The sequence below is a fragment of the Rhinolophus sinicus genome, linkage group LG01 (genome assembly GCF_036562045.2).
Source record: "Rhinolophus sinicus isolate RSC01 linkage group LG01, ASM3656204v1, whole genome shotgun sequence".
NCBI lineage: Eukaryota > Metazoa > Chordata > Mammalia > Chiroptera > Rhinolophidae > Rhinolophus > Rhinolophus sinicus.
In genome coordinates, this window is record NC_133751.1 from 24,186,085 (window position 1) to 24,258,173 (window position 72,089).

The 72,089-nt window shown below is 36.6% G+C and overlaps 1 long non-coding RNA gene across 1 annotated transcript; it reads left to right on the forward strand.

Annotated features, from left to right (window-relative positions):
- Positions 1-10,516: 10,516 nt before the first annotated feature.
- On the forward strand, positions 10,517-38,425 carry LOC141570465 (uncharacterized). The gene is made up of 3 exons (XR_012494449.1): positions 10,517-10,744; positions 12,713-13,070; positions 37,811-38,425. It is a non-coding gene; the product is annotated as an uncharacterized LOC141570465 (long non-coding RNA).
- Positions 38,426-72,089: the final 33,664 nt, after the last annotated feature.

Below are 72,089 nucleotides of genomic sequence, written 5' to 3' on the forward strand. Positions count from 1 at the left end.
CATGACTCCCCTATCTATGGCTCCGTTGGTGTTCCTTTTTGGCCTCACCATGTCCTGCATTCTTATGTGGGGAGCGGGACCAGAGACCCTGCATGGCACCCTGCATGACGGGGATGGAAGGAGAACTGACTCTGGGTGGTGAACACACAATGTGATTTATAGATGATGTATTGCAGAATTGTACACCTGAAACCTACATAACTTTACTAACAATTGTCACCCCAATAAACTTTAATAAAAAATAAAAAAATTTGCTTGGAGGGTCTCTAAAAGTTTTCAGCACTTGGTAGCTCAGCTTATTTAAAGAATGACAGATCCATAACTATACACTAGGCTTAACATGAAATTGTAATTATTTTCTGATGCCAATAACTACTTTTATCCTTATAATTAAATCCAGTTTTTACTTATCATCCAACAAGGAAATCAAAACAAGCAACTTTACTCTTCTCTTCCCTTCCCTTTTAAAAAAACTATTTGGTGACCCTGCGACCCTCCATTTACTCACCTATTTTTATATGCTACACATCACTCCTCAAACTTTCTCTATCTTATCAGCATGTACACAAAAGTAAATGATGGCAGAAAGAATAGAGGGTCATCAGCATAGAGACTATTGACCCTTGTAACAGTATTTTTTAAATGATTGGAACTACTAACGGTAGTTTCTTTTACAATTAAAGATTCAAATAGAGAATGAAGATTCTGGCCTTGCTTCCCAACTCATCTACACACACACACACACACACACACACACACACACCGTGATGAAGAGTTGGTCTGCACACATCCTGTTTGTAAAAACAACCCTCCCAAAGGAACCCCACACCGTTATTGTCCTCCCCTGTTCCTGTCAGTAATTGATTCAGGAAGCTTTCTTGAAGAATGGGGTTTTCTATTTTATTATCCCTACCGCGGTATATGTTACACATGGATGGTCAAAAATGTGACTGCAGTAAAATGAATAGCAGTATATCCATAGTGAATATACCTTTGTCCTTGAGAATGGAGAATTTGCAGTTGTGCAGGCGTCCATTGTGAACAACAATGATCATTAGATTGTAGCTATAAAAATATAGGAAATGGACTGAAACAGCCTCCATCCTGTAATACTCTGGAAGCTGTTTGATAAAAGGAACCCCTTCTATCACTTGTTTACTTGTCTCTTTCCTATACTAGAGAAGGCAGTGAGGGAATGGGGAATGGGAGATAGTGAGAGGAGGGTCAGTGGGTATGTGGGAGACATACTTCTTTGTTTTGTACGTGCATTACGGTATATAAGAAATAGTGATGTTAGCCGGCTTCCTTAAGGACCCACCATCAATGTAATCAGAAGCAGGGACAGAGGCAGGACACTGAGTCAAGTTACAAGGTGTTAGTGATGGGGCAATGCCAACCTGTTCTTTTCTTTCCTAGGGAGCTGAAGCCAAACAAGTGGAAGACTCTCGAGCTTAGTCACCAGGTCATGCCTTGGTCAAATGGATCTCTCTTCACTTCCTTCCACCCCACAGAGTTCTCACGTCCTTTGGAACTAACTCTATGCCCTCTAGATCGTGGAAAGATAGACACACTGCCTCATGTCAGCCTGAGTCACCCCGTCTTTCCTCCCCTCAGGGCTGCTGATTATTCTCCTAGGAATGTGGTGGGCAGTGAGCCACAGTGGCAAGTTTTCCCTCCTCTGTGTCACCAGGTATCAGGGAGAGCCAACTCAGCTTCCGGTCCTGCTTTCCTCTGGGTTAATTCCTCCCCGTTCTATTCAAACGTAATTAGAGTTTCTCCACTACTGTTCCCAGCGTTACTACTTTTTTTTGGAGCAGGTAAATCAGGTAATTCTCACAAGCTGCAACTTCCTGCTGTGCTAGTCCTCCTGGAAGGCTGCATTTCCTGTTGAATGCCTGCTGAAAGGTGCTGCTCACAGTGAGTTCAGATAATAAATAGCTCTTCCAGCTGAGACCATTTGTCTGAGGGATCTCGTCCCATCAGTTACCATTGGATCCTGAAATATTTTCACTGTACTACCCTGCAATCTCTTTAAACACTAGGATATATATATATATATATATATATATATATATATATATATATATATATATATATATATATATATATATTTAAAGCTCTATAGTTTCACCAATAGGGAGGAAGCCTCCCTCAAAATGAGCAAGACTCAGCAGGTGTGGCACAGCTAACCTTGATCCCTCCTGGCTGGTGTCTTATTGCTGCTTCTTGCCCAACCTCTTTTCTGATTTTGAACCTGGCCTTCTCTTTTATGTTCACTTTTTTCATTACTTGAAAGAAAACAGCAGGACCTGGAAACTGTAGTCCAGTCATGTGCCTCGACTCCTGTCTTGCCCTGCGGTCTCTTTTGATCTAAATTTCTTTCTCACTGTTACAAATGTGGCAGCTGAGAAGCCTGGGGAATTGAAATAAACCAAGGGATTGTATGAAGACGTGTTTGTAAGTGTGTGAAGCCAGGTCTGTCTCCCGTATCACCGTCTGATCTAAAGTTGGATACGATTGCAGATGTGCGGTCTCCCTCCTCCCTAAACAGAGGTTTTACGGCCACACAGAAGTGTGAGTTCCTACATTTAATTACATCATGTGGTGAGCTACAACATGCTCTGGTGCTAATTTAACGCTTGTGAAGCAACTGCAGGATTGTCCATTCTTAGATATTTAATTGCCTCACCGCTGGAGAAGAGGGCTTGTCACCAGCCGGTTTCCCAATGACAGACCACTGCAGAGATGGTCTGGTTTAGGCGGGCCTGTTTCTCTTTGGCAAAGACAACATGAACTCCAGCCTGCCTTTGTAATACCATGTTTGATAGATTGCTATTTCTTCTGTATTTTTTGCTTTCTTAGCTGGCTCTTAAAAAATAGTCAAATTAAGAAAAAATTTGGTGTTTAAATTGGAAATTGGCCACACACTGTTCAGGTAGGGAGGACATACATGGCATTCTATTAAATGTACATATGTATATGTGGTTTTATACATTTCATATACATATTATTATTTTAATTCTTATGAGTGGCTACCTTCTTCTTACATCTCTCTAATTCACTTAATAAACATGTTGGCACCTACAATATGTCAGACACTAAGGGTTTTAAAATTCATGTTTCATAATTGTTTTATTATATTGTATATTTCATATTGTATATTTAAAATCATATTTTGAATTTCTGTTTATATATTTTCAAGCTGAGCCATTTTGACTTTCTTGAAGAACTCCGAGATATAACTATTATCTTCACTTGTATTGTTCAGGGAATCATAATGATTTCCAAATAATTTAAAATACTGTTTTTAATTTAATTGATTTATTTTGCAGACTAATTGTGTGTGTTAATGAAAATGTTCATTTTATACATACTTCATTACATTTTGTTCTTTGGATTCGTTCCTTGTATCTACTTCGTAATCCTGGGGAAAAAAATTAAAATCAAGCTTAGAGTATTTGTATTCTGGATGAGACCCGATGTTCTGATTCTGTTTCCTACTGACAACAGGAGATGTGTTTTAGGAGGACATGATTGACCTCCATGATGTCAGCTTCAAGAATCTATCAAGCTAATAGCATTCTCTACTGAAAGGAATGGAGTGAAGGCTGATTCCTGGGCACTGGCAGCGAAGGTACATGATGAGCCTTTGAGCTGTTTTTTTTTTTTTTTTTTTTTTTTTTTTTGCCAGAAATAGTGAAGTGCTCTAAACATGATGAGAACATGTCAAAAGTACAAAGAAGCCAGCTTGAATGAGTTCCCACAGGCCAACTCTAGAGTGATTTAGGTGTGAGAAATAGGGAAACAGAGACAGAGATACATTAATGGAATATAATTGAATAAACAAGAATCTGTAAGTCCAAACTGATAATAAATAAGAAAGAAAAGAAAGCGGTTCCTTACTATCTGGTAGATAGTGAAGACTAATAGATGGATAAAATGGAGTTAGAAAATTACCATTTTGCAACCATCCCAGTAAAATTGATTCAAGCTAGAATAATCACTAGTTTGAAGGAAGGAAGGGAAAGGAAGTTTGATAAGGAACAAGATATTTACATAGTCTCAAAATATCTCTCCATAAATTACTTAATAATTATAAAAGGGAAAATAATGTACAGTGAAAAAACGGGTAACATCTTAACCCAGTGGATTAACATTCACATCACCAATAAGAGGCAAAGTTACAGCCAGTGCCTCCAAATGTGAAAGCACGAGAGACATGACAACATTCAAGCAGCAACCAAAAATGGGTAATCTGAAGTTAATCACAAGAAAACAACAGAGAAACCCAAATCTCCATGGGTATCTTCAATGAAATAGCTGGCCTGTATTCATCAGAAATTCCAATGGCATGAAAGACAAAGGAAAGCTAAGGAATAGTTTCAAATTAAATGAGACTAAAGAGACATGACAACTAAATGAAGCATGTCATCCTAGACAATATCCTGAAGCAGAGAAACATCTATAAAGGATATTACTAGTGATGATGGAATTAAAATGTGGACCTTAAAGTGTGGTATTAATGTTAAGCATCCTGAATGTGATAATTGTACATGCGATTATGTAGGGAAAAATCTTCTTAGGAAATATAGACTCAAGTATGATGGGATAAAGAGACATGATGTGTGCAACCTATTATCACATGGGCCAGAAAGAATATGTATAATTTAAAAATGTGTAATATATAATATAGATGGTACATCATAGATAGGTAGATGATAGAAAGATAAATAGATGATAGGTAGATAGATGAGAGAGAGAGAAAATGTTAAAACTAGGTAAATTTCAGTAAAGAGTTATCAGATGTTGGACTACTACTCTGCTATAAGAAGACATGAAACAGTGCCATTTGCAACAACAGGGATGGATCTTGAGATTGTTACGCTAAGTGAAATAAGTCAGATAGAAAAAGTCAAGAACCATATGATTTCAATGATATGTGGGATATTAAACTGAAAACAACAAGATGAACAAATAAGGAAACAAAAACTCATAGACACAAACAATAGTTTAGTGGTTACTAGAGGCTAAGGGGAGAAGGGAGTGGTAGATGAGGGTAAAAGGGATCAAATATGTGGAAAGAGAACTGACTCTACATGGTGAACATACAATGTGATATATAGATGATATATATATAGATGATGAATTGTATACTGGAAACCTACTATGTAAATTTACTAAGCATTGTCATCCCAATAAACTTTAATTACAAAAAAAAAGTTATCAGATGTACATTGTACTGTTTTTGTAACTTTTCTATAAATTTGAAATGACTTCAAGCAGAAACTCAAAAGGAAAAAACACAGAAAGGAAATAATAAGCCAGCTAATTTTTACAGAATGTTACTATGGCCCCAATACTCTGAAAAACAAAGAGGAACTAAGAGACACTGAACTCCCCATGAAAATGTTTAAATCTACTTGAGAAGGCTGAATTAGCATATAAAATAATTAAATGAGTGAGTCTTCCATAGTAAAATAGTTACAACTGTATACAAGTTATAGAATTAACATTTACAAGTTAGAAATGAACATTTATTTATACAATGGACATCCCCTGATCATATGAAACTACAGAGTTCAAACTTTTTTCCTAAAGTCATGTGGACTCAATTTTTTCTCTGGACTATTATCATTATTATTATTATTATTATTATTATTATTGTTAGGCCATTTATCTATGTCTCAGAAAAGCATTGCCTTAGGACTCAGAACATTTAGTTTTTGAACCAATTCTGTCATTTAAAACCTTGTGGCATTATCAAGTCAGTTAACTTCCTGTGGCCTTAGTTTCTTCACCTATGAAATGATGAAAGTGAACTCAAGGATCTTAACAAACACTTGAAACTATAAAGGTCTGATTCTACATGGAATGGAAACTATGAGAACTGCACCCAGCAGAAAGCTGATGAAAATAACTGGGTATATTAAATATGCTCTGATGATTTGCAGTTAGGATGCATAAGCAAATGGTCAAACTTCTATAGAAGCTACACACTTTGATGATGAAAACACTTTTATTTCCCTAAGTGAAGATCTCATGCCTTTAATTTTATTTGACATTCATGGTAAAGCTGCTGCAAGATACATAGGGTGTATATCATTAATCCAATTTTTCAGAAAACAAAACAGGCCCTGAGAGGTGACCTTTATATCTGTAATAATAAATATTAATATCTCTTTCTTGATCTATCAGCTTCAGAAATTTTGGATTCACAGTCACAAAGAATGAGAAAATTAATGCCCCAAATACTTTCTTCCAAGTTTGCTCCATTTAAACGTCCCAGCTTTTTACATTGTCAGTATTTCTATTACTTGGGTTGTTCTAAATGGTTGACTATTCTATACTTTGCCAATAGATTGAATCAAAAAAAAAGTTGAGTAAAAAGCTTTTTCACTATTATAATGTGAATATTATTCCTTAAGGCACAAAATAGCATGATTAGACCCATAAAGAAAGAGATATAATCTTAGGTGAATAAACTCATACTAGTTGAAGAATAATATTCCAAGTGTTAAGGTCGAATTGATTCATTGTTTTCAATTTATTAAATATCACAGAATACTATAGTTTGTTTTATATTGAGATCATAATTTCTTTGCACATGTTAGTTATTTGACATTTCTAATTAATTTTCTTTTTCTTGTGGACACAATTATAGCATGCTTTCCTCTTGTCAAAGATCATTTAGTTCACTAATAAGAATATTTCCTACAGGAGTATTTCTACTTGAGGAGTAACTTTCGGAGCCTTCTGATTCCCTGTTACTATTTGGACTGTTGATTTTCCAAGCTTGCTGAACAGCTTTCATCTGATAATTATTTTTCTCAGATTTCTAAGTCAAGTTCCCTTTTTCTTGGCTGCCATGACCTTATTTTTTTGAATAACTTTTTCTTTTTGCTCTATTATATCACTATATATATATATATATATATATATATATATATATATATATACACATATGTCTTTTTTTCTAGAAAGTACGCATGGGGGACAACATTTTCTAAGCACTTACATGTCTAAAAATGTCTTTTAGACTTGAAAAATAATTTAGATAGGAATGTAATTCTAGTTTCAAAAGAATTTCTCCTTCGAACTTTTAAAGCATTTTCCATTATCTTCTAGCAACCGATTTTGCTGGGGAGAAGATTGACATCAGTTTTATTCTCATTACTTTGTAGATAACCTGTTTCTTTGCTTGGAAAGCTTTTAGGCTTTTATCTTTCTGAAATTTCAGAAAAGGTACTTAGGTGTGGATCCCTAGTTTTTTTCGTGTACCATTTGGTGATCTACTTAAGTAATTATTCAGTTTAGTCAACAAAAAGAGAGAGACCCAGAACAGGAGCTCTGGGCCTTCACAGGCAGGCTGTTCAACTTCTTTACAGAAAACTTCTGTGGTGTTAGTTTAATTAGGCCATATATCACCCCTGCATGCAGTTGTAGGAATAGAGAATGGGGTGGAGATGGACTCACATTATTTTTCTATAGACATTAAACTAATATCCTTGATTTCTGCCTCACTTTCCCCTGGAATACTTGCCAGTTCTAAGCTTTGAACTTCCAGCTTTCTTCTGTATAATTTCTTAGGTGGAAATTCTTTGGCTTCTGTTTGTAACAATGAAATCTAACTTTTATTGAGTTGTGTTCTGGGAAGTGTCCTAGGTGTTTCATATTAAGTTGGCCAATTCACACACCAACCCAATGAGGTAGGTCCTATAATTATCTCCATTTATAATGAGGACTTGCTTAAAGTACACAGCTTATGATGGGCCGAGCTGACTTGAATCCAGACAGCCTATCATCCCATTGTCCATACATCTTGGAGAAATATATAGAATTTTTTTATTCCCTGATACTAGGATTTATTATAAACTTTTTCCTTTCACACTTTTTAAAACAAGTATTTTAGTGAAATGTGAGGTGCGAAGGCTGAAAATGAAAGGCATGTGTTCTGTCTGCAATCTTTAACTGAAATCTATCTATAACTCCTGAATGCAAAATGCACAAATACTGCTGGACAAATCTGGGCCTAGGCAGTGGCTTCTCTGTGACTTTATGCAGCATCACAGCGAGAGACTATGAGTAGCCAGAGGCTTACTTTGCTGTGGTCACTCACCATTGTTTGAACTACCTTCCATTGCCCCACCTAGAACAACTTCTTTCCCATAGAACCTAAAGATGCAGATGAATTTCCCCTCTTCCTGTTGTGCTCATTTCTCTGGCTGGGCTGTCTCTTGACTACCCAAGAGAACAATTGGAATGGAACTGGTGTTAGTGCATGCTCACTGTCCTTCCTTCTCTCTCGGTACACGCGCGCGCGCACACACACACACACACACACAAATTCAACGAGTATTTACTGAGTAAGTATCTGGTAGAGTGAAGTGATTGATATACTCCCTTCCATGAGTCAAATCATGCTTCTCAAGCACACTGTGATGTAACTCTCTAAGGGAAGGGGAGCGCTGTGGGATCTCTACTCAGGTAGGTAGCTGCCTGTAGATCAGCCCCGGAAGCAGAAGAGTCCTTTGCAGAACAGTTCCTTTCCCTCTGCCACTGGGCCTGCAATTCTGACTCTGGAGGTTGATTCCCTTGAGGTGACATATTTTGCCAAGTTAAGAAGCAAATCACCTTTTATGAGTCCTTATCCCTTTAGTTTGAATTAAATTTATGGACCGTCTCCAAAATGATAGTATGGTGGATCACAAAACGGTCACAAATTATTTGTATCCCTGTGTACACGTTCTTTCTCAATGGGATTTTTGTCATGCCTCCCATCAAACAGTGGAGTTTATTTCTCTATCCTTTGAACCTGAGTGTGGCCAGCTAGCTTCCTTTGGCCAATGAGACATTAAAAACTATGGTGCCAAGGGTTGGACAGTGCTTGCAATCGGGTTTGCCTTCTGCTGCTGGGAACCCTCCTTGAGGATGAGAAACCAGGTGAAGAAAGGCCTTAGCCACTCCAGCTGTCCTGGCTGCAGCCTCAGGTATGAGAGGGAGGCCATTTTAGATCATTCAGCCCCAAATGAGCTGGTCTAATGCAGAAGAACGAGCCTGATCACTCACAGAATTGTGAGACATTATAAATGGCTATTTTAAGTCAAGTTTTGTGGTGTTTTCTTATGGAACAAAAACTAATGGATTAGACAGATGATGGAGAGAGAGTGGGTGGGAGGTGATAGTTAGATAGATGATAGATGAGGTAGGTTGGGGAGGGGAGAATGAAACAGCAGGGGGAAAGGCCTTGATTCTATTTGTATAACTTGAGGGTTCTAAATGTTTGGATAGAGGCAGGGAAGCCCCTGAGAGAGTGAAGTACAGAAAAGGAGGAGGGAATACATGAAAAACAAACCTCACTATTCCTCAGGACTGATCTTTTTATAGCTCCAAGAAGAAACTTTTAGAACATGAACACTTTTCCCCAGTGTCAGGGTTTGGCTGTAATTTGAACAATCCAAAAACAATTTGACACTCTTGTTTACTTTTTATTTAATAGTCCAGCAGAGATAAGTAATTTCTCAATCGATTCATTGAGCTTCATTTTGACCCAGAGCTGTGAGCCTAAATACAGCCATTATCTGAAACTGTGAAATATCTGAAGAGGAAGCTGACTCAGTTCATTGTGTCACACTCCTGCCACCTTGTTTTAACATCCCACTATGTCGAAGAGCACCAGTCCCTAATGTTCTGATTCAGTATCACACCTTCAGTGGACAATATGCTTTCTCCTTCTTCTGACCTCAAATATAATGCTTTCTATGTCTTCTGCAATGTGAATAATCTACTCTGCAATCTGGTAATTTGAATGGATGTCTGTTGTCTCAGAGACTTTATGTTTTCTGAGGGCAGGGACCTTGTTTTAGTTACTCATTCTTTCGTTAATTTATTAATTCAGGGATGCTTATTATGTAATAATGGTTCACCTCTGCTTTCAAGGATCTTATTGTCTAAGTAAAAGAGAAAAAAACATAAATCAGTTCTTAGACCATGTTATTGTTAACATTGAGTGTTTACAAAATATTGTGTGAGCACAGGGAATCGCCTTGACTCATGCACCTGTAACCTAATGTCTTTTTGCTTCTGCACTTGAGCCTCTAAAATCCAACGTGCAGTCAACACTCCAGGGAATGTATTAAAATATATTAGATTATATCAGAGGGATGTATTAAAATATATTAGATTATATCAATTGTCTGCTTTAAAATTTCAATTTAAACTTCTTACTGGTTTTACAAAGTCAGTGGGACCTGGTGGCTGCCTTTCTCTCTGACTGCACCTCATGACACTGGCTCATTTCAGTCTTTGGGAACCAGGCTTGTTTTCCAGCTTAGCACCTTTGAACTAGTGGTTCCTATCTCTGCATCACTGGCTCCTTCTCATTATTCAGAACTCGGCTTTGTGGCTGGATCCCTGTCACCTGATATAAGTAACCACCCAATCACACATTGTCATATGGCCCTGTGTAACATTAGTCATGACTAAGGTAGTGCCTTCCTGCCTTCCTGCCTTCCTGCCTTCCTGCTTTCCTTCTCTTGCTCCCTTACTTCTTTCCTTCCTTCCCTCTCTCCTTCATCCTTCCTTTTTCTTTCTTAACTTTGTCTCTCTTTGCAAGACAATGAAAGCTCCATTAGGATAGTGACCTTCTTCACCCCACTCCATGTCTGCTTTGTAATGTGTCTTCAGTGAATACTCACTGAGTATGTGACCAGATTGAACAGAAGTCTGAATACTGGAGAATTTACAGGTACTTTCTGGGTGGAACCGGGGTGGGGGTTGGCTTTTCAGAAAGAGAAAACAACACCTTATTCAAAGACACAAAACAATGGACAAGTGCATCAGATGTATTTTTGGCATGGCCCGACATAAGGTGTGAGTTGAGCTTGGAGAGAACAAAAAAATAAAAGGTGTAGGGGCTAAAAAAATTAATACTTTTCCTCCCACCTTTTGAGTTCTTCTAGCTGGGCTAATAATCAAATTAACAGAGATGGCTTAACAGGAGAAAAAAGTCAGATTTTTAATACATGTGCACAAGAAATTCACGTTAGCATGAAAATTCCAAAGACAGTGACGCAACATTGGATATATATGACATTTTGGACAAAAGAGAAGGGTGGGGGGACAGGGTATTAGATTTCAGAAGGGAAAATGGGTAATTTACAGGTAGTTAAGGAAAGGGGAACATACATAACAGTGAAATTCTTGCTGGGCAACTCAGAAACAATGGGACATGGGGTGTCTAGCTAACAGGCTTGGAGTCTTCCTCACTAATGCTGGGGTGAAGATTCTTAAGGTGATTAAGCCCAAGCTCCTCTCCAAAGGCAGGTTTTTCTGTCCGAATCTCTTGGACAGGAAAGGGGGGGGGGGAAAGGGGGCAGGTTAAAGGTTATTTCTCAGTCTGATTTCTTAATAAACTGCTCAAAGTCAATATCCTAAAAAAAGCAGCTTCAGGGTGACAAAATTATGGTTCCTTTCAGAGGTGAGAATTGAAAGGTTTCACACACACACACACACACACACACACACACACACACACACACCTTGCCAGTAAATGGTTTTTCATCCTGAGACCTAGTTTCCTCATTGACAAACAGTAATACAGACTTCTGCCACTTTCTGAAATGCAAGAACAGTGGGAAATGGCTTTATAAAAGACACTGACAAATCTGCTCTGTTGTCACAACTCATTTCAGAGTTTTGAGTTTTTGTAGGGATAATTTTTCTACAGTTTAATGAATGAATTGGACATATATTACAGAGCTTGCCAAACATAGGAATCACATATATCATCATATTATGTCATTCATTCATTCAACAAATTACTGCAAACAGCAGCTTCATTGAAGAAATTTTTGTGACTTTTGTTTGAGATTTGTTTATTTGTTTATTATTTGTGAGGTTTAAACACAGTTTGGGGAGACAGTGAAGAGGCCTTCATTCACTTTGATGGCCTCCTGATCTGGAACAATAATAATGCTTATGTCAAAGGGCAGTTGTAAAACTTAAATGACTTAAAATATGTAAAGTGATTAGAGAGGTCCTTGGCCTAATTGTTACCCTTTGTCATTATAACAATTTGCTGCTCTCACAAGAGAAACTGGTGTGACTTTATTGAAGGAATTTCACACTGGGTTCAAAAATCTATTAGAATTGTGTTTACATTTTGCTTTACACACAAATTTTTGTGTGTAAACACACAGATTTGTGTTTACACACAAATCTATTATAATTGTGTTTACATTCTGCCATTTTGCCCTCATGGAGGCATTACTAGATAATGATGATTAATGCCATTTCTTGCCTGCTTTTAAACATGGTGTAAATGAGGACCACTCAGTTGAATTGTGTCAAGTCCATTGTTTTCATGTTTAAAAAAAATACAGAGTTCAGAGTAAACCAGAAAGATAACTGTGTAAAAGGAAAAAGAGAAATCGCAACAGAAAACGTATTCTCTAGGATAAAGAGAACAACCTTTTCCTGCCTGGGGTCGGCCGTTTCATCCATTCTGAGAGCCTACTGCAGTGGTCCTGTCTCTGCCTGTGAGCTCCAGCTCTTCTCACTAAGACTCTAGGCTGGATGTGGCCTGTGGTTCTGCAACTCAGCTGGTCGGGAGGGCAGGAAGGAAGGGTGGACCTGCTTGAGATTTCCTGTCTGCTGTGAGTCATTGATACCGAGCACTTTTCTTGTACTTCACTGCTTACTATCCGTAAAGCAGGAATGTGGTCACAGAAGTCAAACCGGAACCATCGCTCTGCATCATGGTAGCTGCTCCCACCACCCTAAACAAGCACGGTCTGCACTGCTTCAGGGAGCGCTCCCCTCCCAGTGGAAGCCAGAAACCAAATCCATTAGCCCTTGTCAGAAGTCGACAGGGAAGCTTATGAGAAGGAACATCCTTAGGTATCACTTAGGTGCAGTGGGAAAGGAGACTCATTTTGGAGGCTGAAGGCGAAATTTCCAATTCTGACTCGGCTGGAAAGACTGTAAGCCTGTCTCACACCAACTTCCCACCCGTGCCCTACCTGCCTGTATTGCAAACAAACTGAAGTTGAATATGGGCTTTTGAAATTTCTGTAAGTAAATGCCTTGTAAACGAAAAATTGAAAGTAATTGTCGCTTGTAGAGTATAACGTGAAAGGGATTAATCTTGATAGAGAACGTCTGTCCAGAGGGAATGATAACAGCTGTGCAACCTAACTTCTAAATCTGCTGAGAGGATTAATAATAATAATAGCTGTTGAGCACTTGTTTTTACACTTGATATGATATTTTATATACATTATTGCTAATCCGCACAAGAATCCCCACAAGCCCTCCATTCTACCAGCTGCCTTGATATGAGGTGATGTATGTGACAGTGCTTTGAAAATATTAGTCATTAAATAAAGGCGTTTTTATTATCATTATAATTAACTTTAGTGAAAATTCCAGGAATAATATTTTATTTAGTTTACAAAGAGCATGAGCTTTGGAGTTACACACACTAGGTTCAAATACTTTTTTTTTAATTGTTTTTTTTTTATTCTGATAAAATACACATAAAATAAAATTTATCATTTTAACTATTTTTAAGTTTACAGTTCAGTGGTATTAAATACATTCATATTGTGCAGCCATCACCACCATCAATTTCCATAACACTTTCTGCTTTTCTTTTTCTTATTAAATGTACTGGGGTGACATTGGTTAGTAAAACTACATAGGTTTCAAGTGCACAGTTCTAAAACACATCATCTACATATTGCATTGTGTGTTTACCACCCAAAGTCAAATTTCCTTTGTCACTATATATATTTACCCTCTTCTACCACCCCCCCACCCCACTTACCCTCTGGTAACCACTAAACTGTTGTCTGTGCTATGAGTTTTTGCTTGTTTGTCTGTCTTATGTGTTTGTTGCTTTCAGTTTTATAGCGCACATCTGAGTGAAATATGGCTCTCAATTTTTTGACTTATATCATATAGCATAATAATCTCAAGATCCATTCATGTTGTTACAAATGGCAGTATGTCATCTTTTCAGATACCACTTTTGTCCTCTTATATCTGTAAGATTATTGCTATGTCTCTCTGGGCCTCAATTTCCTCCCCTGCAAAATGGGTACAATAACAGCGACTTCTTGGAATTACAGCATCCACAAGGATCATTTGTAAAAATTGCACAACTGTGTTTGACACATATTATAAAAATTTCACCTCAAACATGGACTCCCTTTTCCACTTTTCGTAGAGATAATGGAAACTACACAAAAATCTTTAGAATCTTAATTATTTTTCAGAGTGCCTGCAGAAATACTGAGGAAGAATGACACGTATAAGAATGAAAAAACAGAACATTATAGCTGAAGGAGTCTGCTACCCTTGAGGAAAATAGTCTGCTTGTTCTCATAGAGACTTGAAAAAAAGCTGTTATGGAAAAAGAATTATTAAAAATGCATTGTCGGGCAGCTGATTAGCTCAGTTGATTAGAGCATGATGCTTGTAATACCAGGGTTGCTGGTTCGATCCCCACATGAGCCAGTGTGAGCCGCACCCCCCACAACTAGATTGAAACAACTACTTGACTTGGAGCTGATGGGTCCTGGAAAAACACACTTAAAAAAAAAAAAAGCATTGTCTTGTCCTTAACATTGCCTTATCATAACAACATAGCTTGATCCTAGGGGTTTGGTAAAGAGGTTGCAATTAATTCAGTTCTGATATGAATGAATTTAAATTGCTAGTGATTAAGCATTGTCTCAGAAAACCAGAAATCTGACCTCTCATACCGTGTATTCATTAGAAGAGAGAGATTAAGTTGTATAGTGGTGACTGTGGTGCCTTAGAGAACTAGATAGTTTCGGTGTTTTATTTTGTTCACACAATTAAACCTTTTTTTAATCCATGAAAGCTGATCAACTCTCAAACTGATAATTATTTTATTAAACAAACTTCCTTTTCTCACTCTCATCCTAACTTTACACTTCAGAGTAGAAAACAATAACAGTAGCCTTTCTTAATCAATACAGGTTACTTTTAATACACTTCACAACATTCTCTACTTTTCATGGAAAAAAAATATGAATGTGGAGTTCATTAAGGCATTTAAGAGACTGCTTGTGCTGAAAAACAGTCTTGGGAACTATCTCAGCAAACATCTTGGCACTACGTTGGTATATGCTTGAAGTATTACTGTTTTCTGTTCAGACAAGCTTTTTATAGACTTGAGCACTGTGTTATTGTGTTAGGCCTAAAGACTTAGTAGATAAATAGCATTTTTCCTACAATTTTGGAAGTTCAAAACACTGGGTTCTAATTATATATGCACAACTAAAAATAAAGTATACTTTGCAAAGGAAAGACATGAAGACTGGAATAAACGTTCTTAAATAATGATAGACCATTTACTACAAGGTCTTCATTTTATTTCAAAGTGTCTTTTCACAAAATTCGTACTCTGTACGTACGACCTCTACTACGGGAAAGGCTCCAGTTATGGGTGGTAAATAGAAATCTATCTGACGAATTGAGTATATGGCCCTGATAATTATCTTGTATATTATGGTTTCAGGGGCTGAGGGAGTTAGTTGTATTCTTATGATAGTTGATGTTTATTGAATAAATATTTGATAAATCATTTAAAAGGTATTTTTCCAGAAATCTGAGTCCACCTCTTTAGAAAGAGGAGTGGGAGATAAAATGAAATGAGTGAAATGTAATGTCTCTCTCTTTTAGGAGCAGTTTATAAGATTTTGGTATGAACCAGGTTACTGATGGCAACGGTGTTGGTTGTAGCTTTTATTATTCATGGATGTCCTGAGGATATAACATAAAAGTATTTTAATGCTACTATTATTGCTAAGCTTAACATGAGTTTTTCAATCATGAAAGGGGATTTTCTAGTTGTTTAGTAGAATTCTAAACAAGTTCTACTTGCTTATGAGAGAATTATTCTTAGACTAAAATATAAGCTGTGCATATTTTTTTTCCATATTTTGGTTATTTGATATCCCTGATCCACAGAGTGTATGACCCACATCTAAGAAACAGCAGTTTGGTGGTGAGTCACATGGAAAATAAACTTGAGTGTTTTTCAAGGCAAAGGCATCTAACAGTGATGCTGTAAAATAGGCAAACTCAACCTTGCCTCTTCTCCAAGAAATATTTTTATTTTTCCTCCCTTCACCTTAATCTTCCTCGTTACATAAACTAAATCAAGAGAGGTTTGTCATTTTCAAAATAATTATGTTTAATGCAAGAAGCAACAAGGGGCAATTTTGAAAAGTAAAATTGTTTTCTTTTACTGGTTTTCATTATAAAGTGAGAAATACTCCCTTTAAGGTCCCAATATTCAGCCTTGAAACTTTTATTGAAGAAGGTAAGATGGCAGTAAAGCCTCGGCCATAGCAGACCTAGTAGTCCCTAGAGAATTGGTGTTCCCACTTCAATGCTGAAGTCAGAATTTCCCTTCTACTAATGTTCTATTCCCTCTACTATTTAACCCAAAAGTCCATTTCCCTGTCACAGTGAACCCTTGCTCCACTCACCGATGTTCAAGTTTGGTGCTTGGCATCTGACTGCCCTGGTACAGGTTTGATCCAAATCAGCCCCTTGTGCCTTCTGTGACAGAGCCACATTGGGGCTTAGTGGTTCTCAAACTTTTACATACACGAAAACCACCTGGAGAGCTTGTGAAAACACTGGTTACTGGGCTGCACCCCTGGAGTTTCTGGTTCACTAGGCCTGGGATGGTGCCTGAGAAGTAGTATTTCTCACAAGTTCTCAGGTGATGCTGATACTGCCCGTCTGGGGACCCCTCCCCCACTTTCCTTCCTTAAGAACCGCTGGTGTGGTGTAAAGAGCCTGTGATTGAAAACTAAGAAAGTCTTGCCTTCATCAAGCTTCGTAACTACCCTCACTAAAAACACAAATGGTTTGCCTCTGTGTTTGTTTCTTCATTGGTAAAACAAAAAGGCTTGAGCTGGTAAACTCTTGCTCAGTATTTCTCAGTGACTTTTCTGTTCATCTCAACTTATGGTACAATACCTTTGGTAAAAAGACTCATTCCAACAGCCATTTCAAATTGTGACTCTCTCTTCTGATGACATAGCCTAGTCTCATTGAAATTGTTGGGAGGGAGGGGTCAGAAAAAAGAACCTCAGTTATTTCTGAGTGTGCAATAAAATACGTCACCATCGAATTCATAGCTCACAGTTTCCCAAATGATATGGTGAAGGGTTCCAGGTGTGCCAAGACATTGGTTACATTGGACCTGAGGCATCAGAGCCCTCCAGGCAGATAGTCGGTCTTCCAGTGTCCCTTTACCAGCAAGCCCTTCAAATGTGACTTTCTGTGTACCATGCTATGACAGGGAGCACTGTTAGGTCAAGTTAAATGACGTTATTCCTTTATCCACTGTGTAGCTCTGACATTCTTCATATCACATTCATTTAGGAATGAGGGCAGCTATAGGAAAGAGTCTGATTGTGGTATGCTAATTCATTATTTTAAATGTTAGCTGAAGCACTGCTACTGCCCTTGATGCAGTTTGCTTGGTTGCAGGAATTTGCTAGGGTGTGGGAGAGATCATTTGTTTCCCTGAAGCCACCTCAGCAGCTCTCCAGTCCAGCACTGCATCGTTTCTGTTGGCTGCTCCAGCTGCACGCTGGATTTGCATGGTGCACAGCAAGGAATCGAAGCACCGAGACTGACCGTGTGTGTGCATGTGCAGCGGCTGTAGTGTGAAGATGGAGAGTGGGGAAGAGTGGTGCTGAAGGCTTTGAGTGGGACTTTCAAATGTCCTGGAGGTGTAGGCAATACTACCACCTCGATGTACATCTTCACTGGAGATCCCACAGAACTCTGGGTGGAGGCCGGACATATCCTCCTGTATCCTCAGAAGCCAGAATGGTGCTTGGAATAAGATGGATGCTCAGAATATGGCTTGAATTGCTTGGTAAAGGCTTGACAAAGAGCCTCTACTATCTGAGAACCTATATTATTTACACATTAGCATGTAGAAGGAACCCTAAAATGGGAAATGCCATAGAAGAGAAGGAAGCATTCCATTCTGTGAACTCAGCTGAAATTATTTTAACCAGTTCTCTTGCCTCCTCAACTTGTTATCAACGCATTTGGCTGGTCTAATTCCTGATTGTTTTAGAAAAACAGTATTCTGTTATCTTGATTACTAATTAGTCTTCAAAGTCTCTTTAAAAAAGACTAACTAGTAAACTTATGTAGTAAATTTCCACAGTCTTTCTGCTTGCTAAACCATTGTTTATTGCTTACAAAATTGTTTAAACTGACCTATGAGCTCCAAAGAGAACTTCTTTCCATCACCAGTTGCCTCCTCCACCATGAACACTATGCCCAAGCTCTGTAACATTTTATACTGGAGCCAAAATGGCTCTCAAACAACCATGAATAAAATTAATTCATAAAAATTTATTATTTTTGTGGTAGCACCAAACTGATTTTTACCTCCAGTTAGTCATTCATTTTTAGCAGAAGGAAATCAGGTGACAACATTGTGGTCAGTCCTTGCAAAAAAAAATTTAAAAAAGACCAACTCCACAAGGGACTTAAGACTGCCCTAGCTCCAAACTGGAGAAAACAAACAAACAAACAAAAAAACACTTCCCTGGAGTTCAGTTCCATTTTTATACTTCTCTTTCAAACTTCACTTCTCAGTTTATTACTAATTACTGATAATTCTATGTTTGATTCTGGTTGGGCAAGATTTTGAAATGGCCAACTATATATATATATTTTTAAGTTGCTTCAGGCTTAAAAGAGTTTGAAGATCACTGTTCTCTGACAGGAGAATCTTACAGATGTACATTCCAACAGATACGGAATTCCTTTCTTGTATGATCCACATCTGCTGAACGTAAGCTGGCCTTCTCCCAGCCCTGAGAGAGACAATCATTAAATTGTAATTTGCACATTTCTACTCTGCAGAATATTGTCCTGGCTTTCCTATGAGTATTCCCACTGCTATTCTTTTGAGTATTAAAAACAAGTGTAATGTACACAGGATAACTCTTTGCTAAGAGTCACTACACCATCAACACAATCATCCCCAAAGCCTCACCTGTCATCTCATAGTTTTCCATCCAGTTTTTGCCTATCAAGCTTTCAACAGGAGTTCCAGCTCCTAGAGGGCAGGGGTCCTGTTATGCATCTTTTGCATTCTTTCTAGTAGTATCTAATGGAGAACTGAGTATCACGTGAATATTCAATAAACAATTGTTGAGTCATGCTGAATTGAATTAAAAATTTCCATATTCCTGCTGCCAATCAAAGAAGCAACTGAACCTACCCCTGTTGTCTACAGTCTGAGAACTATCAACAAAAGTAAGCTAAACGAGAATTACTGGGAAGGAAAAGCCATAGACCAAAGCAAAATAGTACAAAGAAGGGTGAGAAGAAAAATAATTCCCCTTTAACCTAGTCTTGTGTCTGCTGCACAAAGGGGATGTTGGTAAATGTTTGGTAAAAGTTACAACACACACAGTCTGTTGTGATTGTCACATGTACCAGCAGCATAGAGCAAAACAGCTTTTTTTTCTTCTTTTTTTTAAGCCTCAGGTTCTAATAAAAAGCTCTGTGTTTATTTCATATATTTTTTTATTTTTTTGATTAGCAAGCTTGTGTATAAATAATAAAAAGTACTTGTCCAAGTCCATGACTAATTCCTAAATATTAACTCAGGGCTCACACTAGCTTTCACTGCACATTCTGCTCCTTAGTGTAAACCTTGTGAGTGTCATGTGCAGGAAGTAAGACACAGAACACAAGTCTTCTATTAACTTTAATGCTGTCACATGGGCTTCCTGGATCCTGGAGTGCTGTGTGCTTGGGCTCCATGTGCTATAACCGTAGACTCATATTGTTCTGTGTGACGCCTTGGCCAGCCTCTGGTTCTTAAAATCTCCTTTTGAGTCTCTTGTTTTTTAGAGTCATATTATAAAATCTTTCATTCTATGCACATCTTTTCCATCCTTCCCAGCGTCTGGTGGAGTAACGAGCATACATCTTACTCAATAAACAATTGTTGAATCATGTTGCATTGAATTTAAAATTTAAAAGGAATGAACAAAATACTATGATTTGTTTCCAGGATGAAAGTTTATCTGATATCGATGGAATCATACTATAATTGAATAATGATTATCAATTAGAAAATTATAAAATATTATAAAAATAGTGAAGCAAAATAGCAGTTTAACCAAAACTGGGCATGGCATACAAGCACAGTCAGGCCTGACTGTTTCCTGTCTTATATTTGTCTTATAGCTTTTATATAAAGATATATTTGTAAAAGCATTAACCACATTAAAAAAAGTCTTTAGAATTTTTTGTTTTATGAAAATGTTTAAGTAGGTCCATATGGAATTCTTTTTTTCTGTTACTGGCCTTTGAAACAGTAAATTCAATTCTTCAAATAAGTTTGTTGAAATTACATGGCAAGTGCTATATGGTGGCCTTAGAGATAACCTTATCTGTACAACTGGTCTAGTAACATATGAATGTCATGACACCACCCCATCTCTATTTTAAGGGATTCTCTGTAATAATGAATTTTCATACATTATGATCAAGATTTTCTCCTCATGCAGATGAATTTTATTGAATTAGTACAAGTGTAAACAGAATATCAACAAGAAATAAAATTATATGAAAGATGCTTTTATATAAATTAGAAAAACTGGATTATAAAGTAAAGATGGTAGTTTTCTAAGGTTAAATTCTCCCTCTTGTAATCTCATTGACCCTCGTTCAACGTGATGAAAATTGAATGTCCTTGTTGAATTATTATATGTATATAAATATATCTGTAATCCACTTAATAGGCCACCATTGTAATTGACAAAGCTGAAAATTTTGTAGGACAGTCATTGTGACTACAAATTTGGGGATTATTAGGCAAAACTCAGCAGGGAGCAGGCAGGTTTTGCTGTGCTCACAGATCTGATTAACTGCCATTTTCCATACACAGTAGACGTAATGCAGTGTTTCCCAAAGTATGGTCTGAGAATCATCTGGGAAACTTGTAAATTATGCAGGTTCCCAGGCCTCACACATACCAGCAGAAGCAGAACCTTTGGGTACAAGCCCTGGATATCTAAATTTAAACAAGTATCCCAATTGATTATCATGCTCACCAAATTTGAGAGCCACTAACCACAGACTCACACTTAACAATTTAAAAATACCCAACTCATCTTTTGGATATACATATACATATATATATATATTTTTTTTTTTTTTAATTTTTTAAAATTATTTTTTCAGTTACTGTTGACATTCAATATTATTTATATTAGGTGTACAGTATAGCGGTTAGACATTTATATAATTTATGCAGTTATTCCCCCGATTAGTCTAGCACCCACCTGGAGTTATATGTAGTAGTTGCAACATTATTGACTGTATTCTCTATGCTATACTTTACATTCCTGTAAAGTATTTTGTAACTACCAGCTCCCCAACCCTCCCCCCTCTGGCAACCATCAGTTTTTTTCTCTAAATATATATGAGTCTGTTTCTGTTTTGTTTGTTCGTATTTTGTTCTTTAGATTCCATATATAAGTGAGATCATATGGTATCTTTCTCAGTCTGACTTATTTCACTTAGCATAATATGCTCTATGTCCATCCATATTGTTGCATGGTTTCATATTTTAATATGACTCTCCACTCGGTATGCTTCTGTGTCATTTCCTACTCTCTTTCTCTTTTCTTTCCTCTTGCTGAGTCTCAGAATTTTAGAACTATGTGTGATTAGAATTCTTTGATTATAAGCAACAGAATCTAATTTTGAATGAGTTAAAAGCTAAAACAAATTTATTGCAGCTTATGTAGGTAGCTCACAAATCAAAACTAAATTTGAAGACCCACTATTAGGAAAAATAAAAAAATAGAGTAGCTTCAGGTATGTAGAGTAAGAAGGACTGATCATCTTCAGTTATTGTGTCAATTTATTAAAATTTCAAATTAATTTCCAAAGCATAGGCTTTGCCTAGAATGATCATGTGCCCATCTCTTGACCAGAAGAGGGAGTGCAACTTAGAGGCACTTTCCATAACTATATCTACTGACTGAGGAGTAAATCTCCAAGGCAAAGTAGCACTACCTACCTATCATTACAAGAACGGAGACTGATTTCTGTGCAGTCAAAAATAACAGGTTCACCACAATGCAGAAAACTTGAGAATATTGAATGCAAAGTCCTCATTTTATTCACAAGTCAACTAATTCCTGAGAGTTAGTCAACAACTACTCATTACACACCTAGTATTCTGAGTCAGGTGATGTTAGATGTTAGGGAAATAACGATGTAGTTACTAGAGGTCATGGGTGACAAATTAAGGCAAACAGTAGGTGGGCTAGTTCAGATAGAGCTTCTCTAATAATAGAACTTCTCTAATCAGGGCTAATTAGGAAAGGACCTGTTTATGTAAATAGAAAGTCATAATCAGATGCTTTTTATTTAAATCAACTATTGTTTCTATTAACCAAGGATAGCATGGTAAACATTGTTTTGCTTGCTAGCTGTTCTTATGCGGCCTGCCTTAATGAACAGATATGGGGCGTCCAGCATAACTTGGATAGTAGTTGGATAAAATAGTTATTGAGTGAATAAGATGACCTGTACAAGTTTTCCTTCCTGTTAAGTAGGCGTGTAGTCTCTCAGAAATTATATCGTGTTATATCCCATGACATTGTTTATTTCAACAGATCTATCAAGTAAACCAACATTTATTGAGCACCCAATGTGTGCTAGCTACTGGGAGTAAAATGATTGTTCCTGCACCGTGGGAGCTCACATTCATTTTCAGGGAGTACCTGGCTTCAGAGATAATGGAAAGGCAAACTTTAGCCTGGTTTCATATTAACTTATCATAAGTTCCGTGAGTTGCCCTCTCATACTTGCCTTTACACAGGTCATCCTGCCAGGAATGCTTCAGTCCCCATTTATCCACCTAATCAATATTGACTCATCCTTCATGTTTGTGGTTGAAAGACTCTCTGGGTAGAGTTTCTTCTGGCTTCTCTTAAAACTTAAAAGTCTCCTGTGGCATTTTATGCCACTACTTCCATTCCATAGTTGTTTACCTGCCTTGCTCCCCATTAGACTGTGTCTCATTTGTCTTCCAGAAACCTAGAACCTCCTTAGACAATGTCTTACACATGGTTTCAATCTCCATTTATTTTCTGAGAACACTCAAAGCTATGTCGACAGCTCAAAATGTCTGTTGACTTCCGAATTTACACAGCTTGCTATAATATAGGGAAGGGCCATGGGGACTGTTTTTACAAAAGAAGGAACTAGAAGGTTGGATTCCAAGCCTGCTGCCTACGTGTTCCAAGACACAGAACTCAGGCAGATGTTAATCAATCACACAGAACAGATCATCCAAAGCATATTGAGCAAAAAGATTCCATTGTAATGGCCATTCCCATCATTAAACCTATTACAAACTAGCCACAGGCTGTACCTTACCAAAGTTAAAGGTAAACCTGCACCAATCCTCTTGTAGCTGGCAGAAGTTCCCCATATCAAGAAGTTTTCTGTGGAATCAGGAAACACATATAAACCCTAGCCCAGCGTAAGGAGAGAGTCTCTCTTCACTAGCGATTAGGGATTGCCACTGTCTGTGGGGTCGGCCTTTCCTTTCTTTTCTTACTCACTCTCTGCTAAATAAACTTACTTTTACTTTAAATTCTGTACCGGCTCATGGTTGAAGCCTTTCCTGTGTGAAGCCAAGGACTCTCTTTCCCTGTAACAGCTGCACACATAGAATTTCCAAATCTGATCTCATTGGTCATATCCTCACCTGCATCCTCCTCTTGGAATTGTCAATCTGGGTGACAATTAGGTACTGCTTTCTACCTAGTTTTCCAAGACAGAAACCTGGAATCTCCTGTGGCTTCCTACACCCCTGCCCCACTGCCCTCACCGCCCCCATCAGCATGAATTCAGAATTCCTTCACATTAATTTATTTCTACTCTGCCCACTCTTCAACACCACCCGCCAACTGCCTTACTTCAGGCCAGCTTGATTTTTATCAGGAAGAGTTTCAGTAGTTTCTAAATTAAAGGTACCTACCCTATCTAGCCTATCTATCTTTCAAAAAGATAGCAGGTATCGACTTTATAAAACTAAACCTATTTCTCTTACCTCTTAAAAAAAACATTCCAAAAGCTCCTGTAATATCACGGATAAAGTTCAAGTTCTTTGGCATCACACAAAAACCTCCTCTTCATGCTCCCCTTCCTGTCAAAGGCTAGCTTTTAGGTAGGCCCAATGTAGCAAGTACGATTGCACAGCCACCTCCCACCCCCTCCTTTCAACTGCCTGAGATCTTTCTCTTCTAGCATCCTCAACCAATAAGTATCAAAACTTGGTGCATAAGTAAATCCTCCCACTTTTTTACCCTCTGGTGGGATAACTCTGAGGCTTGTGTCCAGAGTTACCCAGAGCAGTTGATTTCCGTTTATCCACATGGTGTAACAGGCTTCCTTTGTGACTGCCTTTCTTCCCCAGCTTGCTTTCTCATTGCCCTCCCAGTGTTTTCCTGGGATTACCTCACTGATACACTGAATTCTTGTCTCTACATCTGATTTGGACGTAGCCAAATAAGACACCCAGCATGTATCCTTTGTTTCAGGAAAAAAAAAAAAAATTTTGTATGTTTTGTTCTGTTTTTTAATGTCATGTTTTTCCATGACATTATGATGTTGGCTTCTATCTCCGATACCTGGCTAAATTTTACTAATTTTTTAAAATTATGCCTAAGCACTACCTCTTTAAGAGAAACTTTTCTTAACACTGAGTTGTGGACCAGAATCTCTCTCTACCTGACTGTGTCTGAGCATACCTATATCATGGCAGATACCTTGATTCTTGATTTCTTTGTCTGACTTCCCTAGAGGACTGTGATCTCCTTGAAGGCAGGGACAAAGACATATTGAATGCTCAATCCATCCCTAAAATTATAAAGGAAGACAGCATTAACAAAATTCAGTAAATGTTTGTTTGAAAAAATGGTCTTTATTTTATGAATGTGCAAGTAAAAAATGAAACCAACAAGGGCAGATTTAATTAGAGGAAAGGAAATCTATTGTTAAATGAAAATTTGTACAATTAATCCCAAATTTCAGAAGAAATAATTTTGGTTTATTTGCATGGTTGTTTTTCCCAGTATGTGGATAACAGTAGCAATAAAACAACACATATTGAGTAACTATTGTGTCTCAGACACTGTCTAAGCACATTAAAAATATTACACATCTCATCTTCCCATTGCTTATGACATTCTGATACTGTATTATGTTATACTTATTGTTATATTAGGTAGAGTTTATTTTTATTAAGGCTATTATTAGTAGTATTGTTACCGTTAGTTCCATTTTACAGAGTAAATAATGCTCATGCTGGACATTTTAAAGCACTTCCTCTTCATAAGCCCAAGAGTTTCAGAAAGGCCCATTAGGATTATCAAGGAAGTACAGAATAATAATTCAAATGATGGGTTTCTTTAGAACTTCCTTTCTCTTTCCCTACTCAATACAAATGGTTAATTTCCAGGGGCAAGCTTCTTGCCTCACACCGGTTTATAATTCAAAGTAGCCAAAATACGATTGTTTTGAATATAGGCTAGCACTTCTTAAAATCAGTTTCAGAGTGATATTTTCCAACCACATTGAAAATTTGTATTCATTAAAAAGTGGTGAAACTCGGTTATTCAACAAGCACATACTGGGCATACAACAAGCACAACACTTTTGCATATATTGTATGGTATTAATTTCTGGGGATACAGATTTAACTATGTCAGGGTTCCAATCATTGGCATGCGATAGCTTATCTTGAATAATAACTGCCTTTGTGATCAATGACCAATATATACCATCTGAGTCTTTTCTCTTCCACTGTGTCTGGAATTAAAAATAGAGATTGACTTGGTCTTTGATAATTTTGTATTTGTTTAGAGTCTTTCTGCTAAGAAACTCCAAATGCCTTATTGATATTAACCTATTTATCTTGGAATGACTCCTCCATCTGTGTCAAAACTGAACAAATAATACTTTGATTTTATGTATGAATTATTTATTGCCTTATTAGGATTATTTCTTTCTTTACTCTTCCAGTTTTCTCTCTGTAAAAGTTTTTTGAGGAAAGGAACCACATCTTATCTATTTTTGTATCACTAGGCCCTAACATGGCTCACGTACCTCATAAGCACTCCAAAATTGTTTCTGCAATAGATGAGGAAACATTTTCCTCTAAGACATTTAATATAGTAGTGCTTTTAAGCACGAAAAGCTAGAAACAATTTTGCAGAGCAGTTCTATATGGATTTTATCAATAAAGGCATTTTAGTTTAAGTCTGATGAACAAATCTGCACCTTCTTGACTCCCCACCCCAGTATCTTTTCTTCCAGACATAATTTGAAGTCAGTGATAAAGTCCAATTCATAAAACTAATCTCTAGTGTTACATCCTGTCTGCTTCATTCACTAGCTTTCCAGCCATAATCTGAAATACTCAGCATGTAGTAATCAGGAAACATTTACTGGCATGCTTCCAAGCCCCAGTCATCTTTTATGAGCCTTAACACTGTTAAGTCACATCAGCTCAGACTCAACCACGTGAATGGAAATTCCACAATACTTTAAGGCACCAGATACAGGTCCACAATTTACAAAGAGGCTGTATGTACAAGTCTGTTTTCACATCATTGTCTGCAACTTGGAGAGCATTTTCATACTCGTAAGTTCTCAAATTAGCCCACCAAATTTTTTTTTAAACTTCACTAAAAATAGCTGAAGCATAATACGAATAGTTACATAAAAAGTCATTCCACTGTTTTCATATCTTTCCTTTCAGTATAAAAAACCATTTAGTCTTTTAAACTTAGCTCATTTGGTCCTTGGTAATTTGGCTGTCATCTCACCCATCTAGTTCCCTGTCAGTTCTGATTGCCTACCTGCACCACACACCTTGAGGCCAGACTAAGAACTTCCTAGTTGCCAAGCAGGGCCCTTTCCTGTCCTTTTGTTTTGTGTAGACCATTCTCTCTGCATGGAATCTTTGACCCTTCTTCTCTGACTGTGGAACTTCACTTGACCCTCCAAGCTCTGGCTCCAAAGTCACTTTCAAGGTGAAACTTTTGTTAATACCTTGAGAGATCACTTAAAAAAATTATAACAATTTTTGTTAAAACATAACACTGTTTTGTAACTATCTGTTTACACACCTTTTTGTCCTACCACATTGTGGTTTCAGGTGGACAGGGAATGTGTTTTCTTCATTTTCTTAGATATCTTCCTCTTCTACCTACAGCTCCTAGCAAAGAGTTGGTAACATAGCATATTCCTGTGAAAGGTATTCAATTTAACACTCTCCAAGGTATTGTCACATTTAAAAGCATATACCGTGTTTCCCCGAAAATAAGACCTAGCTGGACCATCTGCTGTAATGCGTCTTTTGTATCAAACATTAATATAAGACCTGGACTTATATTATATTATGTTAGATAAGCCCCTGTCTTATAGTAAAATAAGACAGGTCTTGTGTTAATGTTTGCTCCAAAAGATGCATTAGAGCGCATGGTCCAGCTAGGTCTTATTTTTGGGGAGACACGGTATTTGTTAACTCAAGTGAATTTCTAATTGGCAAAATTTTAGGCTAGAATTAAAGTGAAGTAAATGAATTTGAACAGATAAAAAGTTTTAGAGATGATGACCCATCATCAGAGCCAGAAAACTGCCCCAAGATGTTCCAGTGTTTTACGCGGACATCTGTTGTTTGTTTCTAGACCCACAGGCTCACTATCACATCCAGTGTTCCCATGGCCACCATACATAGGTTTCAGGTCAGAGGAGGGAAGTGAGGGCAAGAGTCAATTGTTTGAAAACTAGTGACTGACAGGGAGTACTTGGTTCTACCATGTTTCTTTGTCTACCACAGCTTGGGAACAGAGAAGGGTTTAAATGGGAGTCACACAGACCCTGAAATGTGTCATCTAGAATTAAACAATTTCATCAAATGCAAGAGTTAGAAAAATATACGAGCAGGTTTTAGTCTAAAATAAATGCCAGTGATTCAATGAAAGTCTTATAAGGAAGATAATTTTTTTAAAATTCTCAAGTGAAAATAAACAAATGGGACTAATCAAACTCAAAAACTTCTGCACAAGAAGACAACCATCAAGGAAATGAAAACAAAACACACAAAAAAACAACCTATTGAATAGAAGAAGTTATTTGCAAATGATATATCCGATATCATTTGGTTAATAGCCATAAATATATCAAGATTTCATACAAGTCAACAACAAAAAAACAAAACAAACAAAAAACAATCCAAGTAAAAAATCGGTGGGGACCTGAACAGACATTTCTCCAAAGAAGACATAGAGATGGCTAATGGACATGTAAGAAGATGCTCGTGTGGACTTAAGAAATGTCCAAACCTGTAGAGAATTTTTATAAGAGTTTATTCGAACCAAACAGAGGATATGTCTGGAAGCAAGATCTCAACAGACTGTTAGGTTTATGCATTTGGAATCAAGGAGGGAATATAAGGAAAATTACATGAAGGTGGGATAAAGCAAGGCAGGGATTGGATTACAGAATAGTTAAAAGATTGTGTGTTCTCTTGAGGGTGGTTATTCCAAAGGTGTGTTAATTTAGATACATAGAAACAATGGACCGGGCTTGCTTAAGGCAAAGACAAACATTTTACTACTAAAAAGTTATATGCCTGCAACATGACTATCCACCAGGACCTGCCCAATTAGCAATTTATGATCAGATCATCCTGTGAGGTTACTTTCCATAGAACCCATTTTTGGTCCACAATACAATGGTATATTAATCAGCCATAAAAAAAAAAAAAAAGAATGAAATCTTGCCATTTTCGACAACATGGATGGACCCAGAGGGTATTATGTTAAGTGAAATGAGCCAGACAGAGAAAGACAAATACTGCATGATTTCACTTATATGTGGAATCTAAAAAAACAAAAACAAGTGAATAAATAAAACAAAATAGAAACAAACTCACAGGTACAGAGAACAACAAACTGAAGGTTGCCAGAGGGGAGGGTGGGTAGGAAGATAGGTGGAAAAGATAAAGGGAAAGAAGAGGCACAAACCTCCAGTTATATTAAAAAAACAATGTCATGAGGATGTCATATGCAGCATAGGGAAAATAGTCTACAGTAACATAATAACTTTCTATGGTAATAGATGGTTGCTAGACTTGTGGTGAACACATCCTAAGGAATATAAATGTCGAATTGCTATGTAGTACACCTGAAACTAATATAATGTTAAATGTCAACTATACTTTAATTAAAAATATATGATTTCTCTTAGGAAACTTTTTAATGCATTAGACACAATTAAGGAAATTTAAGGAAAAAATAAAAGTAAAACTAAAAACAACAGAAGAAACTTTCATTAGATGTTTGGAAATAGTTATTCACTTTTGAATAATAATTCATTAATTTGCATGTTTTTTTCTGATTAGGAATGTTGTTTCACTTTGATTACTATTTTGATTTTTACAGAAATCCTTGAATTTAAGAAGTAGAGATTTGATTATATATCCGTTACAGCAGCTTTCCAAATCTGGCTTTATTTCAACGTGTCAAATAGGACATTGTGGATTCATTTCATCTTTTCATTGTCAGGATTACAAGTTAATTTCAGATGGGTTTAAAACAGGTGCTCATAACTTGGAAATTGTGGTGTCCCTAAGAAGCCCAAAAGAGCCAGATGTGGTCCTTGCTTTTCTAAAACAGTCTTCTGCATTATTTATACTCTGGTCTATTTGGATATCCTTTCTGTGTTATTTAGCTCTGCATCATGTTTGGTTCTCAATAAAGGTTGGCTGAATATTAATAGGCGAAGTAGACCAAGAGTTTTAAGAAGCTTGGAGAAAAACAAATGCTAAATGCAAGTGGTCATCACTGAACTAAAATAAATAACTCATGAACTGTCAATATGTGACGGTCTTATTTGGGGAAGAACGGTGGATTCAGTAGTACAGGGCGAAGCATTACATTTAGAAAGAATCCAGTTGAATTTGTATTTCTTGAGGCTCCTTCAGATATCAGCATGGATTTATTTATTGATCAGTTTCATTTGATGTCTCGAGCTGAGGAGTTTAGATATCATAAAGGAAGGGAGAGCAGGACAACAGATTAGGGGGATAGATATCAGGCAAGAGCAAAATTTGAGGAAGAAAAATTGTGGAAAATAATTCCCCACTAGATATTATAAATTTGCCTAACTGGGGGATAAAAACATTCTAAACCCTAGGATCTTTGGGTCTTTGGAATATGAAAATGAAACCTTCCCTTTTTTTAATGGTAATAAATGCAAGTAACATAATCATTTTTTGGAAAACCCTTGTGATATGAAATGCATTTTCAATACTTGGTGGGGAAAAAAATCCTGGAACAAATTTTGATCAATTTAACTTCAGCATGTCAATTTAACTTTAGATTCTGTCTTGGGTCTCCTTTGAGTTAACTTCTCAAAAGCAATATCTATTTGGTGTCATGATGGGTTACAAACTGTGCTAACACATACTATTTTAAAAGAATCCAGAGCCTGAATGAAATGAGAGCTGTAATGGGATCTAGGGCATTATCAGCAGCATTTGAATGGCTTTTCTTCAGTAGACCTGCCACAAAGTTTAAATAAATTCCTGCAGAAGGTACTGCATGATCCTTCTGGATAAGTGCACTAAAATTCAGTTAAGTATTCTATGCTGAGACTTTTTTTTTTTTTTTTAATAAATAGAAGCTGAAAGGGCAGATTCCAGCAGTGGCCGACATGGCCCACTTTTGAATTCTTGGCAACTGAAGATTGTGTGATAAGTATCTTCAGGCCCAAGTTACAAATTCAAAGGTTTTTTTCAATGAAGGTGGAAAACAGGCACATGGGTTTATCTTCTATCAGATGGCATAGCTGTTATCTTCAGGGCTAGTGGAGTCAATGGAGATTAAGAGAAAGGCAGGTATTTAGATAAAGAAGAGTTTATCAGAACAGGAGTCTTACCATTGGACATTCAATCTAGCTTTTAAATCCCAAAAGAACCAGTTTAATCTGTCTTTCCCAGGATTACTATGTGGTCTGTTGAGAGCGCTATTGCAACATTCTGTGGGTCAAGATCACAAGGAAAGCTGAAATTCGTTCATTAAGACAGTAAAATTTCATTTGATCACTATCTCCTTTTTCCCCCTCTTTAAATAAATTCTTATTCCTGGTCTTCTTTTATTTTTATGGTGGTTGTTTCTCTTGGAATGTAACTCTGCGTAAGGTTTTGAAAAGTGACACCCATTTTCAGTCACAAATTTTTAAAAAGTGAATGTATAAGGAGTATTATACAAAAACTATAGATCCCCTCTACCTAAAAACATAGATGATTTAATATATTTCCTGGCTGTTTCTTTACCATAAGGATGCACATATATAATTTTGACATGATAATTGATATAATTGTGTTAGCTTTATTTTACTTTTATTTATAAAACATTATTTCACATATCTAAAGAGTATTCATATTTTAATATTTTTGTTACCTTGCAATACAGAGAAATAATATAATATAGTTTGTTAAAGTGTTTCTGATTGCAGGTTCAGTTTTTACAAAAATTAGTAAGTGAATAGAACTAAGAATAAGGCTAATTCTGTATATGTTATATTATTAAAGAGTCTGTATAACCTGACACTATTATGAAAAATATTATTTGTTTTTTTTGTAAAGAAGTAACTCAGAAGCACAAGGTATGGTGCAATTATGTTATTGTGTTATACATTGCTGTTAATATTCTTGACTTCTGTGGTAATCAATTCAGAGTGTAAGTTTTAAGAGTATACAAAGAAAACACAGGGAGGTATAATTCATCACAGATCTTTAATTTGTTAACAATTGTAAGTAGGCCACTAGAGGAAAATTGTAATGGGCCTTCACTTCACCTTTTTCAAGAAACTGTGTTTAGCAGGCTGCTTTCACCCTTATATCCGTTGCCAACTTTTTTTCTTCATGAACGACAAACTACTTACTCTGCAACAGTGTTTGCTCGCTCTGCCTTTAAGTCGGTGGCGGGCATCTTCTAACTAACACTATGAGGGCGTACATATTTATTAGGTGAAAGGATTGTCTCATATGAAAACCAACTATTTACATTTGTTGTATGGGAGGGAGGAGTAGAGACATGACGTGGCAACTATTATAATAGACTGAGCTTTCTGAAGTCTTCATTTTTAAATCTCCTCGGACTATGCAGTAGTAATGATTTCTCCAGGGACCTGAGTGTGCTACTTCTTCATTCCTGAGCAGATAGAATAGCAAACAGTTCAATGGCAAGAACTACAGGCAAAGTGCAGTGCTGGGCACTTTATTTAAATTAATGATTTAATCCTGCCAACAACACCGAGGTGAGTGTTCTATTAATAGCTCCATTTTATAGTGAGGCAAACAAGGTAGAGAGAGGTTAAGTGACTTGCTCAAGGTTACTGCTAATGGGTGGGCCCAGGATTCCCGCTTTTTCTTGACAGTCCATGTTCTCCACCACCGTGCTTTCCCTCATGTCCAGCATCTTACAGGCCAGGCCAGGAAATGGCAATACACAACACATCGGGCTGCCTTTTAGAATTAAGTAAAAAAGACAGATTTAATAAAAGATGAGCGTTCATCATCTTGAAATGGAAAAGTAGACAACAGATTGGAGAGAGATGCTCGTCCTAGGTGTTCACTTATTCCAGGCACCTCTTGTCTTCTTCTGTCTTGCATTACAGCTTCTACCAGCACCACACGAAATCTCATTATATCATCTCTAAAAGTTTCTCTGAAATTATGTCTTCATAGGAATACTATGATTACCTTGTACTTGGAAATTTGCATGCTTGTTTATGATACTATGTAGTTCCGCAATTTCTTAAACCATTTTCAGCCTTTTGAGAATGGAGATCATTAGTTTTAAGGTCACCTCAAAAACAGCCATCTGTCGAATCTTTGGATGTGATAGAATATGGGTCAGTTATCTACAGCAGGCGAGGGCAGATTCCAGAGGAATCTGGAAGTAGCGGCTCCATGGGCTAATAGAGTCTGGAAAGGAGTTCTGTTTAACCAGTAACTTCCAGGAACAAACACAGGGGCGTGGAATGTTGTGAAGTGAAAAGAGCAGGGAATTCAGAGACAGGAGGCCTGGATCTGAGTATCGGTGCTACAAAGGCTAACTCGTGAGCTTTTGTGAGTTATTCAGCCTCTCAGATGTCTGGGTTTCTTTAAGGCCCTTAGGTTGAAATAAGAAAATAGATGTAAATATATTCTGTGAACTATTGTTAAATATATTTGAACTAATTAAAAAAACAAAAGATGAAGAGTGGGCACTAAATCAGTTAAACAAACTGAGTCTGAAACCCTGATGCGGCAGTGATAGTGGTGTCCTAATTGGCAGTCAAGTGTTATGATGGGTAATCCAGACCTGAGGGGAAGTTGGAATCTCAGATCTCCAGAACATCTGTAGGCAGTTAGTAGAACTCCAGCCATTGGGTTGGAGGTTCGGGCAGATAGCCTCATTTTAAATGTATTAAGATGGTACGTAAAACTTTGGTTATTTTAATAGGGAGAAACAAGGTCAGTGCCCAAATACTGGGCCATAATATTATGTGGGAGAACAGCAAGTCATCCAAGGTGTCACAATATTTGGCAAAAGTGCCTTTAATCCTTTTGATTATTAGGTAGATCTGAGTCTGCAGATAGGGCTTTGACCATGGGATACAAGGGCTGCCAAGTCTGGGAAGCTGATAATAGTCTCCCAAACGAATGGATTCTTGGGCTACAGAAATGGAGACAGCTTCAAGGGGGTGGAAAGTGAGGACTCAAAGATGACTCTGTGGTTTTCAGTCAGCGTGGCTAGAGCCACAGATATTTCATTTACCAAGGTTGCAAGATGGGGCCCGAAGGTTAGAAAGAAGATGAGCTAAGAATAATATTCTGCAAAGGCAGGGTCATGGTTGGGTGGTCACGAGAGGCCTAGAACTCAGAAGAATCATTAGGTGTGAGAAGGACCAGAGGTATGAGTAGGAGAAACTCTTCACAGAGTGGTTGCTTCCAAGCCTTTGGAAAGTGTTTAGCTTCCTGGGGCTGCCATCACAAGTACCATAGATTGGGTGGCTTAAGCAACAGAAACTTACTGTCTCACAGTCGTGGAGGCTAAAAGTTTGAAATCAAGGTATCAGCAGTGTTGGTTTCTCCTGAGGGGCATCAAGGTAGAATCTGTCACATCCCTCTCTCCAAGGTTCTGACAGCCTCATGTGTTTTTTTGGCCTGTAGATTACATTCATGTCTGTGTCTGAATTTCTCCCTTTTATAAGGACAAAGTCATACTGGACTACGATCTGCCAAATGACCTCGTCTTAATTTGATCATTTGCAAAGACTCTATTTTGAAATAAGGTCATATCCAAAGGTACTGGGAGTTAAGATTTCAACATCTTTTTGGAGGACACGATTCAACCCATAACAGAGAAGAAAGACGGTTCCTGCACAGCATAGACTAAGCAAAGAGGGAGGCTGAAGTCAGACGTTTGAAGTTGTGAGCACGAAGAAAGGCACAGATGACTGAAAAAGCAGATGGAACTATCTGGAGGAAGTAGGGGGAGAACCAAGCAAAGTGTAGTTGACAAAAGGAGAGTGTCACAGAGAAAAGGTCGTGATTTGAAATGACAGAGAAAAAGGCAGTAGAATGAGGAGTGAGCAAAGGTAACTGGATTTGGTAATCAGGAGGCCACTGATACCTACGATAAGGTCTGTGACATGGTGCTTCTGGGACAAACCCCTTGAGCTCTATCTTGGTCAGTCTGGGTTGCTACAACAAAGTGCCATAGATTGCGTGGCTTATAAACATCAGAAACTTACTTCTCAAGTTCTGGAGGCTGAAAGTTTGAGATCAGTGTACCACAAAGATTGGGTTCTGGTAAGAGCCCTCTTCCAGGTTATAGACTGCTGAATTCTCATATAGCCTCAGTTGGAGGAGAACAGAGAGGAGATACAAGACCTCCATAACTCTTATAAAGACATTAATCCCATTCATCAGGGCTCATAATCTCATCTAATCCTGATCACCTCCAAAAGGCCCCACCTCCTAAAACCAGCACATCGAGGGGCAATGTTTCAACATACAAATTTGGGGGCAGAGCACAAACACTCAGTATATAACAAACTCAAATCTAAGCTTAGTCATTACCATGGTATGTTGGCACATTACTTAAACCCTCTATGTCTAAGTATTCTTATCTGTAAATGGGGATGATAATAATAGTACCTAGCTCATAGAGTTGTTCTGAAAATTAAATAAGTTGTGCTTAAAATGGTACCATGTTACTTTTGTGTGTCAAAAAACACTATCAACAGAATGCAAAAGCAACCCATGGGATGGAGGAAATTTTTGCAAGTTGTGTATCTGACAAGGGATTGATATACAGTATATATAAAGAACTCCTACAACTATATGACTTGATTAAATTACTTGAATAAGTGACTCAATTAAGAAATAGGAAAAGGGTGTGAATAGACATTTCTTCAAATAAGACATATGAATGGCCAATATGAAGAGATGCTGAACATTATTAAATCAAAACTACAGTGAGGTACCACTTCATACCCATTAGGGTGGTTACTATCAAAACAAATACCAAAAACTACTAAGAGTTGGTGAGGATGTGGAGAAACTGGAATCCTTGTACATTGCTGGTGGAAATGGCCAGTTGCTGTAGAAAATGGTATGCTAATTACTCAAAAATTTAAAAATATAATTAGCATATGATCTAGCAATTCCACTTCTGGGTATTTATCCAAAAGAAGTGAAAGCAAAGACTTGAACAAATATTTGTACATCCATGTGCATAGCAGCATTATTTATAATAGCCAAAAAGTGGAAGCAACCCAAGTGCCCATCAAGAGATGAATAAAAAACAAAATAAAAATATGGTATACACACACACACACACACACACACACACACACACACACGAATATTATTCAGTCTTGAAAAGGAAGGAAATTCTGACACATGATAAAACATGGATAAAACATGGATAAACCTTGAAAACATTATGCTAAATGAAATAAGCCAGACACAAAAGGATAAATATTGTATAATGCCACTTATGTAAGGTATTCAGATTAGTCAAATTCAGAGACACAGAAAGTAGATTTGTGGTTGTCAGGGGCTGGGTTTGGGGGTGGGTGAATGGGGGAGATGGAGAATTGTTTATTGGGTACAGAGTTCCAGTTGGAGAAGATGAAAAATTCTGGAGATGGATAGTGGTGACAGTTGCACAGCAATATGAACGTACTTATCGTTACAGAATTGTATATTTTGAAATAGTTAAAATGATCAATTTTATGTTACATATATTTTACCACAATAAAAAATACTCATCACTAAAAAGAAAAACAGAGTCATGTAAATGTTACTACTATTTTATATAAAGTAGATTACAGAGGACTAAGGAATAAATGAAAGACAAGGGAGTGAAAGTACTGAGTGAAATCTACCACTCAGCAAAGTGTTTCGAGAAGGAATATAGGACAATATTGTGATAAGGCAGGGAGGAATGAGGAACTTCTGTTCTTTCAAGTACAGATAGGATAGGGTTTGTTTATAGCTGGATGAGAGGGGACAGCTAAGAAGGAGAAATTAAGGCCATGAAAGACAGATGGATAGATGGAATTAGATTTCAAGGACTGAAATGAGAACAAGAGCCCTGGAGAGGGAGGGACTTAGAAAAAGAGAGGAGAAGGAGTTTGGGTACAGAGTCTATTAGGCTTTTATAGTCTATCACCTCTTAAAGAATCTGAAAGATTGTCGTCTTTTTATTTCATGGGAGCAAATATTAAAATACACTTACAAGAGCATTTAAACCATTTGTCCTTGCCTGAAAGAGAAAGAACACGCAAACCTAATTTCACACTAAGGCCATCTTGTGCCAAGGGATTTTTTTGTTTTTCTTTTGTTTTTTTCTTTCCCCTGTTAGGTGACATACTCAGTCTTAACTGCAATAAATTTGGATCATGACTTGCCTACTTTAGGGAATAATTCAATTGATTTACTTAAGGTTCAGCAGGTAGTTTCCTTAATGTGGGCTTTGGAAATAATTGGGGTAGGTTTTACTAAACAACTGCATCTAAAGGAATAGCATGAAAGGCTCTTAAACTTCAAGATCAAATATTTTCCAAGTTATATGCAAATTAATGTTTAGACTTAGAAATATTCTTGGCCAAAAACAGAAACGTAATGAGAGTTATCATATCTAACTACCCCCAAAGTTAAACCTTTGACGGATTATTTTGAAATTAAAACTGAAGAATTAAACTAACCAAATAGTGAAAAGAAGTGAAAGCTCTAGGGCTTTAATTATTTGTGTACTCTCGTAATTTTGCTAAAATACCTTTTAATTGGAGAGTTAATTAAAATATTTTCAGCTTCTTAGTGAACTCAAGCAAAATAAGTACAGTTTTGCCTTTTTAGTCATTCAGTCTTGTGCTTACTGAACCGTGCTGTGAATGTTAAATCCTACAATTAGTTTTTAGACTACTTCATAGCTGTTGAAATATGGTAAAACAATCTTAATCTCTCTATTTTTGGATATAAGGGACCATTACGTATTCGAATGTTGATTCAGGTAAAACAAATTTTATTGGTAAATTCACAATTTAAAAAACACTTTACGTTGATGTACTAAAAAAATTAATTTCCACAAAACTTATCATTCATGCTTCTTTTATTGAGTAGGATGAAGTCATTAGGGTGGACCCTAATCCATGATGACTGGTGTCTTTAAAGGAGGAGAAGAGACACAGAGACATCCAACGAGAATACCATGTAACTACGCAGGCAGTGACTGGACTCAAAATAGGCCAAGAAACACCAAGGATTGTCAGCAACACCAGAAGCTGTGAGAACAGCATGGAACACATTTCCACTAAAGACTTCAGAGAGGGCATGGCCCCGCCAACACCTCGAACTGTATATTTTGAAATGGTTATTACTCTCACTCTATGTTCCTAGGATTAAGACCCTGGGTGATCCTCCAGCCTTTAGCTCCTAGCTAGGAACAAATAGAAATTCAGATTTTTCAGATGGGATTAGTAGTTAGATTTATATTTTCTTTATATAATAATATTGAAGTAATTTGAATAATGGATCTTAAAGATATTATTACATCCTAATCTCTGGAATTTTTCCCTTATCTTATTTGGAAAAAGTCTTTTTGCAGGTTTGATTATGTTAACATTTTTGAGATGAAGATTATACTAGATGACCTGTTTGGCTCCTAAGTGTCATGACATGTATCTCTGTAGAAGGAATACAGGTGACAGAGACAGAGGAGAAGGACGTAATATATAGAAGCAGTGGAGAAACTGGGAGCCACCAGAAACTGGGAGAGGCAAAGATTTCCCCCTACAGCCTCCAGAGGGAGTGCAGCTCAGCTGACACCTGGACACTGGCTTTGGACTTACGGCCTCCAGATCTATGAAAGAATACATTTCTCCTGTTTTAAGCCACTCAGTCATGCTAATTTGTTACAGCAGGTACAACAATCTAAAACAAACATAAACATCTACAGTGACAAATTTTCAAACACTTTAATGTTGCAGGTAATTCTTTCACAAAAACTTTGGAAAAGAATAGTCCATGAGTTAAATCCCAAGAATTCCATATTTAGGGAGATATAAAGATATAAAGAACTAGAAAAAGAATGTTGCTTACATAATGAATCAATATAAATGGCATTCAAATGCATAAAAAGTATTTCATTAGCCTGTAGAGTGTTTCTGTAAGGCTAAGAAGAAATTTCATAAATATCAAAGAAATAAACACCAATGGAGTATTTTAATCTGCCTTCCCATTAATTACTTTAAACATTATTTTCTAAATTATAAAAATAGCATAATCACATTGAATAACCTTTTCAAAATGAAAGGAACAAACTCCTTTATAAAATCAATACAACTACTATCATCACTTTGTTATCACTTACATTCACTTTCTTTTTAAAATAGTAGCAGTCATTCAATGCCTACACTTTCGTATATCGATTATTTTCACTTAATACATATGCAACTTTTGCTATTGTTACTTAGTCTTTATAACTATTTTAAAAGCTTAAATTACTGATTGAGTGGGTGCACTATAACTCAAGAATTATCTTGTCAGAAATATTCAGACTGCATTCTATATTTTAGAGAATTATAGATGTCACCTTTTAAAAATTCCCTTATTTAAAATTAAAAAAAAATTGAGTCCTATAAACTCGAGTTTCTTAATCTCAGCACAACTGACATTTTGCGCTAGATAATTCTTTATTATTGGGGACTGTCTTGTGCATTGTAGAATGTTTAGCATTATCCATGGTTTCTACCCACCCTGATGCTAGTAACTTTTCTCTTACACAGCTGTGGTAACCAAAAATGTTTCCAGACATCGCCAAATGTCACCTGGCAGAATAAAGAGCCTTTTGTTAGTAAACACTATTATAGAAGCTAAATTCAAATTCAGTCACGGGACAATCTAATATTAAAATCCAAGTTTGGTAATTTTCATTCCACCTTCAATGGTCTTACTTCACCATTTCTATGAAAACCTGCGAACTTGTAAGATGGCTGCTTCATCTCCTGGTATCACATATGCATTATTGGCAGGAAGATGGGAGATTGTCAAATAATGAAAGGCAGGAACATTCCTCTTAAAGAGGTTGTCTTTTTATTCAGAGGGGATACCCTCCCCAGTGACTCTTCTTACATATTATTGGTCAAAAGTGTGATCAATGGCCACCTCTAGACATGGAAAAAAGCAGTTCAAATTCTTACTTTTAACAGCCTCTATAATAGAGTCAGGGAAAAGGGTGGTTGTAAATGGTTTTTGAATTAGCTCATCCACAATATTTGCTAAACTCCGATGGTACTTCAGCCACTTCCCTGTGGCAGATGGAATGGGCAAGAATTTGGAAGCTGCTAAAAGTGTTTAGTCATATATATGTGAAGTTTTAGTGTGCTTTGATTTATTATCATGAAATACTTTCTAGCTGATTGATTTCGTGACTTCTTTATTGTGTTTTCTCTGAATCAGGAAAGTGTATTCACGTACAAGCAATGTCATTGAAAAGACTCAATTAATTTCTGCTAGAAAGGTCACTTCCAACCCAGCAGTGCTTTTACAAGTGGTAATAAATGTGCCTATTAATTCATATCATCCATAAGCCGGCACTTAGAAGACTCACATTGGTTTCATTTCCTATCCAGCAATATTCAGTGGTGACCCAAGGTGCTAGATGCTAGCTGCATGTGAAGACAAGTATGATAAGGACATAGAACAAGCAGCAACACAACTCACTAACTGAAAGAGCTGTTTGTTTCCTTATCTACCAAGTCACTGAGAAATTTTGTTTATTATGCCATTGTCCATTTTCCCATTCAACGAAATATGACCCTATCCAAGTGTCTAGGTTGAATTGTGTCTCCAGAAAAGACACGCTGAAGTCCTAGTCCTGGGACCTGTGACCTTAGGTTAATATACTGTAGTGTCTTTGCAGATGTAATCAAGTGAAGATGAAGTCATTAGGGTGGACCCTAATCCATGATGACCGGTGTCCTTAACGGAGGAGAAGAGACACAGAGACATCCAACGAGAATACCATGTAACTACGCAGGCAGACTGGACTCAAAATAATAGGCCAAGAAACACCAAGGATTGTCAGCAACACCAGAAGCTGCGAGAACAGCATGGAACACGTTTCTGATAAAGACTTCAGAGAGGGCACGGCCCTGCCAACACCTCGATTTCAGACTTCTGGCCTCCAGAACTTTGAGCAACACATTTCTGTTGCTCAGAGCTACCCAGTTTGTGGTATTTCATTATGCAGCCCCAGGAATCTAATACACTAGTATGGAAAAATTGTAACTACTTGCTGATTGAAAAATCAGTGGTACCTTCTATTAGGCCCTTCAAGAGACAATTTTAGACAAGTCCTTTTATTCTGAAAATACAATCCCTTTCCTTCTATTTGAGTGGCCAGTTTCCTAGTGTTAATTTCCTTGCCTTCTCTTTTATCAAATGGCAGGATCCTTCCCAAAGTGAACGTCTTTCAGGAGGAAGAGCAGATGTGGGCCTGGTGTTCAATATCAAGGTAAAGATGGAACAGGTGAATGGAGAACCTTTCCCTTTTTGTATGATTATGGAGTGGTGGGATGCTTGCGTGAGACAAAGACTTCACCCAAAAGCTCAACAGAATGTAACCTCTGCTGGGCTGTGTCATAGCTGAGTATCTGTGTTAGATGGGGTCCTCTGAGAAGAAGACACCAAGCTAGGATTAGATATGTAAGAGAAGTATCAGGGGAAATGCCCGAGAAACATAAAGAAGGATAAAGATCTGTAGAAGGCAAGGAAAGCCTTTACATCACAGCACTGGTTTGACTCCTGTGAAGGAGTCAGAAAAGGAAGGAAGTTTGGATAGGAAGGGTCTCAGGCTTCAGCAGAATTCCAAGAAATGTTCAGCCGGGTTAATAGGAAATCTTGCACCAAAATTGCCCACCAGAAGAGTCCCGCATCCCAGGAATGGGCTTGCACTAGTACCCTCACCATGCTCAGTCATTGGCTAGGAGCACGCACAGGAAGTGTAGCCTGAGACCCAATGTGGTAGTGGGCCCACGGGAACAGCACCTGGGCCATCAGTCAACCGTGCCCCCAGCAATGGGAGATCTGCATAGTATATTTGCATGGCCACGATGGTACAAAACCAGAACCAATTTTAGGTGTTGCCAGGAGATCACAAGGGGGCTAGAATTTTTGAGTAACAAGTCAACTTCAGCATAATTCACTTGCTGGTCCTATTGATAAGTTCCCTTTGGCAACGGCTAGTCAGAGGCAGTGTTCTTGTTTGCTTGCCCAGTAGTTCCAGGTTCATGATAATGGCTCCCAGCTGTGCTTCCTGGCAGCAGCTCTTGCCTGGGCAGCTCGCTTTGAGGAGGGACTCTGTGGTGTCAGGTCCTTGATGAGCCCCATGCTGGGCCCCAGAATGCCTAAGTGTGGCAGTTCCTGACTGTCATGTCTCCTGTTGTTTCCTCCCTGCCTCAGCAGTGGTTTGATCCTGGTAGTGAGTGATTCCTGGTGCCCCCCACCTCTCTTCCTCTCATGGTTATCCTGCCCTGGACAGTTGCTTCTCTGCCCATTCAAATGCTGCCCACACTTCAAAGCTTAGCTTAATTCCACTGATCACTTCTTTTCCAGAATTCAAAAACACATTGTATAACCTATTCATTCAATCAAGTATTTCCTTGTTTATCAACTTTCATGTGAGGCCTATCTTATTTCTTTAATAATGTATATAATAAGTTCTCAAATGTATGTGCCATGCTATGTATTTTTCTATAGGGCCACAAAAATTTAGGAAAACACTGACCCTTAATATTATTCAATAATATCCAATGAATCCCTGCAATGACAATGGGTTCAGTTGCCCAGTAACGATTCCTGGCTCCCTAGCTGTTGATCACATTGCCATGTCTTCAGACCCTGATGATTCATTGTGAGTTGATGTTACAGTATTCTGGATGCTAAAAATTATTCCAAGTTATTTTCTAGTCAAAATGATTTCGCAAATACTAGATTAAAAATTATAACCTGTTGTCTCTGCAGTATATTTCAGAGTCTTTATTTAATATGCTCTTTGGCATTGTGAATCTTAAAAAGTTAACAAAGAATAGCGCATTTACCAAATTTTGTTGCCTATAGAGCCTTTTATTTTCCCCCATGAAGGATTTTGAGGGACTGGAAATATGTAATTTTGGAAATACCGAATTAAGTATCTAATCTTCCCAGTAGTGATTTTCATTTTGATGGGAAATTCTAGAAGACCAAAAAGATTTTATGACCTAAAAGAATGACGTTTTTATTGAGGAATTTCAGGAATTGAGAAAGTTGGAAAGTTATGAAGAGGAGGAAAGACTATTTTGGCATGGTCTGATATATCCTGCCTGATAACACTGACCCTTCCAGTAACCTCATGGGAGCCCATAGTAAGAACTCCAGTTTTGCAGCACAGTTGCTCTGATGTGGATTCAGACTGAATTGTTCTGTTATTACCGACTTCATGTTATCACTTGTCCCTCCTCTCCCTGGCTTCAGAGCTTAGCTTCTTCCCTGTGAAATTTCTTGTTGAGCCTAGATGAGCAGTCTGAGAAACTGCATGACTCCTCCATTCTCAGAAATGACATCTCTAGTTTTCAGCAAAAGTCAGGGTCTTATCTCAAGAAATGTGACATTGCCTGTCTGGTTAGGGACACTTCAAGGTTATCAAATCAGCAAATAGCCATTGAGCAACCAAAACGTGCAAAGTCCTAACGTTTTGTGTTTGCCTAAGTCTGTTGTTTTCCGTAGCTCGGGGGCAATCTAGATGACTAGATCAGACCTAAACTTGGTAGTCCAATTATTTAGTGTTTAACTGAATGTTATGGTCTTGTTTTGAATGGAAATAGAAAGCTAAGTAAGATTTTTGTTAAGCTCTCCCCTAAAACTATTTTCTTTATAAGTTGTGCATATAACGTTGTCATGATCTGTCCCGACAGCTTTCTGCTTCAGAAGATTGTTGTGTAGCAGCTTGTTATTAAAAACTTTCTTCAAAAATCTGGGAGCCTCTTGTGGAACATACACACTTAACTATTAGGCTATAATTATTAGTTTCCTTTGTTGTTGTTGTTTTTAACAGATTACCTACAGTCAGTAAATGTTAGCAAATGTGGCTCATATATTTGATTTAAATAATCCATATTAAAGAAATTTCATGGCGTTTTTCTGGTAGGAATATGTTATTTTCCATCCCAACTTCTCTTTTGGAGACAACATTATTATTACTTCCATTTTCCCAAGGCTTCCTAATGCTATATAGACACTATTTCACCAATATTGCTTTGTTGTAAACTTTTCCAGATACAAGGCAGATGCAATTATCAATATTGAATGATGAAGAGAACGATGATAATCAAGCTTTCCTTCTATAGATTCATAATAGACAAACATATTAATTAGCCTTGGCAAAGGAAATGTCTTCTCTGCTTTTCTTTACATTGGGGTAATATGTCGATTCCTGAGCTGAGACTGGGCTTACCACTCTGTGGTATCTTATCTTTAAATTGATTTTGGGTATCTTGGCCTGGGTGTGTCTTGGGACAGGAAGGACCTGTGAAGTGGAGGTTGATGTGTGGGCAGCTAGAGTGAGGCCCACAGAAAGTGGGAAGGGCACGATGGTATCTATCCCCCACTCGTCCCTGGGGACCATGTCTGAGGCCTGTGAAGAAAAAGAAGCTGAAGAAACTGTTTTAACCTAAGGCTTGCTAAGGAGCCAGGAGGCAGGCACATTGCCTGAGAGCCCTGGATGAAAAAGGAACCATATATATATATATATATGATATAGATAGATAGATATAGATCTATCTATGTATCTATCTATGTATCTATCTATGTATCTATCTATGTATCTATCTATGTATCTATCTATGTATCTATGTATGTATGTATGTATCTATCTATCTATCTATCTATCTATCTATCTATCTATCTATCTATCTATCTATCTATATTGACTATAGGTCCCCGTGCCATGGACAGGCCAGTTTAGTCTCTAGTCTTGGGGTAACTACTAACTAGAGTCCTCTTTTTCAAAGCTGTTCAAGTTAAGTGCATTATATATTCCTCATCAACATAGAGTAAAGCAGAACTGAGTCACAGGTGAACAAGGAAAGCACCACGCACTTCTGAGGTCAGAAGGTGAAGGTGAAGCAGAGACATTTTGGCACCTCGCAGAGGGCCTAGGCAGTGGTGATCAGTGCCTTCCAAAGCTTCCTGAGGGGCAGGCATCACTAAGAGGCTGCAATGGAAGAACTACAGTTGTTTTGCTGGGGACACATAGAGAGGTGCCCTGAGGACTGCCTGAAATACTGGGGAGAGACTTCTGTTAGGAGGGAATTTTTGTTATGTGACCTTACTTGATCTCCAGGCTGGTGAGGCAGGAAGAACTTAATACATGCACTGGTAGTTATCATATGTGGGAGATGAGAGCACATGTTAATTCTAAGAATTTATTTATTTAATGGATTCAGCAACTTTTTGGAATGGGTGAGATTCAATCACAGTGAATCTTAAGTAGTTTTTCTGAGTTAAATAGATCTAAGTTCTGCCAAACTCTTTATCAAATAGTAGAGTTTAGCAATTTATCATTCTGAATCTTGGTTTTTTGAAATTCCATTGCTCTTGTCTTAGACAGTCACTCAAAACTTCTCATAGTGATGACAAGATGAGGATGATGACTAAGTTTGCTTCCAGGTGTGGAACCAGTTTGAAAATAAATATAGTGCAGTTTTGACTATTAGCTCATGCTCTCACTTTAATATGATCATGTCTGTCAGATTTATTTTTATTACATTATATAACCCAAACCTTTCCCAACACAGGAATAAAAATAGAGAGAAGTCCTATAAAAGTTATGCATTATTTGTTCTAGGCAAGGTTTCATATTTTGTTGGTTCTTAGAGAACTGCCTTAAATTGACTTGTGCTTCATCATAATAAGGGTTAAAGACAAATTATTATTCTCATTTGTGGGTCTGGTGATTTAACCTTTGGATTAAAAAGAAACTTTGCATTTAGTGTTCTGAATACTGTTTCTAGTTTATAGAAAAACTGAACTGACCTTAAAGAACTGATGTACCTCCCTAGGGTGAATAACTAATTGCTTCCCTTCCACCTCCCCTATACTGTTTTATTGGCATATATAGGCTGTTTTCTTATAATACATTAACAAAAAGTAGTTTTTTTCCTGCTTTTCTCCTTTTTTTCGTGTGTGCATAAGATTCACTCTTTTAAAGAAAGGCACTAAGTTCTTTTGAATATTTTATTCCCCACAACACAGTAACTAACAAATACAGATGTCTATGAATGTCCTTTGTATTAATGTTCTTTAGTTTTATGTTGTATTTTTGTTTCTTGGGGTATTGACTCAGTATTCTGAATTATTCTATTTTTGAATAATCTGCTGATTTTATCTTCCTAATGTTATAGTATGTTTAATTTATTTGCATTTGGGTAATATATATTTATAATTTAAATTTTATAAAGTCCTAAATGGAAGGAAAATTATTATTGACGTTTTCCATTGCACTCTGAATTATTTTTTTACTAAGAAAAGCTAATCAGTGAAAAATAGTTGCTTAATGTTGACTGAATTATCTTGGTGTACAAATTATCTGACTGTTGTGTCTTTTTAAAATAACGATTATCTAATTATAAAAGAAATACCTCAGGCTCTTGGCTTTTCATACTTTCCTACAGTAACCTGTTCAGCAATACTATTTAACACATCCCCTTTGACTTTCTCCAGAAGCTTCCTCCATGCAATACCTTCTTTTTCCTGAAATTGTCAACTCTCTCTTGATTGGCTCCTTCCCTTCTGCCTACATACACCATCAACACTTCCTTATACATGAAAACAAACAAACAAAACACCATCACTTTGTTCACAGTCCTGCAACTTCCTTTTCTACTAAATATCTTGAAAAAGCGACCCTTGCCTACTTTGCATCAGTAACCTCTCTTTTTCCATATGAGTGTAACTTGCTCAGGTCTCAACTGCCACTGATGTCTCCAAGATCTCCAGCAATAGTTGATTCTCTGATGCCTCTGGGCACTTGATGATTTAATCACACTCTCTCCTGTAACTGTTTTCTTTTGACCATTATGATGTGGTCCTGTTCATGATCGCTGCACCACTTTGAACTATCACCACTGCCTCCAATGTAAAATAATGCGTTCGCCCAGACTCGAGCTCATCATTTAGGAAAAATAATAACTTACTTATGTAAACATTTAAGATCAGGGTATATTACAAATGGAATAGAATTTTCTGCTGTTGAACACTTTCACCATCCAAGTTCCCAAAAGTTAAGTTGAAGATATGGAGGCTTCTAGCTTTGCAGCTGGTACCTTGTGCCCCAAATCCCTAATGTGTCACAGACTAGAACTTCCAGTGATTCAGTGGCAGAATTAGCACAAAACTATAGGGAGGTAGTATAATTTTAATCATCCCCTGAGCATTCTTATCTGTTATTAAAAAGAAACATTAAGATTTAAATGAAGCCTCTGTGTGAAGCTGAGTAATAAGGCAGTGATCGTCTTAGAAACATTTTCAAATTGATTTAAAGGCTAAGAACTACTTGTTTTTAATACTTCTGATCCTCTACACATTGTCTGGTGTCAGCAACCCCTGCACTCACATACTCTGATGTGCTTCAGGACTTATTTCAGCACAGACTATTCTCTCTCTCTCTCTCTCTCTCTCTCTCTCTCTCTCTCTCTTTTCTCTTCCTAGATGGTTATTGACAGTCTTTTACATCATATTTATTCAATCAGCATTTATTGAATGCTACTATAATTATGGTCCTGTACTAGTTGCTGAGTATATAAAGATTAATAAGAGACAACCTTTATTCTAGCATGTAGTCCATTATAGGAGACAGACGCACACTCAAATATTCATAGAACACTTCAAGTTTCACTTTTGTCTGCACAGTAAAGGTACCTTTGGAAATCAACTATTCCATCACTGTGTTTACTTCATGGAACTCAGAGGCGAGCCCGATAATTCAATCAGGGCCCTTTCATAAAATTTGATATGTACATACTAGGAGAGACAAACTCTCTCTTTCTTTTGGATTACAAATTTGAGACAGCACCCATATAGAGAGGACAAACCTGAGGATGAAACAACAAACAGAGGAAACGATGGATAAAGGATGGAAAGAGACCAGGTCTGCAGTACATCGTTTGTTCACTTATATCCAGCCGTTCCTAGCCTCACTTTCTTGAATCCCCACGAGTTCATACTAACACAATAATATAAGAAGTGCATTGAGGGATCACGTGTGGCCATTATGAAATCACAGATGCAGAGACCCAACCTAGGATAAAGCTGGGCTGGACAGAGTCAGCAAAGTTTTCCTGGAAGGAGAAAGTAACATTGTTTGGCTAGAATCTGAGCCTCTCAGAATGTGATGTCCAGAAGCACCAATGCCCCCAAAATATTAATGTAAGTTCCTGTGGCTACACATTCAGAAACCACACCAATTTATTTTAATCATCAACTGAAATTAAAAACACGATCAGTGAGTATTTGAAAAGTTTACTTTTCCCTGTAGCTCCCTGCACTTCACCTACTGAAAACCCAGGACTCTCAAAATGACTGATTTTCCAGCTTGTCATCTGTCATAAGGATAATATTCATTCATAGTGATCCACTTACAGTGTGATTGTGTGGATTCAATGAGATGCTATATCTAAAATACATAACTTTACGTCTCCAAATTGTACCTGCTCTTATTATTATCTACGGCACACTCTGTTCACTGACTGAGTTAGAAAATGTGGTAGATTGAATCATTGGGCTCTACTCTTCACCCCTTTTTGTATTCTTTCTTTTTGTCTATAGTTTGGCACTTTTTCTCTCTAAAGGTGGATATACTCTCCTACTACCTCAAATGACTTTGGACTTGGCCACATGACTAATTTTGGTCATGGGTTGTGAGTCGACTTAACACAAGCAGAGGCTTGACTATTACTTGCATGCCCTCAGAAGAATACATACCAGCTTGTTCCAGGCGGATATGAGACATGTGGAGCAGAACTGCTCCTACAGACCCGCAGGCTCTTGAGTGAAATAAACGCTCCCTGTTATTCTAAGCCTTTAAGATCGTGTGGTTATTACATGGCAGTGACAGAGTGATACAACAATTAATAACTACATTCCAGTAGGTTTTAATTCAAACTGATTTCAATGTAAAAGAAAAAAACATTCAATACAAGTGCATATATTCTACCAAGGGGTGGGGGGGAGGAAACTATTCATTAAAAATACTAGAAGAGAAAGGTTTCATGTCCACAGATGTAGCAAAAATGAGCAAGGATACTGATTCTTAACCCACTGGGTTCTTGGACTCTTGAGAATATGAGTAGAGCCCTGAATCCTCATGAATCCATTACAAACACAATATTTTATATACAAATACACAACACTTTGTATACAGTTACATGGAGCTTACAGATGTCTTAATGCCCTCTGAGTCTGTAGAGTTTGTAATGCTCAGTTTCGGAATCCCTCGTATAGTGAGTCATTTTATATGGTAGTTTTTCCTTTCATGTATGGATCTACACATTAACGTTACAAGAGTTCAACAGAAAAAGAATGATCCAGGGTTGACTGTTGTTGAGAAAGCTTTTATGAACTATGGAGTCACATGCTTCATCTGAAAGAAGTATGAATCTTAAGTAGACAAGATGGGAAACACCGGTTCTTGTGGATGTGAATTTGAGCAAATGTGTAGACATGAAAATACATGTCAAGTATTATGATGGTCAATTTTATGTGTCAACTTGACTGGGCCAAGGGGTGCCCAGATAATTTGGTTAAACATTATTCTGGGCATGTCTGTGAGGGTTTTGGATGAGATTAATAAATGAACTGGTAGCCTGTGTAAGGTAAATTGTCCTTACCATTGTGGAGGACAATTCATTCAAGGTTTGGATAGAATAAAAAGGCTGAATAAGGGAGAAATTTCTCTCTGCATGATTGTTCTCTAGCTGAGACATTAGCCTTCTACCTTTGGATTTGGACTTGGACTTGGACTGGAACTCACACCGTTGGCTCTCCTAATTCTCAGTCATTTGGACTTGTACCAGAACTGTGTCATTAGTTCTCCTGGGTCTCCATCTTGTTGACTGCAGATCTTGTTACTTTCCAGGAGACAAAACTGCTTTGTAACCCCATTTCTTATAATATTGCAATAAATCTCTCTCTCTCTCCATATATATATATATATATATCATATATATATATATCATATTATATTCTAATGTTATTTTCTTATGTTATAAAAGTTATATTCATATATATATATATATATATATATATATATATATATATATATATATATATCCTATTGGTTTTATATTTCTAGGGAGATTCTAGACTAATACATGTGTTGAATGGGGTTATTTTAATCATAATATGAATCCGTTGTATAAGGTGAGGTAAAAGACATCCAGTTTAGCAAGTAGAAAACAAGTTAAACTAATAAATTTAGGAAAAACAGCCCAGAGGTTAGCCAGACTTTGTGGGAAGGGAGAGACAAAACAATAGAATAGACATACAGAACTCTGGTCTGGTTTGCATTCTTTTAACTATATGAGTGAGTGTGGCCTAAATACTATGGGCTTTTGACCAGGTATAGTTGAGGATTTGTCAGAAATGCTTTGCATCTTCTTTTGGCTCTGCCAAGAGGATCTCTGCCTTATGGCAATGCATTCACTGGAAATAAAGTCAATAAGACATAGGGCAAAGAAGAGGGAATTTCCAGGTACTGTTGACCTGTAATTACTTTCATTGTCAATATTGTGTTTCCAAACATTGGGGGGGATAAATGCAGAAAAAATCAATGCAGTATGGATAATTTGGAGCTATGGTTTTGCTTCTTATTCTATAAAAAGCCTTATTATGAAAATTTAGCAATTTTTCTCAAAATATAAAAATGAAAGAATTCACAATTTGTTTTTCTTGAGAAATTATGGTTTCATTTATCATTGGAACATAAAGTTTGAGTATGCTTTCATTATATAACAACTCATGAGGCAGTTGTGGCTGGACTCACACATTCCCTTAAACTGTATTATCACCTCACCTCTGGTAATTTCTGAGAATAGTAATGTAACTACTATTTAAATGCTGTGTTTCTAGTTGTTCCTCTGTTAGTAGAGCGGGTTATTTATATGGCAGTCAATATGCATTTACCGTATTAGCTATTGATACATCATGTTTTGTTTTGGTTTCCAGTACAGTTTAAGAATATGTAGAGAACCAGGGGAGAGAGGCAGGGCTGCTGATAAGACAGTACTACTAAAGCCCTGATTGGGTCTGCATTCCTGCCTGTGTCAGTCTTACACCGTAAACCCTTGGGTTCCAGACTTCCTGCCTCCATGTTTGAGAGCTGTGAATCAGCCGAAGTTCTATTTGAGATGCAGAATGAAAGGATGGGCTGGTGGATGGACAGTATAGAGGATCATAAGTAAGGCATATGGATTTGGTTTACTAGGAAATCGAAGGAACACAAGGTTTTATTTGCAGAGTACGAGGATAATGTTTGCAAAGTCCTACTGTAGGCAGGAGGAGGTTATAGAATGAATGACACGAGAGGCTGAGAGGCAAGGGAGTCAAGATTTCCAAATCGAGGCACCCGTGTGCAATAGGTTGCAAAGTGAGAGAACAGCAAAGATATTAAGGGAGTATCGTGTTTCCCTGAAAATAAGACCTAAGCGGAAAAATAAGCCCTACAATGATTTTTCGGGATGACATCCCCTGAACATAAGCCCTAATGCATCTTTTGGAGTAAAACTTAATATGAGACCCGGTCTTATTTTCAGGGAAACACGGTAGTTATGAGATTATAGGGAGATGAGTCCTAGTGATAACAACCACTTGGTCTTGAAAACCAAGTCACTTCACGGACTATAGAAAAATGTTGTGTAAAGATGAGTACACATAGAAGGGTGCCTAGCAGCAGGAAGTATAGTGAATACATTTCGTTTGAATAGAGTTGGTGGTGGTAGAAGACTTAGGAGCAGATTGCTGTAATGTATTAACTTACTTGAAGATCAGCAAAGAGGGAGAAAAAATAAATTTTGAACTATAGAGATCAAAGCATTTTTTTTTTTCTTTTGCAGTGATATTGAATGACAGTATTTGGGGCACTTAACTGTAAAAGATTTATTCAGGCATACACATAATAAGGCAGGTTTCTTACACTAAAGAGAAACACAATTCATAGAAAGAGAAAATAGCAAAAGACATTGTTTTCTTCTCTTTTTGATTATTTAAAAATTGAAAAAATGAAGGCTCAATTATGCTATAAATATCAGGTGCTCAATAAGTCAAGGAAAGCACTTTTTATAACAATTTTTAAAATAAAGCATTATTTCCACAATGTTTAAAAGGTTTTGACGATCTATTGTCAATATTGATAATATAACGTGTCCAAAGGGTGTAATATTTTATTGCTCCAAATGTAAAGCCTCCGCCTATGTCACTCTTAATGATATAGTATGATGGTGTTTTAAATGAATAAATCATTAAAAAAATCTATTTGCAAATTGAAAAAAACAAATGATGTGTAACTAATGTATGTGTTAATTTGTGGGCAGGATACGAAGTTGCAGAAAATTTGAAAATCTTTATTTAGCTTTTCTTCTTAAGGATTATGACATCTAGAAAAGCATGAAGACACATTTTATGATATGAAACACCTTTTGGCTGAAGGAAATGTTCATGTAGGAGGCAACTCCCCCTGCTGTGATGTCTGGGAACAGGAAAATAGAAGCTTGTGGTTGAGAGATGTTAAAATGTGGAGGTTTTCATAGAATTAATAGTGCTGAGATTATTTTCTTTTTATATCTAGGATCAGATGAGAAAACAATTTCATTGTCAATATTGTGTTACTAGAAAGAACACAGAAGGAATCTTCAATGTATGTATATGAATATACAGCTCTTTCTGCTATTTTCAAGAGTTCTTTGAATAGAATGCTGCTTTTTATTTTATTCTATCACATAATGCACTTTATTTCTGCTTCAGCTTTAGTCACATTTAACTGTATTAAAACTTTCCCACCTGGCTGGCAGAGCTTCAGGATTAAACCACATTTTCAAAAGAACATCTGCTTTTGGATACTGAAGAGATTGAGTTGTTTCAAAATTTCACGATTATTTTAGCAAGAAAGTGTATATATTTAAATGGTTTTGAAGAGGTATTGCTTATGGACCATATAAATAGTCAGCAAAGCACCTGTAATATTCTAAGAGTAAAATGACAGTCCAGAAGGGGTCCAGGATCTCTGATATTCAACTTAGAGGAATGCTCAGTTTCTAAACAACAGGCAATGCAGGCATCTGTGTTCTTCAAAAGCTTTAAACGTGGTTACCCTGGATAACACCACACTTGGACAACATACAGAAAAAAAATGTCTTTTAAATTTTCTTTCTAGTTATATGGGACAGATGAATCTGGTTTCTTGTTGATTGAGTCAGTAGAGGGAGCCAGAGTTACCCAGCCAGCGGTCCTGACCTAGCGTGTTTCAGTAAGGGGAGAAAAAGGGCTGAAGCCAGCTCCAAGCCTCCTTTGTGTTCTAAACAGTTGGAATAGGTGCAGTCAGGGGAGAAGATGTTTTCTGAATCAGATATGGCAAGACTTTTACTAAGTGTTGTGGTGTTTCATAAAGAAAAGACTTACCATTTACAATTAGGATCTTTATGATTTCCCATGGTAAAGAGCAAAATTTGCAATTTATGCAAATTAGGCATTGCATAATCTACTTACATGGAATTCTCCTTGGAAATATATTGTGAGTTTGTGGAAACTGTAATTGTCACATTAGGCACTAATGTGTGAGTTAGTGCACAGGAGTAGTATATCTCTAGACTTTGTCATAGTTCTCATTAAGTTTCTTATGTAAGGAATCATTTCTTACATAAGGAATTTCTCTCTTCCGATGCCTGCATTAGCTTCTTGACAGGTCTCTGTTTCTTACTCCCTTACACTCAGTTTTCATCATAGGAGCCAGAGTGATCCTTCACAAATATGCCTCTCTGTTCAGAGACCTTCCACAGACTTCTCAACTCAGAGACAAAGCCCAGGTCCCTACAGTAGCCTCCAAGGTCATCCACCCTTCGGTGCTTTGTAATTCTTTGACTTTGTCATCTGCTGCTCTTCCTATGCTCCCTCTGCTACAGACAGTTGGCTTCACTTAGCTCCTTAAAATCTCAAATTCATTCCTACCTTAGAGGCTTTGCAGTGGCTGTTCCTGCCACTGAATGCTTTTCCCACATGCAAACTCCAATCCCCTAAGTCTTTGCTCAAATATCATCTTCATAATAGACCTAGGATACTCTTGGTTCCCCTCACCTGCCCTATTTTTTCTTATAATATTTAATAATCTTCTAATGTACTATATAATTTACTATTTACTATGTTTGTTGATTATTGTTTGTCTCTGGCCACTAGAATTTAAACTCTGAGAGTAAGGAATTTTTAAAATCCTTTCCCCCCATTTGACTGTGGGTTCAATGCAGTTGTAAGAAATAATACAAAGAGATCCTGTATAACGGGCATCCAGTTTCCTCCAGGGGTAGCATCTTACAAAACAATTGTATAATATTACAACCAGAACAGCGATGTAATGCATCCACCTTATTCAGATTTCACTAATTTTACATAAATTCATTTGTGTGTGTTTTTAGTTCTGTGCAATTGGATCATGTGTGTGGATCTGTGTGACCATAATCACAGTCAAGATACAGAAAAATTTCCTCACAAAGATCATGGCTAGGAACTTTCACTTGTTTAATTCATTGATGTATTCCAGTGATCTGGCACATAGTGAGTGCTCAATAAATATTTGTTTAATAAATAAACCAAGTTTTTTTTATGCAATACAACTTATATAAAAATATTATCAGCATTTCGCTCCCAAATAATTTGAAACCATATTCAAGTTGATTTCTTCTTTAGGTTGTTCATTGAAGTGTATTTATAAAAACAGACACACAGACCAAAGGAATAGAATTGAAAACCCAGAAATAAACCCACATAAATATGGACAGATACTTTTTGACAAAGGAGCCAAAAACATACAATGGAGAAAAGACAGCCTCTTCAATAAATGGTACTGGGAGAATTGGAAAGTCACATGCAAAAGAATGAAACTAGACTACTATCTGTCACCATGCACCTAAATTAACTCAAAAAGGACCAAAGACCTAACATAAGATCTGAAACAATATACAGCATAGAAGAAAACGTAGGTACTAAACTTCTGGACCTTGGGTTCAAAGAACTTTTTATGAATTTTACCTCAAAGGCAAGGGATGTAAAAGCTAAAATAAATAAATGGGACTGTATCAAAGTAAAAAGTTTCTGCACAGCCAAAGAAACCACTGACAAAATAAAGAGGCAACCAACCGAATGGGAGAAGATTTTTGCAAACAATGCCTCCGATAAGGGGCTAATATTCAAAATATATAAGGAACTCATACAACTCAACCCCCCAAAAGCGAACAATCATTTTAAAAAATGGGCAGAGGACTTGAAGAGACACTTCTCCAAAGAAGACATACAGATAGTGAACAGACATATGAAAACATGCTCAACATCAATAATCATCAGAGAAATACAAGTAAAAACCACGATGAGATTTCACCTCACACCAGTTAGAATGGCGATCATCAGCAAAACTAATAACAAGTGTTGGAGAGGCTGTGGAGAAAAAGGACCCCTCATACACTGTTGGTGGGAATGCAGATTGGTGCAGCCGCTATGGAAAACAGTGTGGAGTTTCCTTAAAAAATTAAGAATAGAATTACCGTATGACCCAGCAATCCCTCTCCTGCATAGATACCCAAAAAATCTGAAAACGTTTATCCGTAAAGATATACATGCTCCGATATTCATTGCAGCTTTATTTACGGTGGCCAAGACATGGAAATAATCAATGTGTCCTTCGATAAATGATAAAGAAGACGTGGTATATATACACAACGGAATACTATTCTGCCATAAGAAAAGATGAAACCGTACCATTTGTGACAACATAGATGTATCTTGAGATTATTATACTAAGTGAAATAAGTCAGACAGAAAAAGTCAAGAAGCACATGATTTCACTGATATGTGGGATATAAGACTGAAAGCAGCAAAGGAACAGCATTAAGCACATAAAGAAACAAAAACTCATAAACACAGACAACAGTTTAGTGGTTACCAGAGGGTAAGAGGGGAGGGAGGTGGCAGAAGAGGGTAAACAGGGTCAAATGTATGGTGATGGAAGGAGACTGACTCTGGGTGATGAACATACAATTTGATATATGTTAATAGACGATGTATTACAGAATTGTACACTTGAAACCTATGTAATTTTACTAACCATTGTTACCCCAATACATTTTAATAATAAAAAAAGAAAATGTATTTATAAATATGGTTCTTTTAGAACAGATACACATTGTTCTCTTTGTTTCTAAAGTGCTGGTTATTATGATGTAGTTGCAGGAAATGTGATTTAATATAAATTTTTAAAGCATCGTTGCTCAAGGACTTAAAAAATTATTTAATATCCTCGATTTTCTAATTCTCCCTTTTAATGTAGTATTTTTGGAAATAAAACAAATATTTTACTGATAAGCTAACCATATTTCAAATATATATAAACCAGAAAAGTGGTATGAGAGTGAGTGCAGGTAGAACTGGCAAGCTGTCTTGTCATCTTACTATCCTTTCTTGAAGAGACACATTAATATAGCAAAATTGGTTCAGACCAAGGCATTTTCCACAGGGACAATAGTCTGATCGTTACTATCCACCTAACTTGTAGTTGTTATGTGGATTCACTATAGCAACAGTAATGGTTGCTCAATTTCATTTGATTGCTAGTTTATGAAATGGCTGACTTGGTTGCTTAGTCTGGAAACAAGGAATTTTCCTTTCTGTAAAGTTTCTGGGCATGTTCAGGCATTAAACTGAACTCTTTAACCGTCTTAACCACAGCATGATAAGAGGAGGTGGCTGGCGTAGATAACCCTGAAGAGGCTTTCTAAGTTCAATGAATTCTATCAAGATGATTCTTCAACCAGTGGAATAAATGAACCTTAACCACCTATCAGAATTTTTACAAAACAGTAAGCACTGTTTTGGAGGATATTATTTAGTTGATTATAAAGAGAAAGAAAAAGATAACTGAGCGCCTGAGTAATCTTAGAATGCAGCTCTCTATACTCAGCCATCTCTTACGTATTTTTTTGTTTTGAGCTAGAGAAATAGAAGATTTTCATTAAGTCTAAACTAATTTTAATAACTTCAATTTTTTCATCTAGATCATTTGTCTCATTAGCACAAGTAGAATGTTAGAGAAAAATGTAGCTAAATCGTGTGGGATTAAACATTATCTAAAGTCTATGGTTTAAAACTATTAAATGAGGACATTGAAGAAAATATTAGGTATCTAGCTGGGGAAGTGTTACATCAGATGAAAAGTATTAAAGGAAATTAAAAACAAAAGGATCATAGTGTAAAATTTACATTTAAAGAGAGAATATATATATATATATATATATATATATATATATATATATATTTAAAAGACAAATTACCAACAGGGAAATATTTAAAACAAATAGATAAAAAGTTAATATTCTTAATATATGAAGCATTCATCTGTGTCTTCAGCACTATTTTGAGTCCTTTACATAGTTTATCATATAACAGTTTGTAAATATATGTCAAAAGTCTTAAAAATATCAATCAGTTTTGGCTAAGTAATTGTTTTTCTGGGGCTCTACTCTAAGTAAATAATTACAAATGAAGAAAAAGATTTATTTTGAAAAGGTATTCCTTACACCGAAAGAAGAACAGTCAGACATAACAGAATATTTATAAAATGAGCTTTTATACAGATATTAAAGTCATATTTAAGAATTTTGAATGATGTGAAAAAATTTATATGATGTGTAAAATAAATATAGTTTGATCATAACTATGAAAAAAAGCATAGGAAGATTTTGGAAAGAAAAATATAAATTATTAAAGTAGCTGCCTTTAAGTGATTTTTCTGGGGAAATATTTAGAAAATTATATAATTAGATAATTTCATAAATTATAATTATACAATTTTCCTAAATTACACAATACCTGCATTGCTTTTCTAATAAAAATCCATGAAAAATACTTTGTCAGCTCAGTAACTTAGGTTAACACCTTTAGTTCAAGGTTTGCAGGATAGCAGTTCAGAACTCTATTTTACATTTTTCCTAAATTGTTTTTAAAAAGCAGCAGAAACAAAACAAACCCACGACACTGATACTTTTATTACCCTCATTTTATACATAAATACATGATGGAACCAAGGCACAGAGAGGTTAAGTGACTCTTCTAAGATCACACGACAAGTAAATGGTAGAGCTGGGATTCCCACCAAAGTCTGTACTGTTTACCATCATCCTATACACTGCCCAGTACTGATTTGAAAGATACTAAGTCCAAAAAGTAAACAAACTTGGCAATGAGAGGACTTATTTTTATATACCATCACATATAATACTTATTAGCTGCTCGATCCTGGTTAATTTACTTATGCAAAATAACAATTTATCAACCTAAACAATAGGTGGAATGGTGCTCATTTCAGAGGAATTTGGTGAATATTATATGTGAAAGTCTCTAGCCGTTATGGAAGTCTGATAAATATTAGTTGAATCTGAATGTAAAATAAATACAATTATTGCTCTATATTCTACATGGCCATTTTACTAAAGAAAATATAGAAGTATTTTGTAAGCTAAATATTTGACATTTATATTTATACTAGTGATTAATACATATGGTATCATTTAATTTCCTTTAAATGATATTAATAGATGAGGGAAACAGTATACTTTTACTCTCTCCCTCTGTTTTCCTTTTTTTTTTACTTCCAGTTATTGCTATTTTTAAATAATTTCTTTATTCAACCATTACCCCCACTTTTTCTGGTTTAAGTTTCTACTTATAAAAGGTATTAATACTCATTGCCACTCAGTTTACCATGGTCTTTCCACACATCTTTCGGTTGGCTGAAGTTTGTCCTCTAGCAGTTATTTTTTTTACTTAATTTATTTTACTTTCCAGCTTTATTGAGATATAATAGTCATATAATTTTGTGTAAATTTAAGATGTACAGAATGATGATTTGATACATATTTATATTGCGATCTAACAGTTTTATGAAGAAAACCTGATGGGAAATAATATTTTTTGAGTTCTAACATATTCAGAAATTTTTTCATTGACCTTTATACTTGCACAATGGTTTGGCTAAGAATACAATATTTGGGTCACTCTTTCTTTGTGACCTTTGAAGGTACTGTTTCAGTGTTAGAGTTGGATGTTTCTTTGTATATATCTGAAGCCAGGCTGCTTGTTTTCTCGTCATAGATGATAGGGTCATTATGCCTACAGGTTAAAAGGATTGTTCATTTTAGAATCACCAAATTTTCTAGGATATACCTCAAAGTTCACCATTCTGCACCTTTTCAGTCAGTAGATGCAACTCTTTTCTTTCTGGAAAGTTTTCTTGATGCTTACCCTTAAGTATATATTGTTCTCATTATTTTAGTTTCCTTTATTGTTGAACACCAATGTATGTATTGTCTATCTTTTGCTCATCTATATTCATTATTTTTCTTCTAAACATATTTTTAATTATTTTGCTCATTTACATTTCATGTTCTTTGCTTTTCTTGGTTCTGTTCTATATATGACTTAGTGTATTTTCACCTGCTTTTTATATGTTTCTTGGCCTTTGTTTCTGTAACAGTTTTATCTTTTTTTTTCTTGAGTCCTGCCAGCTCATGTTTCATTTCCTTTTGCTGTCTCACTATCCTAAGGTCTTATATATTGGTTAATGCTCCTTTTAATTTTTTAAAAACTTTGCACCAACAAGTCTGATTGCATTTTTAGTATTTCCTGGCAACTATTTTTTAGTTTCCTTACCCTTTATTTTTGCTATTCCTGTCCTCTTCTTTTTCTTACATTATTCTGAGTAATGTCTGTGTTTGTGCCTTTTTGATTTTTATTCATCTTTAAATTAGGTCCATTCTTCATAGACCAGTTATTGCTAAAAGTTCATGTAAGAGAGGGGCCAGGCCATTATTCCATAGTAGCAGACGTTTTCTGTATGCCTCAAGATTGTTGCGTGTGAATTCTTTTAGCATTTTTCCCCAAAGACCACGTGGGCTTAGCACCCAGGGGCTGATAATCAGGCAGAGGGGCACATTTACCTCTGCCTCACCCACGGTGGATTTCCTGTACATCTGGGTGCCCTGTGGTCCGGCCCTGTTTCTTCTGTTCCTCACGGTGATGTGGGGGGTAGACAGGCTTCCACCACCAAATCTCTTACCCTTTTCCTGATGTCACGATCAAGGGATTATTTGTTTTAAAATCACTTTTTTTTGAAGGGTAAGTTCTGACATTTTGTGAGAGTGTGGAGCTGCAGGAATATCTTACTTTCACATCTTCCTACACACCTGTTTGACCTTCACTATTTTGGGTAGGCCTTCTGCTTATGTACTGATTTGGGGTTTTGTTGGTTTTCTAGATTCATCAAGTATGGAATTTGCATTTTGTTTCTTGTTCTCCTTGTGGGTTTTGGGTGATTTCTGAGAAGGAAATGGGAAACATCCAAATTTATTGAAACTAGAAATCTGGCCGTAAACATAAATGTTTGCCCTTTGACTGCATTCAGAAAATAATTTTGGTAAGTCATAACATATCCTGAAGAGTTTTTGGACTTTTGACTTGTTCTTGAACTGTTCCAAAAAGAACCAGCTACACTTACCATCTGTCTGCTTTTCATTTTTACTAGTTCCTTCTGCTTGCTCTTTGGATAATAATTTCCTGGTTTTCTATTCATTTATATTCTGTCTTCTCTCATTCTCTTTTCATTCTATGGTGAGTTTAGGTATCGTGCTGATTTCATGATACTAAGTTCACAGGGAACAATTTGAAATGAGGGTAAGATGCGTTAGGGATAACTATTGAAAATAAGGCACAAAGGAAGCCGGTAGCCTTGACTTCTGTCACTGCCAAAAAGGAATGGGAGAAAAGATACACGTGACAAACAACTCTGAATTGTTTTCAATGGGAGCCATGAAGATTTGTGCTCACGTAGACCGGGCATGAATGTTCACAAACCATCTCCAATTGTGCAAGCACAAAAACAGAAAAATCTCAACATGAAAAGTTTTTTTACAAAAGTGTCAAACTAGTCATTGAAGGCCGTTGGACTTAGAAGTATTTTCCATAAACTGGCTATTTCGATACTTTTGGATGGGTACTATGTAATATAAGCTAATCCAAATAATTTATCTATATCAAAACCTAGAAATCAAAGGAAAGTATCTGAGTATACGTATTTTAATGTAAAATAAAAATTACACTTTTTTTTTAAAATCATGAAATAATGATCTGAACTCCTTTATTCATTGTAAGGTTAATTTGTGAGCTACTCTTGGAAGGAAGTTCCTTTAGGGAAAGGAACCCTTTGTAGCTGGGGCAGTCCTGGAGGAGCTGACGGCTGGAGTCAGTTGCTGACCTCATACACAGGCAGCGAGCACGTGGAGGGGCGTCTGGGCAGCACATCTCTGCGTCTACCACAACAAAAAATCTGAACTGACCCCTGCCTTCCAGCAGAGACCCTGGAAAAGTGGCATGCTCTTAACTGGCCTTTTCAACTGTGTGATTTCTTTATCTTCCCTTTATAGCTTGATCCTAATCACCTTCTGGCCATCTTTTCTCATGCTCCACTCATTCAGAGCTCACTGCCACCAGCATGGAACAACAGACTGTTTGCCTTTTCTAATAATTTGTGTAAATTCCGACTTTGGCACGAAACCACATTCTCCTTCTACTAGTTTAGTTGTTCTTGCTGTAATGAACAGCTCTTGATACTTCCAGCACCATAGCTCTTATCTCATGTTGTTATTGCTTATTTAATGTTCTCTTTTCTTGGGATTCGGGATAGGACCTTCCATGTTTATTAACATTCCTAACACTTAGCAGGGTGAAATAGAATAACAATTTATAGCATTAATAAATTGTAATGTATGGTTAATAAAAACTCCTTAATTTCCTAGCGCCATGATCAAGAGGCAGTATAGAGTAATATTTAAGAGCACAAACCTCAGAACCAGCTATGATCCTGGGCAAATTTCTTACCTCTCTGGAACTTGGTTTCCTAGTAAAAGAGAGGATACTAACAGTATTCACTTAATGATGTGGATGTGAGGACTAAATGCATTAAGTATTATATATTTAAGACAGTACTTGGCATAATCTGTGTTGCTGCTCCTGTTGCTATTATTATTAATGTGGTTGCTGTTACTATTATTTGGCAGAAAGGAAGGAGACATGGAAACTGCAAGTTTGATGAGTCTTGTGGACAAAAAATAAATAGCAATCTACCACTGATTCCTAAAATATGAGACAGATGTCCATAAATACATGGCATTCGTGAACATCAAAGAATTAATTTGGTCTAAAAAGTCAAAAAGTTTTATAAATAGATGAAGATAGCATTCAGGATAAATAGATTATTTGATGAACTCTTTCCCAGTCATCTGTTAATCAACATAGCAAGTCACATATGACAAAGACAATTTCAGGCAGAACTTTTCAAGCCCTTTAACCCTTCAATTTACCATCTTCCTAAACCTAACTCATGATTTTTCCTTTAACTTTAAAGTTATTTTAATTATGAAATATTTGACATGTACATAAAAATGAAACTAATATGACGTCCTATTTAAAAAAAATCAATCTCATACTATTGCTATATTGTCTTTAGGTCTCAGTCTCTGCCATTGTCTCTTTCTCTCCTATGAATTATGCCACTTAAAGAACTTCTGTCTTATTTCAATGAGGCTGAACTTCTTAGGACTTATATGGATCTCACTGGTACTTCTTTCATTTCCCTAAGATTTTATGGCATCAGTTTAATGATTAAGAATGCATATCATCGGTGTTCTCCTTCTCAACCTAGTTGAAAGTCTTCATTGGCAAGTAATTTTTACGTCTTGTTTCAAACGCATTTGCTCCTGAATAGAGTTATAAATTCCTTTATTTGGAGGAGGGGGGAAGGCTCCTGTGGGGATCCAGTGGTAGTTGTATCTGCTTCTACCTTAAATATCTTCACCTAACTTGAATGTTAGTACACGCGCTTTACCTCTGTGATAAACCCTGATATAATAATGTAAAGAAAAGAAACAATCACCTTTGGTCACTTAAAAGATGAAAAGAACCTCATGTTGCTATGGCTACTGGAGTCTTACTGGCCTTCTCTCATCATTAAAACACCAGTAGTGTAACACTCTAGTCTAAACTTCCCCATTACATAATGAATTGGTTAAAGACCTTGTCATTACAGATAAAACAAAGCTTTAAGGTAGGAAAATACCATGGTTCCTGAAAATCATCACATATTGACATAAAAGCTCCACAGCCAAAGAGAAAATGTTAACTTTGGATTCAATAATTTGCAGATATTCTTAGGGCTGCCTTAAAGATAAACACAGAGCATTACTAATCTATCCTTCTGAAAATTAGTCAGGCCTCTTCCAAAATACATGAGTTCTTTACAGTGGAAGAAATGGGTTACATATTCACAGGTTGAATCAATGAGATGTTGTGTGAATTATCAGAACATATGTTTTATTCATTCATTCAACAGATGTGTATTAAGCACTACTATTTACAAAGCACTGTCTAGATGCAAGGGATATACTAGGGAAGCAAACAGAGAAAAATCTTGCCCACATAGAGCTTACAGGCCGATAAGGGGAGATTGATAATTAATATATTAGATAATCATGTATTTCCCTCCAGCCATCCTTACCTGCATCAAAGCAGTTATGGGTCAGGCAAAGAGTTAAATTTAACCAGAGTAGGGATTTTGCCATGTGAGTACAAAGAAGGGTAAAAGATTTCAGGGTGTATGCAAAGGAATTCCATAAGGCTTGGCCATAGAACTGAATTTTCTTAGGTGAAAAGTAAGTAAGTGTGTGTGTGTGTGTGTGTGTGTGTGTGTGTGTGTGTGTGTGTAAGAGAGAAAGGAGGAAAGGAAGCCAGGTAAAAAATATTTAGATTAATGGGTTGTTGGTTCCAGTGAAGTTAAAAGTCTGGTGGAGAAAGATCCTTGAATGGGTTCTTGGAATTAAGATTTCTAGAGGGATTGTTTTATCTGTAGTGACAAGGTCTAGTATTCAACCACAGGAATGAGTGGCTAGTCTAGAGAACATGACCATTGGAGCAGAGGGATTCTGAGAATTAAGTGAAAAGAATGTTGGAAAGGTAACACGAGCAGATTAAATCATTAAGGGATAGTGTTGGATAGTATGCCAGTAATGTAGGAGTCAAAATCTTCCAAGAATGAAAGGAAATAATAAAGACTGCCACAAAGAAGTAAGTATAGGATTATCTAATTTTATACATGAGAGAACTGAGGTGCAGAATGTGAACTGACTTACCCTGGGCTATATAAGTTATATTAACTCAGCCATACAACTCACACTCAAGCAATCTGTCTCCAAGCTAACTGTTTTCCCCCACCCCACCATATCACACTATCAACATCACATGATCATTTCTGTGAATTCAACAGTGAATGAGGATAAGAAATATTAGGAAGCAGGAAGTTTGTTGAGCGGTGGGTGGGGAGATGATAAATTAATTTTTTGCCACTTGAATTTGAAGTGCTGGTGGACACGACAGTGAAGAGGGCTGTTAAGTAGCTGGACATTATACATTCAAGTGGAGGGGTCTTGTAGGCATTTGAAGGTCTCAGAGATCTTAGAGCTATAGTTTTGTGAACCATCAATTTATAATGACACTTGAAGCAATAAATGTGGGTGAGATAAATGAAGGAGAGAGAGCTACGAAGGCAAGCAAAAAATTGAAAACAACATGTAAGAGGTGAACAGAGAAAATAGAATCACATAGGAAACTGAGAAGAGAGTCTAAGAGGGAAAATAACTAAAAATTCAAGAATTTCAAGTAATAGTGCATGATCAATAGCATCAAATGCCCTGAAGGGATCAACTGGGATAAGAAATGAAAAGAGTCCTTTGAATTTGTCACTAAGAAGGTCATGGGACTACAGAGTCGAGTTATTTTTTAATAATAAGTAAATTTGACAATGAGCAATAAACATTAAGCTTTGAATTTGTCACTAAGAAGGTCATGGGACTACAGAGTCAAGTTATTTTTTAATAATAAGTAATTTTTGACAATGAGCAATAAACATTAAGCTCAGGGATCAAACAGAAGGTAGAAGAGACCAGATATAATCACCCCCGTTTTGCCGGAATTGTTATCCACTAGTTGACAGAAATACTCTACCAGTCTTATCACCAGAGAAGTGTTACAACAGAGGGTCAAAGCTTTACAGATACTGAATTACAGAAGCATTTTCTGGAACACTTGTCCAAAAGATATTCTTTAAAATAATGTTTCAGTAGTCAGATAATTTGGGAAACTGACAGTTAATTCCCCTTAGAAATGTACAATTCATTTTAGCATATTCAAAGCTCTGAGAAGTTCTACAGCAAAAATCTGAACGTTGAATAGCTCAAATTTTCATTTTCCAAATTTACTGACCAATTAACATTTATTATTATTATTTTATGTATATTAAATTTAAAATAATGACTGTGTTGGAAAAGTCACCAAAAGTGCTCTGATTTAAGTTCACAATAAGACTGATCAATTCAGAGAAAGGAAAAATAAGCCCCAACCTGTCTAGAATTTTGATCAGTTTTTTTGACATTGGGAGAGAATACATTGTTTATCTGGGGCTGTCTGAGATTTTCTCTGAGATCTATAGATAGTCCCAGCTGAGTATATTAAAGAAAAAATGACATCAGAATTATTTGTGACTGACATTCATCAATTTTTAGATTGACATATTACTAATAGGATATCTAGTTAAGAACATTCTTGGTGATGACAAAGGATATAATTATTGAATTAAACTGCTAAAGAGACAAATGACCTTAAAGCCAGTATCAAAGGGAGTCATTTTTAAACACTTACCTTTAAGTGGGTAATTTTCACATTAAGACTTAATTTGAACAATGGAAATTAACCTATTACTTGAAAAAAATTATATGTTTTTTTTAGGTAAAACTTATGACTGCATACAGATTAGGTAGGTTTTTCTGAATGTTTATTTCTCTGCTCCTAGCAATGCCAACAGAAATATTTTAGAGAAAATCAGCATATTTTAAAAATTATTTCTAAGAAATACGTAGTAAATAATGAAGGAATAGCAAAAATTATGAGTGAATGGGATTCTAAAAGTGGAACATATCTTTGAATGAGTAAAGTCTTCTCATTAGTTTAATCAATCAACAAATACTTATTCAATGCTTACTATGTAACAGATGCTGTTTGAGATAGGGAGGACACAGCAGCAAAATATACAAAGTCCATGTGCTCATGAAACTTCCATTCCAGTGAGGGAAGCAGGCAAGGAAAAAACAATAGGTGATTTCTACAGTAATAAGTGTTATGCAAAAAGTTAAGCAGGGTAAGTGAGGGAGGAGAAAGTATTCAGGAACATCCACTCTGAGGTGATGTCTGAGCAGAGACTTGAATAATGAGGTACGGCAGAAGGAAGAGCAGGGGAAAAGGCCCAGAGCTCCATAAACTTTGAGTACGTGAGGAATAGTGAGGAATCCATTGTGGCTGGGCTTCACTGAGCAAATGGGAGTGTGGCAAGAGGTGAAGCTGGAGAGATAGACAGGGCCAGGTTATGACGGCCATCGTCAAGAATTTGGAGTCCTAAGCTTGGTACCATGTGTCCTCGAAAACAAGACCTAGCCGGACCATCAGCTATAATGTCTTTTGGAGCAAAAATTAATATAAGACCTGGTATTATATTAATTATATTTTATTATATTCCATTATATTATATTAGACTCAGTCTTATATTACATAATATAAGACCCTGTATTATATTATATTACATTATTATATTATATTATATTATATTATATTATATTATATTATATTATATTATATCTTACCAGGTCTTAATATTAAAATAAGATTGAGTGTTATATTAATTTTTGCTCCAAAAGATGCATCAGAGCTGATGGTCCGGCTAGGTCTTATTTTCGGGGAAACATGGTAGGAAGCCATTAGTCAGTCTTAAGTAGAGGAAAAGGCAAGATCTGATTTACATTTTTTAAAGACCCCCTTGAGTGCTGAGTGAAAGATGGACTGTAGGAAAGCCCAGAGAGAGTGGGTGCTGGTATGGTCCAAGACGGTCAGGGTGAAGGTGGTGTGAAGTGATCAGATTGGGGATCTATCAGACAAAGGAGACAGGCCTACTGTTGGATTTTGATATGAGGCCCAAAAGAAGAAGAGCAAACAAGGATGATGGTTTTGTTGGGACCTAAGCAACTTGCTCAATGATACAGAGATAAGAGAAAACTAAGATAAAAGAAGGTTTATGCCAAATATTAAAAGAAAAATGAGCTCATGAACACACCTGGGAGTTCCTAAAAATTCCTTAAGGCTGTATCTGTAAAGTTACTGTTTCTGAAAAAGAAACCCCACTAGAATTTCAATCGTTAATTATGATAAATATCTTCACTGCAATCATAGGTGGCAAAAATATATATTTAGGTTAAAAGCTGCTATTTACAAGGATTTTTATTATTTTGGGAACACAAGAAAGAAGGACAAAAAGGGCTCATAAAAAGACATACATTTATCTCTTAACATGAGAAAGACTTCAAAGTCTTTTGTGTTTGTCGTCCTCAATGAGCTAATTAGACAGTGTTTTCAGTAAGTACAAAAGACTTTACTTAAAAAGAAAACTATTTTCCTCCATGGACATACAATGGAAAAAACAAATCAGCAGCTAGGATGTTACCTGCCTTTAAAATGAAAGTAGCTGTATTCATGCTCAGTTATATATGAGGAAGAATAGCTAATCTCCTCTTTCACTGAAATTATAACAAGAACAAATCATGGAAGCAGTGACTCGAATTAGGCATGGACAAAGCTTTCGGCAGCAAATTAGTCTCATAAACAGGTAAATGCTTGAAAGACCTACCTAGATGGGACTTTGATGAAACATTTTTATATGGCAGGCTGACAAAGAAACCATAAACTTTATTTATCTCCACAGGAATCTGTTCCTGTAATTATTATTACATAAGAGAGGAATGGGGAATAATTCTATTTATTTGAAAATACAACCACGCTTCCTTCAATAATGCAGACAGCTACATGGCAATGATTGAACACAGTTATATTTGTTCAAATAATCTCTAAGATATTCAATGGAGATTGCTCAGTGTAAAAGTAAATTTCAGCATGTATGTCTCTTGGTTTGCTTTAAATGTCCCTCCCATGATTAAACCAATATACGAGGTATGACAATTAAGTTTGCGAACTTGTTGCAGTGATGTTGCTAACCTTTTCTGATATCAGAGGGGTTATTCATTATGAATGTGTACCAACTGGACAAACAGTTAACCAAGTTTACTATTTGGAAGTGCTGAAAGGCTGTGTGAAAATGTTAGACAACCTGAACTTTTTGCCAACAATTCATGGTTCTTGCGTTACGACAATGCACCAGCTCACACAGCTCTGTCTGTGAGAGAGTTTTTAGCCAGCAAACAAATAACTATATTGGAACATCCTCCCTACTCACCTGATCTGGCCCCCAATGAGTTCTTTCTTTACCCAAAGATAAAGGAAATATTGAAAGGAAGACATTTTGATGACATTCAGCTCTGATGGTCATTCCAGAAAAAGAGTTCCAAAATTGCTCTGAAGGTAGACTAGGCACTGGCGTCGGTGTAGAGTTTCCCAAGGGGAGTACTTCGAAGGTGACCGTAGTGATATTCAGTAATGAGGTATGTAGCACTTTTTCTAGGATGAGTTTGCGAACTTAATTGTCCAACATTATATTGAAGTGTGAGTTTTGAGTTAAGAGATAGACTGGACAATCTTTTGTTAAGTTTTTCAGATCAATGTTAATGTAAATTTTTTCTTAGTTTCATGAATTTTTGATATATAACTACCTCTCATAGGCCATGACACAGTAAAAATAAGTATCTAACTTTTCATGGGCTTACGGCTTTAAAAGCAAGTGAACAAACCCTGCATGATTCTTTTGTTGAATTCATTGTATTTCAGTTGTTTTCAAGTTGTCTTTTTGAGTACAACTGAATTATGAAGTGTTCAATCTTTTGAAGATTAAGAAATTGTTGGAAAGCAGAATCACAAGATATTCCAGAATAATGACCTCAGGGACTGAAGATTTAAAGTCTGCTGCTTTTCTCTAAATTTACTGCAGGCAGTAAACACTGATCAGATCACCTTTGTTTAGCTTTGGTCAAAGATGTGTAGTGTACATATATTTTGAAGAGAGAGAAATATAAGAAAGTGAGAAAGTAGATTTTCACTGTGAAATGCTCCCAGCAACAGGGAATATTGCCACAAATTGTGATTTCAATTTTCCTAAATGCCCATTGGCAAGGTCAGTAAGGAAAGTTAAATTTACTTTCAATGATGTATGAATTCACAACTCCCATTAGACTTGTGGAGGCAGTCTCAGCTCTTACAAAAGTGCATGATCCCAAGAATAGCCACTCCAAATTGAATTAATACTCAAGAAAACATTTCCCTTCATCTAGAGGTGTGATTTATTACTTTATAACAATTTCTTATTTATTGCCTCACTCTTATATTCATTGGAAGTGTATAACAGCAAAGGATTGGTTTAATTTTGCATAAATTACAGGATGAAAATCTAATTCAATTTGCTTATGTAAGACAGTAAGCTAGCACAAGATTGTGTTTCTTTATATTCAACCTTCGTTAGGATGGAGTTAAATGCTTAATTAATTCAACATATTTTATGCAATTAATTAAAGGAAACAGCACTCTTGTTTGTTTCTGTGCCTTATGTTAAATGTATTCAATACAGAGAACGAGATTTTCAAAGGAATGCTGTCCAATTCCCATGACAAAAATTTGCCCCCACCTAATTTTTTCAAAATTAGCATAACTTTTCTACAGATCTGAAGAAGCAGGTGATTCCATCTGGGCAGCCATCCTCAGCAAACCTTAATGCCTCAAGGTCAAGTTAGCTTGATCCTGTTTGGCAGGCAGCACCACCTGTTGTATGGTAGCACCACTTGGGTGAAAAGGTGGACAGAGGTGATTTTTCTCTTCTCAAAATATAAACAAAGAATGACCTATCTCTGTGTGCTTTGCAAACATCACATGCAATAGAATATTTGGCTGAAAACACACACATTTTGATTCTCATTTGAGAACCTGAAGTTGAAAACTTGACAACCTTGATAATTACTGCCAACCAAGGAACCCTGCCAAGCTTTAGAAGATGCGAAGGGCAGGGCAGCCAAAAGGTACTTGAAAAACGTAAATCTTCAAGGTAAAGTTGACAGATAGTGGAATGAAGCATGAAAATGGGTTGTATAACAATCTGGTCCTGGTTTCTGGCATCAGGGATAGGGCCCTCGCAAGAAGAGCGCCTGGAGGATGTGCACAGGAAATCACCCCGTGAGGATCCATAAACACAACTTAGAGCTAGCCAATTCCTGATTACAGTTCTCAGGAATATCTGACTGCTCATAAAAGGCTTAACTTAACTAAATTAATTGAGGGATGTGATGGAATTAGACTGGGAAGCTGTGAGCTATCCTATCTTTGAGAGTTGCCGAGGCAACTCAGAAGGATTGAACTGGGTATCCATGGGGTAGGTTTTTAAAATGAAACCTGGAGGAGGTGGAGAAGGCGAGGACCAGAAAGAACAAACAGCTGGTATTAAACAGTAGCTAAAGGCAAGGGGACTGGGAGGCCCTGCTTGTGAACAAAGCTGATTGGGTCCTGCTGCTCACGCTGAGCCTTTGAAACTTACACATGAAAGGAATTTACCAAGTCACTGATTGGTCTCGCATACATGCATGTATTCTGAACCAAACAAAATGCAAAAGCAGGACTGCATATTAAATGTGCTAAGGTAGTTGGATTCTATTTTATTGTTATTGTTGGTTGTACATGTCTCCATTTTTTTTTTCCCCAAACCTTTTTCATGTGTCTTCCTAAGAATAATACATTTGAAGTAGACAAAAAGAGAATTCCTAGAAACTGGTCCACATGTCAGCCAAGCAAGATAATGAAAGATAATTTAATAAATCTATTGTGCTTTAGCTATGCCCCAAATTTAAAACCAAAATGTTTTGCTGTGACCCAGCACATCTCTCGCCTCCAACAATTTCCTTACTGTGCTGCCAAATCCCAATATGTTTTCCCCGAACTCCCTTGTTCTCCCAGGACATCCCTAAGGCCATAGTGTTTATTGTCTGGAAGCGTGTGTGTGTGAGTGTGTGTGTGTGTGTGTGTGTGTGTTGGATTTTTTTTCCTGAAGTTTAAAAATAAGTCAAAATTTTTAAAAAGTTAATTACTTTTAACATGGAATAATTATTTGTGATTATTTAAAAAATCCAATCCATTTCTCCTCAGGCTTATTTTCAAAATAGTTTTTTGTAGGTGTGTATGAAATCTTAATTAGCTACTGTCTAAGGATGCCTATTCTTAGCCTCTATAAAACAATTTGATTTTAAATAGCTAGTCCTAAAAAAGCATGCAGCCAAACACAGAAAAGTTGATGCTGAGCTAAAAATATGCCTGTTGCTATCATCTCCCTGTTCTGAATGCCCCTGTGCCAGTTTGGTCATACACAATGCATGAATTCTTTTGAGCAGATACATCAACAGTATCTGCTAATGAAGTCTTGAACTGGGAGGGCTTTAGTTATGCTCCCAAAACTCAGCAGTTTGCTGATAAATCTTAAACAACTGGCTGTGGAAAATGTGTGTGTGTGTGTGTGTTTGTGTGTGTGTGTGTTTGTGTGTGTGTATTATAAAAGATACACACACTAGTGAAGCACACTATTTACAAATAATAATAAAATACATAACATTTATTATTGTAGATTCCATGTAGCCAATTAATTCTCATGGAATGCCTCATTGATTTTGGGCAAACTCTGGGATCTTTAGGCAACCTATGGCTGCAATTGATGAATGTGAGTAGGTTCTACATGAATATTAGTTAATATTTTTGCTTTTGTTAGTGAGTAAGACAGAAGTAAAACATTGAAGACTTATATTGGAATTTCATTTTATATTCAATGATGTATGTAACTGCTGAATCACATGAGTTTTCGGATACTGGAAGAAGAGTTCAATTTTTTGTAACAGGCATTTAAATTTAATCTGTACTATTAACATTTTCTCCATCTCTTTTTTAAGAAAATAAAACAATAAGTCAAATCCTGATTTGTAGGAAATTATTG